The 72,089-nt window shown below is 34.9% G+C and overlaps 1 protein-coding gene across 2 annotated transcripts; it reads right to left on the bottom strand.

Moving 5' to 3' along the window:
• Positions 1-34,868: 34,868 nt before the first annotated feature.
• LOC128988126 (electron transfer flavoprotein-ubiquinone oxidoreductase, mitochondrial) lies at positions 34,869-67,531 on the bottom strand. 2 transcript variants are annotated; one of them, XM_054409344.1, is made up of 11 exons: positions 67,391-67,531; positions 66,114-66,242; positions 63,485-63,637; positions 57,823-57,981; positions 55,289-55,485; positions 54,201-54,413; positions 52,883-53,058; positions 41,279-41,487; positions 39,480-39,659; positions 38,007-38,228; positions 34,869-37,579 (listed from the first exon to the last, which is right to left on the bottom strand). In XM_054409344.1, exons 1-11 carry the CDS (start codon positions 67,422-67,424, stop codon positions 37,491-37,493), a joined length of 1,761 nt encoding a protein of 586 aa, XP_054265319.1. In that variant the 5' UTR covers positions 67,425-67,531; the 3' UTR covers positions 34,869-37,490. The 2 variants fall into 2 exon arrangements, with proteins under 2 accessions (XP_054265319.1, XP_054265320.1); XM_054409345.1 differs by having other exon boundaries at positions 34,869-37,089.
• Positions 67,532-72,089: the final 4,558 nt, after the last annotated feature.

Below are 72,089 nucleotides of genomic sequence, written 5' to 3'. Positions count from 1 at the left end.
GCTGTGATGTAATTTACCATGAGATTCTTACTACAGTAGAACGATCGAAATGTCGAACTATAGGGAGTAAATGGAGGACACTTAAAGTACAGGAAAGTAAAAACACAAGTTTTCTACAGAATTCACCCAAACTGTAAATACTAATAAGCTTAACAATTTCACTGTTCATTAGGTAAGTCTCAAGTCAACAATAAATGACAAATTAATGGCCAAGACAGCTTACATCACAATAGTAACCATTAAATACGAAATAGCTCAGCCCGTGTCGAACTACAAGGAGTCATTGTAGTTCGACACGGGCAAGGAGTATCGAACTATCAAAGGTTTACTGTAGGCTACTGTATTTCACCTTATTTTGTGAACACTATTTATGTATACACAAGATAAATAAATTTTACTTTGACTCTTATTGCAAATTTGTTTACTAACCCTACTCATTTCAGAAAAAATGCTTTATTTTACGTCTGCCCTAAAGGCCTGTTCACACCGGCGTAGCAAGACGTCTGCAGACGTATTTGGTGTATTAATACGTCGCCCGTGCACTGTTCACACCGCAGCTACGTCTGACGGCTACGTAGCCGGCTTTTGTTTGTTTATTTCATTATATTATTTTACATTTTGTTTATATTTGTTAATTTATTGTTTATTTTCATTAGTGTTTCATGAATTTCAGTTAAGATTGCCACGGTTTAATTGCAGCTTTTATAGTACCATGAAAAGTCTGTTGATTAATGTGTTAATGTTGACAAAAATATTTCACTCTAATTTTAGGCCGTATATAGTAGGCTATAAGATTTGCGCTGTATTATAATATTAAAAAATATATACAGAAAGCATGCAATAATTTTGCTCATCCATAAGGATTACATAATAAAATAGTCTATGGTGTAAGTAAGACCTATGTCTAGATATAATTCATTAATGTTTCAAAAATGTCAGCCCACTATATGAACCATAATAAACCATATTAAGAGAGACATTGTTTTTTATCAGGAAATTTGCAAGCATAAACAAAAAAAAGTGTACATTAGGTAATCGTATGATGAAGTATTAAATTGATCATATAAAGTTGTCTTAAGATTGTTATGTTATAGTCTAATCTGAATGTAATAGATTAATGCGATTTAATAATTTTTTTAGTGAATGTTTATGTTATAGTCCAACATTTACCACTAATAAATTAATTATGAGGTGTAGGGAGGGTGGTGGAGAACAGCCCGGTGTGCTAGTGCGCATGCGCGTATTCGGCTATGCGAGCTACGCGTAGCTAGCCGGCGTAGCGGCAGCGCCGTAGCTTCCGTAGCTCACGTATTAATACGCCGGTGTGAACACTCTCTATGAATTACATTAAGAGCTACGTCAGCTACGTATTTCTAAAAAGTATTAATACGTCTGGCTACGCCGGTGTGAACAGTCCTTAACAGCTGTTGACTGTTGAGTTACACATACTGTCGAGTTAGTGGGTATTGAGTTAGCGGGTGTTGAGTTAATGAGGTTTTACTCTATATACAGTGTTGACCATAGTAACAAATTAACACAGTTTTAATTTGGGTATTTCAAAATTTATTATATATTTTTTTCAATTTTCCTCGATGTTTTACATCATCATGAGACAGCCAAGCGCCTGTTGCTCCAACGGTGTGATTTCCTCCCCCTGTCACGTAAACCCCCCCCCCCCACTCTCTCCCTTGTCAGGGGAACAAACTCAATTACCGAAACAAGTGCTTGTAAATTGACATTCCACAGCCTTGGTTGTGAAATTACATCGTAGAAGGATTTACTTCAAAATTTATGATTAATTCCGAGTGGAGTTTTACTATTTCGGATTTAGAAAATGGTTATTTTATATGTATTTCATACACCATGGCAATTTTTACGTTTTTAAGGGGAACGGTCCAAACCGTGGTCTTGTTCTAATAATTTTGTTATTTCTGTACCTAGTTATTATACCTAGGTACTCATATAAACTATACTAGGGTACACTATCTACAATATTGGTTTTGGTTATGTTATAAGTAATTTCAAGGTCTATTGACGACACACTTACCTAACGGTCATTTAAAAAAAAGTTCTATCAGGAATCTCAAAAATGTTTATATCATTATATGTAAATGTACTTTCATAAAAATACTACATGCGTCTTTTAGAAGATGGTACAGATAACATTTTTCAGTTATTCACTTTGATTCAATTGTTACTGGTTTATGTAATCAAGACCTCAGTAGTAGAGCACTTCTAATTCCAAAATTATTATTGTGATAAAAATGACAATTTAACACTTCATATTGTATTTTAAAGTGTAAAACGTATAATTTAAAAATATAGAAACTAAAATTTTAAGATTTTAAAGATTTTAATTTTTTAGCTTAAACACTACTAATTGTGTTGATTAAATCTATAAGTTGTTATATTTTGTTAAGAAACTTGATAATATCTTTGATATAGTATCAAAATAAAAGTCTAAGTTATCACTGACATTTACGAGAGGCAACAATCCGACCTTAGAAGTCCGCTGGGATTGGTAGCTGGCAAATTTAATTTGTCATCATATCTCAAAGGATCCACTTTATTGTTCGTGGCTTCTATTTCTTCACAATATCAAATACAGGATTTGTCAAGGTTTACAAGCTGCAAAATCTTTGGAATAAAAATAAACAATCAAAGTTTTAAAAAAACAATTCTTTTTCCCCTTGATATTCAGAATACTTACAATCTAACAATACACGTTACATGGATGTAATGAAAATAACTTTTAGACCTTTTCTTGATTATGATCTGTCGAATGCAAACAATAAATTGTGGATTTTATCAAGATCCGACCAACTAGGCTACAGATTTATCAAGTAATTATTTATCCAAATTATCAATAATAAAGGGAAATATTTTTAATAGTGCTTGAGAACGAAAGAGAGGTATTATTATTGTATTCTACTTGTCAAACCTTAGAAACAGTATTTCTATGCACAATGTTGACACATAGGCGACATCCCTGCTGACCACCATGTGAAATATTGTCAGATGAGCAAAGACACAACACTGAACACTCAATTATAACCATCACTATATGAGGGGGGAGGGGGTTGTGGAAGTGTATCTTAACTAAATGTAGGAGAACATTCAAGATAGTAAATTTAATGTAAATGATAAGGTCAAAACAAACGGTCAGTAACAATGGAGATAATGATTCGAACCCTGTTTCACTGAAAATACTAATAAATAGGATAAATGAAAACAAATAAATGTTCAAATTCAAAAAAACAAAACTCAAATGCTGAAGGATTCCTTTTAAAACCATTTTTACTAGAAACAATAATGACTTTTGAAGTAAAAGGTGAGATGAATGTCTGCAAAAGCATTATGTAATGCTGTAAAAAATGATGTAAACATACACTGAAAAAGCACACTTTATCTTGTTAGAGTACAATAATAACTTTGAAAAATCCTTTTTCATGAAGAATCTATAAGATCAGTAAGAAGGATGAAAAATTAGAGTTGTCATAAAAATATAGTAACCTTTAGTTAAATTATTCAAGCTTAGAGATCTGAATGCATTAATCACATTGTGCAGACCACAAATTAAACTACATCTGCTTCAACACATAAGCAATTACAATGTGCCACAAGTACATACAATATGAGAGCAATTGTAGGTAACATCTCAATGCTATTCTTGATGTGTGTTCTTTTTGCTAAAGCTGAGTCAGAGGAAAAGTTAGAAGACGTTAAATATGTCGATGAAGACGATTTTATCTATGATCTAAAAACTGAACTCATATCCCTTGGAAAGAATTTGAAGATTGTTGGGGAGGAAATCAAGTTGTTATTTGGATTTGGTAATGTAAATCAACATAAAAATGATGATACTAGTAGTCAGTCATATATTGAAAGTGAACCAAGTACTGTAAGTAAAGATACAACTTTTAACAAAATTGTTACATTTTTAACTGAATTGATGTCTGAAGAAATTGCCAATTCGCAACTTATAGCCCCAGTGGAGGTGGCCTACGGCAAAGCTCAATACTTGTGCATGTCTCGAGGAACCGCAAGTGGATTGAGAAGTATAAAACATGGAGAAACCAAGATAGTACCAAATGAAGACTCAGTGGATATCCAAGTTACGTATGTGTTCAATAATCTTCATGTTCATTACGATGTGTTCTACTTCCAAATACTGCATTTTGCACACTTGAAAGGCGCTCTCGACGTAGTACTAGGTGAAAATGAAATCGAAGTTGTGATACGAGTACCAAAATTTACGACACTGTTTAGTAAGCTCTACCAGAAAGATTGCTTGGTTAGAATTAAGGATTTTAACGTGAAGAGACTAGAATACCGCCAAACTCACCTGATGAATGAGAACAACAAGAGTCTCGATAATCTGTCTGGCTTCGTCGACGTCTTGCTCAAGATGAATCTGTCCACACTGATGTCCCAGTTTGAAGCCAAAGCTCTAGAGCAGGTACGTCTCTCTTTGGGAAAGTCGGGTACCATTATCTGTAATGACGATGAGTTTGCCAACCTGATCCTTAGGAAAGGGGGTTCACTAACTGACGCTGCTGAGAGTGAACAACTGAAACGCTACTGTGGTGGCTAAAACACTAGAATAGATGTGTGACTGTATATTCATTATTTAAACTTCTCGGATTTCTTGTTAAAAATATTAAGTTAAATTGGTATTTTATATTATAAACTTAATTTATGTCAATAAAATAAATGTTACTTCATCTCTGTGTTCTCAACCAAACAAAACATTTTAATGCAAACATCAATGAGGGATATTTTATTAACATTGTAAATTTATATTTGTTAAGATGATCGATAGCCTTTTATAGAATAATTGAATGAAATAGGTATTAGTTCAACAAACATGACAAAAAAATTACAGTGTAAATTACATTGAAATCAATGTTCTAGTTGGTATAATATACTCTTAACAGCTCAACAGCATGTGAGGTCAAAATAGGATAATAAAAGTTATAGTTCTACATGTTAATTTAATAAATAGAAGCTCGTCTACAGCATTTCAGTCAACATCCCTGTCTATTTTATGTATATATAATGTGTACATTTATAATGATACTATCTATATAATGTATATATATGGGGAAAATGGTATCTATACTGCAGCCCCAGCATATTAAACTATATTTTTAATCGACCCATTGATTTATAGTAATAATCTTAAAACGTGTTTAAATTGAAAATTGTTTTGTTATTCTTTTAATGCTATGGTTACCGACTATAAACTTCACTTACATTTTTTTACCACTGAATGTGACCTAATGGTACCATCTTCTATACTATTATATAAAAATCTAATGGTCTCTGTCTGTTATGTGTATTACTAATAGGCGCAAAAACTACTGAAGCAACTGGGCTTAAATTTTACAAAAATATAGCTACCATACCAAGGACCATTATAGGACCATTCACAATTCGTGGGCTTTGCCCCTTTAGGTTTAAAAGTTCTGAGGTGAGGATTTTAAAAGTAAATATTGATTGGTCTCCATGGCTGCCATGAGAACAAATACAATGTTTGCAATTTGCTATGCCACCCAAATGTAAACAAGCTGAACTGTCAAACCACATTAATTCACAATTCCACAGCTGACTTATAAATAGGCATATAATATTCTCTACAATCATGTGCCATGTTTATTCATTCTTATATTTGATGGTTCATTGATTATTGATTTAATGAAATAAGTCAGACTGTATGTCTGTTGCTGTATCTAACCCTAATTAATTATTTAAAATTTTGCTGATGTAAATAATTGTATTGAAAGATTTTGGTGTACAAAATAGTGAAATTATAAAGTGTATATTTACTTCAATCATTTTAACATTTTTCTACAATTACCATGTGTTTAGAGTAGGGCACACACTTTAAAAATTGAAACTTTTTCTCAAGGAGATAATTAATTGAATATATTCACCATTTTAAGAGAAATATTGTTCACACCATTTTCTTTTCACACATTTTAAAATCATAATTTCATATTTCTACCCATAGATTGGTTAGTTATGATGTTTTCTAATCCAGAGGTAGCTAGACCTACTACCTATCTATATTATAACTTTTGACACTTCCTGTAGATTTCACATCTATATATATAACTAGCTGTAACCCGCGGGCTTTGCCCCGTTTAACTTCTTAATTTTCAAGATTATCTCGTTCGCATGGCTCAATCACGTCCTGGTTGAAGTTTGTTCGCTACGCTCACTCACCTTTAGGTTGGAGCTCGTTCGCTACGCTCACTCACCTTTAGGTTGGAGCTCGTTCGCTACGCTCACTCACCTTTAGGTTGGAGCTCGTTCGCTGCGCTCACTTGCCTTCAGGTTAGCTCGTTCGCTACGCTAACTCGCCTCCAGGTTGAAGTTCGTTCGCTACGCTCACTCACCTTTTGGTTGCAAATTAGCTGTTGTCATAAATGTAAAAGAAATAATAGTGCTGCACCCTGTTGGTAATCCTTGTAACTTTAATGCTATTGAACATCATAGAACAGAACCAACTTGTTTAATTGAAACAGCTGTTAAGATTCAATAATTCCATTTCTCATAAGGTTAACATGGGAAACTTCAGAGCCACTGGGGCGGAGCCCGAAAGGATTTTTGAAATAAGAATATGCCTATATGTTAATCGGGAATGTGAGCTATCATCATGCCAAATTTCAGCCCAATCCGACCAGTATTTTTCGAGTTTACTTTTCCCATACACACATACACACACATACAGCAACCACCTCTTTTTTATAATAGTATAGATAGATAGGCTAAGCCGTTTTTTGTTAATCGAACTCCTCCGTTATTATTTGCCCGATTTTGACGTTTGAGGTCTCAAAATAAAGGTTAAAACGTGTAGTTGTGCCCAACGGTATTAGATTTTTGATAAAGTCGTTGGTAAGGGTGTCAGAGGCCCTTAAAGTCAGTTTTTTATCCATAAGGAAAACATGGGAGATATTTTTAATTTATAAAAACATATGTTTTTAGTTGAAAATAGTCAAAGTCTACTACATAAAAAATTAGTGTTTATTATGACTGTTAATGTAAGAGTGAAAATTTAAAAACGTACGTTTTCAGGTAAAGTACTTTGCAAAATTTGTTCCCCTTTTTTCAAAACTTTTATTAGTTTTTTTATTTCATTAACATTTGAAGTTTCATAAAATGTCCATGGTAACACAATATCTTTGGTAGTTTTTTTTTTAAAGAGCATCTTTAGTGGAAAAACACAAAATCCTGTCACGACCATAACGGACGTTTAAATGAATATTAAAAATAGTTAATATTATTTTTATAACTATGTTTTGCTATAAACTAATTTACTTTTATGACCATTATACAATAAAAAGGTCACTGAGCTTTTGGTATATTTGGTCTTTCTAGAAAAAAATAAAAAAACTCAAAAAATTGAAAAAAAGCCAATAAAATCTTTTTAAGTTTGTATAACTCCGAAAAAACTTACCTGAGACCCGAAAAATCGTTATGTTTGTATATAGGTGTGCTTCTTTTGTGTATAAAACATTGAAATATGACGATATTTTAATTTTTGAAATTTTTATGATAGAAATCATAAACGTGATGGTCAGGGACAAGCGGTACGGTCGTGAATTGTCTGAAATAATCTAAATATTTCTAAACAATCCTTCAATTATACTGTTAGTTATAATAAAAATATGTTTTTCAATTGAACTAAACTGTTCAATTTACAATTATATTAAAGTTATTGTCACGACCAAACACAATATAATCCATAAGGCTGGATTGGTCGTGAAAAAACCCGCGATGGTCGTGAAACTTTGGTCGTGAAATTACGTGTTATTTGGCTCTGTTCTGGCGGTAGCCCTGCACCTCATGTTCGAGGATACAAAGTGGACTTCTAGGTTAATCTAGCAATTGAAATATCTTATAAACAAAAATTAACACCATGTCTACTTCATCGAATGACTACGAACGGTCATGGACACACCAAAATTACAAAACGCACAATCTTTCCTTTATTAATCTTGTAATTCCTCCTTTCAACTCGAAATGACCGGCACTACAATCCTGACGTACACCCCGAACTAGTCTCTAAAACCAACTGACTCCATCGACGCCAGGCTTGCCACTGTCGTGCTCCAAAGTTGAAAATTTTTCCCAAATGGTCGTGACGCCAAATCGAGGGACAGACTTATTTTGTCATGGTAGTCAGTTTGCAATGACAATAAAATTATAATATGCTCCTTTTTTGTAAGTTTAATAACCATTGATGACATAAAAATATGGCTTTATATATTTCGGCATGAATAATTAGTCTAAAAACAGCGTGAAAGTTGGAAAATGTACCCTAGGGACACGTCATGGTCGTGAATTTCGAGACTTTAAAAATACGAAAAAATACCTAGAACCTATTTAAAACTAAATAAATGTGTGTAACATGTTGCCCCCATCCCAAAAAATATAAAAACACATAATAATAAACTACAATTCCAGTATCTACGAAGTAAAAGGCCAGGGACATGAAAACGTACGTTTTTAAATTTTCACTCGTATATTAAATGTTATCACGTTTGGTAACCAATGTATATTAAAGTATACTAATAATGGATCATACTACTTTATTTTAAAGCTGGGAATAGTAAAATTTAGTTGAGAAAAAGTTACCATGATTTACAAAACCGTAGGCTACTGTAATACCTATTTAAAATCACAAATCTTTGACATTCATTAATTTGACACGAAACAGCTGATCTACCAGACAATTTATTTATAAATCAAAACAAAACCAATCCTATACTACTAATTCATGTTTCTTGCTATACAAATTTTTTTAAATTATTTGTTGTGTACCTATCCTAAAAATGGGACCCCAGAAGATTTGGCTGCACTTTGTTCAGGTCTTGATACAATAGCCTATCCCTTGCTTTTCCCTTATGGAGGGATCGACTCGACAACTACACACTGGAGGCCCACAGGCTATCTGTTAGGCTTCAGTATTCTGCTGTGGTGGTAAGGTTTAAACTTCAATATATAGTTGAAATTTTTACTAATATTTTTTTTTTAATAAAGCACAAGGGCAATCACTTAAAAGAGTAGCACTGCTCTTACCCAGACCAGTTTTCAGTCATGGGCTTTATGTTGCTTTAAGTAGGGCTACATATTTTGATGGTGTGAACCCATATTCATGGCGGAAAATTCTGACCAGGGTAATTTTCCTGAAGGTGATTGATTTCACAACTAAAAACTTAGTAAGTTATTCAAGGAAGTACTTTTGTAAATAAAATAGGATAGAAAATGGATTCTCTACTTTCCATCTAAGGCTTCATTCATTACTGTATTTTATTTTCGACTTAGAATCAATATATAACACGATGGATTTGTTTTTGAAATTGATATGTTGTTTTGCGGCGCGATGAGCCGCACGGGTTCACTAGTTCTATTTTAATAATGAATAACTTTTTATGAGCGTTTCATAGTACTGTAATTACATGTATATTTTCAACCACGTTCCTCTTAACCTACCCTCGACATAAACATTGTTTGAATGACGTTAAATTTTCTAATTCTAAGCTGATATACAAATATTTCAATTTAAAAACAACAATAAAAACCCAAGTTGTATCATAGATAAAAGGGATGTATATGCACTTGCCTTTGGTGCATGAATAGTAGGAGCTATAAATAGTAGGGCCAAGTATATTTCTGTTTGTTTTAGTAGTAAGAGTGTTGATGTTTTTGTTTGTTCACATAGTATGAAATGAGATATTTTTATAATCAATGCTTAGTGAGCAATGCTTTTTAGAAACAAGATCGCATGTTTCATTTAATTCAAACTGTAATATTAACCAAATGTTGTAAATTATTGTTTGTCCATGTTTAATTTTATCATTTAGTAAAAGCTTCGAGTTTTTTATTTGTTTTATTGTTTGAAAATGTTTTTATGTAATTAGTAAGTTAAAAGTTTTTGATAGGTACAATTATTGAAATTTAATCTTATTTTACTCTTTTTTCATGTCAGATTTCAAAAAGCACCATTTAAACATACATCAACCCCGGACGAAGGACGGGTCCTCTGCTAGTATAATTATAAAATAATCAATATTCATCAAACATAGTTCGTTGGGTGTCTAATCTAAGGTTTTATAATGGTGTTTCCTACGTTTTCCAATTGATGAATTGATGAAAATTGATGAATTTTGAGCGCACCCTAGCGTCAGTTTGGTACATCGTAGAAATAACGTTATTATACGTATATTGTAGGAAATTTAGTGTACTATAATTTAGTAAATGACAGTTATTGCAAAAAAATACTCCGTTTGTGAGTTGCAAAAAAGTAAAAAAAGTACAGTATTTTCTTTGTTTTTTGCGATTTCTGAAGTTAGTTCACCTCTGGCGATGTGGCAAACTTTAAAATCGGATTCAGCGCCAAAAAATAGATAAGAAACCACTGAGAAAAAAACTTCGGGAATTTTTTCCCGGGAAATTCCTTATATGACTGGACTAATGGGATTCATAATTAATTGAGTGTTTTCACTCAAAGATTTTGTGCTGTCCCTAGTTTTATGTATTAATATATTTCAAACTCCTCAAAGTATTTAAGAAATTTCTTTTCGCGCATTACTGTAGAATCGAGACCATCATTTATATCCAGCATATTTTGAATGGAAAACTCAATTATGAATCCCATTATATTTTCAACACTCTCCTCCCTCACTACAATTAGTCCAATATCAGCTTTTGATAACACAGACGACAATCCTGAGACCACGTCTTTCAGTCATAACCTGATTCAGTTTACTTCCAGTCCTGCCCACGCAATATACACGTGTGAATTGATAGGCTTATCTGTTATCGTTTCGTGTTTTGTGTACAACCGGATTGTCTGACAAGATGTGTTTCTACCATTATTAGTCATAAAAGGCAATCCTGGGGTTATCAAAATGAATTATAAGATTACTTCGTCACAAAAACCTTTTGTACTGGTGGCAATTAAGGTATTGTGGGTATTTTGCCCGGCTATTTTTGTAGAAGGCAGCCTGGGAGTGGCTAGCAACAAGTCGGTCTTATTTCGTGACTCTGTCTATAATTTTGAAACAAGATACTTTTTGCCAAAGTATTATTAATGCACTTAAAGCGGTTTGAATTCTTAAGCCCTGTAAAAATTAATGCCACCTAATAATTATACCGTTGGTAGTTAGTTTAAATTGAAATTAACAAAAAACAAAATCATATTATTTAACCATTGGCTAGACTAAGATTAGGAAAGAGTGTCCAGCAGTTTAAAAGATTTATACCCCTACCATGTAGCCAATTAGGTAGTATACTTCAATTTAGGATGAATCTAATTCAAGCTGGTAGTAGAAGTGAGATAAATTAAAAGACAAGGTAGGGCAATTACATATATATTTTACGGTTCTCAAATTACACCAAATACACTTTCCAAATAAAATCCATTATGGTCTTATTACTCCCAAATCTTGTACTAAATAATAAAATAGTGGAAAGATCTTACTTTAATCAGAGACACTGGTTTAATGGTCAGAACTGGCACTAGCAGATACCATGCAAAGCAACTAGAAGTGGTGCAAAAGCTACGGGACCAATCATAAGAAGGTGAACAAGAAGTCAATCTCAATATCAATGTGGTTGATTTCTGTCTGAAAACATCACACAAACCCAATAAAAACTATTCTCTACAAATTCTAATAATTAAAAGTGGATTTAAGATCCTTACAACTCCTTGTGAAAATGTGCCTCTCCTAGAACAAAACTCTCTGTATAAACTTTACTTGTTATCTTTTCTTGTAAAATGCATTAAAAATTGATTTGAAAACTTTTCTTTACTTTACATCTTTTCCCAAAAATGATTTCTACAAATGCAGTATATAATAAATCTCCTAAAATCTTATTACTAAACAATATTAAAACTACTTACAATTTCTACAGCAACCACATATTTGTAGACCATATTTCCAGTGAACTTAACTGACAAAACTTGAAATGGGTTATCAATCGCCACTACCAACCCTACAAACTAAATCTTTTAAACTGCTGGACACTCTTTCTTAATCTTAGTCTAGCCAATGGTTAAATAATATAATAATAATAATAATAATATATCTTTATTGTCGTTTGGTAATATAAACATTACAATAGACAAGGTCAACATGTTTTGTTACATATGTTATATAAAATATTAAATATTCTACAGAAAATGTTAAAATAAAGTTAAAAGAATCTTAAAAGGATAAAGCATCAGTAATAATAAAAACTTTGAAATTAACAGGGAAAAGACCATAACACGAACAAAGAATCATCAAGACTGCTTGGCCTCACATTTAAGCGTTGAAAAATCTACATTCTGCAAAAACTCCTCAACTGAATAAAAAGCACGACTTGTAAGCCAATCTGATAATTTTGACCTATACAAATGAATACTTTCCTGATTTCTAAAATATATTGGAAGTTTATTAAATAGTTTTATTTGCAAGTATTTATAACTTTTGATAAATTTTGATAGCCTGGCTTGAGGAATATATAAATCTTTTGATTGTCTGGTGATATACCCATGGATTGAGTTGCAAGGAACAAATTTATTCAGATTCTCTTTAACGGAAACTAAATTGTAAAAAATGAAAATATTAGAGAGTGTCATGATTTTATTTTCAGCAAAAAATGCTTTGCAACTAACCCTATCCGGAATTTCAAACATAATTCTGAGAGCCTTCTTTTGCCATGTAAAGACCCGGTGAGCTCCTGAGCTATTACCCCACAGTATATTGCCATACAGCAAGTGTGAGTGAAATAAACTGTGATAAACAATTAGAAGTGTTGGTTTAGAAACACAATTTTTAAGTTTTCTTATCAAACAACATACTCTTGACAATTTTGAAATGATATTATTGGTTTGTATTTCCCAAGTGAGTTTAGAGTCTATGGATATTCCGAGTTATTTGACAGAAACTGCATTGTCTGCTTCAAGATTACGCAAAGTAAAACAAATTTTTTCTGTTTTATCATGATTTATTTCCAGAAAATTACTTTCAAACCATAGATTACCCAATTCAATGGCGTTTTCTATGCTTTGGTTTGCAGAGTAAAAGTTGTCAGCTGATGAGATGAAGGTTGTGTCGTCAGCATATAAAATTGTTTTGCAAGGTATGGAGTTTGGCAAATCATTAATATAGAGAATAAACAAAACCGGACCCAGTACCGACCCTTGAGGAACCCCAGCAAGGACCTCCTTAAAATTTGACCTATCTTTTCCTAAATTAACAAATTGTAGTCTTCCACAGAGGTATGATTCAAAAAAATTTAGTTCGTGCTCCATTATTCCATAAAATTCTAATTTCTGCAAAAGAATTGTATGTAAGACCGAATCGAAGGCCTTACTGAGGTCTAAAAGTGCCACACTAAGATAACTATTTTTGATACCACTGGAACCATTGAAATTGGTCTATAATTTGAAATAAGAAATTTATCTCCCTTCTTATAAAGAGGGATTGTTTTACTGATTTTTAAGCAATTTGGAAAGGTTGAAGTAGAAAACACCATATTAACAAGATGAATCAGTGGTTCCATAATGTAAGGAGCTATGAATTTTACAATTTTGTTTGAAAAACCGTAAGCATCTTCACTATTTGATGGATTAAGAGATCTTATTATTTTTTTCATATCATTCTCTGTTACCAATTTCCACGAAAATTTATTTCTAGAACGATTAGCATTATTTAGAAAATTAGAGAAATCCAAACTCCTACCTTGCTCAACATGAGCCTTCTCTACCACCTTTTTTCCAACATCTATGTAATGGTTATTAAAATCATCTGCTGAAAAAGGTGGAACGGTATTATTATGTTTGAAAAAATCCCCACTTTCTGATTTTACTATTTGCCAAGCAGCCTTACATGTATTCCTTGAACTGCTAACAAATTTCTCATTATAATTAATCTTAGCCACTCTAATCATAGTCCTATATTTTTTCCTATAAACTGACAGAGTTCTCTTTAAATCATCATGCTTTGCTAAATTAGGCATTTTTGTTAAATCTGCAAGAAAAATAACAGTATCTCGCATTTTCCTTAGAGATTCTTCAAACCATTTATTCTTTAATTTACTCTTATAATCATGCCTGATTTTCTTAGATATTCTAGGACAGTTCAAATTGAAATAATAAACAATAGTATTTAAGAAATATTCAAAAGCAGTGTTTACATCTTAACTACCTCGTTACCTCGTAACTACCAGGCTACGTTTCTTTGCATCCAAATTCAATACAATATCTAACCAAATTTGCTTATTTGACTCACACTCACATAATTAAGATTAACATAATTACAATAAGATATCTTGTCGTTCATTAAAGGTCAATTGTTTCGAGGACCCCTATCCAAATCATCTGGTCATCGGCAACGCAGTGGTAATTAAGGTAATTAAAATCCACTAATATGATTTTTCCTACAGTTACCTAACAATGTACATGTTCTCTCACTGATTTGAGAAAGCAAAGTGGCCAATTCGCTCATCAGTGAGACAATGTTAACATTGTCTCACTCTAATTACTTTGTCTCACTCCAGATTTTCAACGTGAAGGCACGAAATAGTGAGCGCGTAACATGCAGGCAACGTCGTATGCGCGCGAAATACGTTGGCAGCACTGGCTGTAAATCAGCTGGTCAGCTATTGTACTGTTGTATTTGTCACTTCACGTTAAATGTTATATTAAAAGTTCACTTCTGTGTAAAAATAGGTCCCCTTCCTCCTGGCTATTGATGGCGGGTTCTGCCTGTCAGGGATTAGATAGGTCCCGAGTGTTGCTTGCACTAAATGCGTCGGGGCGCTCTACCATGGACCTCTAGGTCCCGACCTAGTGGAACCCAGGTGGAGTGACGCTTAAACAAGCAGCCGGAATCCCTGGTTAGGATTGAGGGGCAACCCTCCTTCCGAAGGGTCTGCTTCGGCAGCCGGCGAGCCTGATGACCTTAAGTCATCCGCCCATGATGTGCTAAAGGTTGATGCGCAAGCTTCGGCCTACATCATGGGGCCCGGGTAAGTCTCACGATAGGTACCGGGTATGCAGTCAGGGGGCTTCGGCTCTCATGACAAATAATGTATGTATGTAATGTATGTGTAAAAATAGGTTATGTTTCTTCACCAATTTATTTGTTTTATGGTAACTGTAGGAAAAGTATAATGTGCAACTCGAGTTCAAAGTACAATTGCCTCACTCGAGAAACCATTCCTCACTCGCCTACGGCTCGTTAGTAAGGATTTCTCTCGAGTGAGTCAATTGATCACTTTTCTCACTAGTTGCACAAATAACTATTGTTTTTTGTTAATTTCAATTTAAACTAACTACCAACGGTACAGAATTTCCCCTCCTTAACTTGAAATTACATAAACAAAATTATACACTCTTTCTCAAAATTAATTTTACATTTCCTTTTAAAACAACAGCTCTACAAAAGAACATAAACAAACCTTTCAAAACAAATCATAAAACCCTATCTCCGTTTGACATTTCAAGTAGCGCTACCTATCAACAAATTCTACAAACACTAACTCCTAGTTCAAATAGCCTCCACATGTTTACAGCACCTTACAGAACCCTCTACTCAAAACAACAACTTCTATTTACACAATTTTTCATTTTGAAGCATTTCATTTTCCTAAGACAATTCAAATATTATCAATCCTATTTACAAAAATTATACCTTAAAATAAAACCTTTCTTTAAAACCCCCAATTACTTAAGCGATCTTAAACAAGCCTATTTAATTCTCATTTGAACTCTTCACATCCGCTCGGCGCTCACAGTTCACTGACTTCTCCCAACATCAACTTCAGACAAACAAACTTCCACTTCTGCAGTTTTGTTTAGTTATGTCGATTTCGTGTGCTGTGTTTTTCTTTAGTTTTCCCTTAATTTATTTATCCCAGTGTGTTATATTCCCTGTTTTTATGTTCCCTCGTGTGTTTCGTGTGAAGTGTTTTGTGTTCTGTGTTATTTTCCCTGTTTACAAGTGCAAAATTAATCAAAATGTTATTGTGCGTCCTTTAGTTAAAATCCCACTCATACACTACGTTCAGACTCCATTTTAGATTCATACAGATTCATACTACCTTTTGCTTCCACAAATACTCACACATTCACCAATACATACACATTTATACACTCTCTTTACTAAAAACACTTTAAAACTTTGAAAAATTCTTAAGAACCTAAAACAACTCCCACAGTAGTAATTTACAAAACTTCAAATTCCCTCTTAGCTTGCTAAAATCCCTTAACTAATTAATATTTCAACTAAACAAATCTAACTTCTACTTTACAGACATTTCATAAAGACCAATTTAGCTTCAGTCTACGTAGTCTTCCATTTAATTCCATTTTTCATATTTCCTCTTCCATCAATACATTGGTTACTTTTGGTCCTCTTCACTACTTAACTCTTCTTTAAATCAATTATATGAATTTTCTTCACGTCTTCTAACTTGCTAGGATTTTGTACTAGTACAGTTGAATCACTCAGAAAATAGCGTATTACATAAGGTCCAACGTATCTAGGTGCTAACTTCTTGCTGAATTTATTTGCTGCATTACTTAAATAATGTGTCTTGATGTATACTTCCATATTCAACTTAAATGGATGGTTTCTCCGAGGATAGCTATATCTCTCCCTTCTTTGATTTCTGGCAATACTCCTCCTGACGTTATTAATGGCTTTTTCCAAATTTTCCCTCCTTTGATCAGGAGTTAACTTCTCCGAAATAATGTCATTAACATTCCATAAGTTTGTCAGTGCATTGTTGCAAGGATGGGCAAACATTAAATTAAAAGCGGTTGATTTAGTCGAACTATTTACAGCAGTATTCAAACTTGTGGCAATCAGTCCCAGATTTGAATCCCATTTATCATGTTGATTACCATAAAAACTCCGTAAAGCATTATTAGTCTCCCTCAAATATCGTTCCGACAAATTTCCGTTTGCTCTATACGCAGCTAGCTTTCTGTGTTCCACATAGTTATTGAACATGAATTTCTTAAATTCCTTGGATGTAAAATAACTGGCATTATCAGACACAAGTATTCGGGGTACTGAGAAACTATCAAAAATTATCTTCAATTTTTCTAGGATAAATTTTGTCTTGCAATCCTTCAAAGGGTACAACCATACAAAACGGGTAAATGCATCGATTACTATTAAAATGTACTGATTGAGTTTATTTGATCGGGGAAACGGTCCAGCAAGGTCAATAAACATAGTGTTTAGAGCTTGAGTCACAGGAACAGATATCAATCGACCTTCAAACTTACGTTGTTCCGACTTAGACATCAGACAGATCTTACATTCACGGACTTTACCTTTTACGAATTCATTTAAGTCAGGATGGTGAAAACTTTCATTTACTTTACTTTGAGCCCTAAAAATTCCTATATGACCACCAATTAATGAGTTGTGATAGAATGCGAATATTACACTAAACAGTTTCTTGGGCAAATAAATCTTCTTTTTGAACAATAAAACTTCATTTTTCAGGGTATAATTTTCATTATTAGTCTTATTCTTGATGCTTTCAATGATTTTCTTACACTCTTCATCGCTCTCTTGATGTACTTTAATGTCCTTAAGATCCAATGGTATTTCATTTAACACATTACAAAAATAGACTTCATTGTTGATATTGCTTAACAGATTTGTCTTGTCAATTTGCGTCTCACTCTCTTTGTCTCCACTAAACATATGTGATAACGCATCGGCTATTATATTCTCCGAACCTTTTACATGTTCAACTGTGAATGGAAGACTAAACAACCTTTCAAACCATCTAGACAATCTTCCACGGCTTTTTCGAGATTTGAGCATGAACTTGACAATCAGTAACTAATTTAAAACTTCTTACTTCCAAGAATTGATGCCATTTCTCTACACACAATATTACACTGTAAGCTTCCTTTTCGTAAGTGCTATAACGCATCTCAGTAGGTGTGAATTTCTTCAAATAGTAAGCAATAGGCATTAAATTCCCCTCCTCATTTCTTTGCAATAAAACACCAGCAGCTGCTAGGTCGCTTGCGTCGGTATGCAATTCGAATTCTTTAGAAAAATCGGCCATTTGTAGTATAGGCGGATTTGCTATCTTACTCTTTAAGGTTTCAAATGCATTTTGACACTCCTCGTTCCATTTAAATTTTACACCTTTCTTTTTCAGCGCAAACAGAGGTAAACATATCTCAGCATACTTAGGAATATATCGAGACCAATAACCACACATTCCTATAAACTGTCGCACTTGCCTCACCGTTTTTGGAGCAGGAAATTTCATTAATGAGTTAGTTCGCTCGGGATCTATTGTGATGCTATCTTGTTTAATAATATGTCCTAAAAACTTATTTCCTTACAAAAGAATTTGACTTTTTGTGGATTTACTGTAAGTCCATGTTTTGCTAATCTCTTAATCACTTCTGTAACATGCTCAATATGGTTTCTCTTATCACGGCTATATACAACTATATCATCACAAAAGTTAATCATATACTGAAATTTGATGTCATTAAATATTTTGTCCAAATAATGTGATAGTACGCTACTGCCTATTTTCAATCCAAATGGAATTCTCTTCATACGGAATTTACCAAAAATTGTACTAAATGACGTTAAGTCTCTGGATTTTAAAGCGATTGGACATTGTAAAAATGCTTTGTTTAAATCTATGACTGTAAAATATCTAGCTCCTTTTAGATGCTGATACATATTCTGCATATCTCCTAGTGGGTAATCTACATTGATTAACTTCTTATTGAGTTCAGAGTAGTTAATTACAAGTCTGTCATCTTGAGTTAAAAATGCAGGGGCGCTATATGGACTAGTGGAAACTTCCGCGACATCTTGTTTTATCCAGTCATCAATTATAGCTTTCATCTTCTCTACTTTGGGTGGACTTAAAAAATAAGGGCGGATACTAACAGGTTTATCATCCGTCACTTTAAGCTCAATTTCCAAATCAAGTGCTGATCCTATCTTATCTGTAAATACCGTAGGAAAATTCTTAATTAACTTCTCAGCTTCTTCACACATTTCAACATCTCCTACTTTAATACTACTTAAGATTAATTCACTCAGGTTAGTTCTTGGAATTAACTTAATTTCATCTTCCGGTTTGAATGTAAAATAACCCATTTGTCGTTCCATATTTAGGTTTAACTTGCTTGCACACATAAAAGCAGTGGCGTAACAGTATTTCCCCGGGCCCCCCCGCAAATATGTCTGTGGGCCCCCTACTACCCCTCCCATTCCCCACCACAGCACTATATACCACAACCATCACCACACCACAACTATCACATGACGTAGGTGACGGCAGGAATACGACGGCAGGAATACGGCCTACACGATCAGACTGGCAGAGGATGGTCTCTAGCAATATTAAGTATTTACCTATTCTTCAACCACACGACCAGAGTCGTCCTTGAAACATATTTTATATTTTGTCACTGTCACAGTGATAATAAACTTGGGAGTTATGTCCGTGATTAATATATATGGGCTACTCCATTACTCCACCATTCACATTCATTACTAAACTCAACCAAGCTTCCAACTATAATTTGAGTCGGGACCACGAAAGTTTGCAGTTGAGGGAGTAGCATATTTACCATTTGACTTCAAATGAGCCAATGAGGGCAGTGCGGTGTTGCCAAATCGAATAATACCAGCTGTTTTAAAAATATTGTTTAGTATTTTAATTAGTGTCGTCAAAGGGCGATATGGCAACGTCGCACTAGTCTTGTGATTGGCTGCCGCCAACTGCAAACTTTCGTGGTCCCAACTGTAAATGTTAGTGCTTCACTAAATTAGCCCAATTTAATGACATGACACCTGATTGAGAAACTCTCGCGACATGCACTACTGACGAGTCACTCGCAATCCACATGGAATGGATCTCCAAAATCAGGTGATCTACGTCTACGGTCAGCTGAGTACACGTGAGCGGTTAGTGGTGGAGGGGGAGGGCCGAGGGGCTGGCTCCGAGTGTGTGTCGCCACGGCGCGACGGCAGGCCGGCAAGCAGGCACACAGCTCCTAGCGCTAGCATGAAGCTACACAACCACACTGACAATACACATCGTCGGGTGATCGTAGTGAGCGTTGGCGTTTCGTTAACAATATTGTTAATTAAAAGATAAAACTTTAGTAGATTTGGCAGAATAAAAGTATCTACCAACACATCGTTTTTTTATTTATAATTTGTCAGGAGAGAAAAACATTCGTGAACAAAGGATCGGTTTTACGGACGGTTTTATGAGAAAAGGGTATCTTAACCTCGCGGGCCCCTAAACCTCGCGGGCCCCCCCGCACCGCGGGGTCTGCGGGGGCGGCTGTTACGCCACTGCATAAAAGGGTATCCTAAAATCATGTCAAAATATTTTAACTCAACCACTAAAAATGTTTGTTTCCAGGTAAATGATTTTATCTTAATCAAAATTTCACATTGCTTATTTATGCTCAAAGGTTCATTGTTTGCAGCTACTATGGTTCCCTGCCAAGTATTTTCACTCATAATTAATTTATTTCCAAATAATCTATTGTATAAATCTAAGCTTATAAAGTTTTGGCTAGCTCCAGTGTCTAACAAAGCTCCCACACTTAATTTGTTTCCTAAATCCACAGAAATACAGGGTAAATGTGTTACAGTTTTAGCTCTTACTTTCTTTAATCCAGGTGAATTTATTTTATTAAAATCCTTAACAACTCTTCTCAGTTCAGACTTAAAATTGGGACTATGAGAACTATATACAGGTTTATTATTTCCGAATTCTTTCTTACCGTCCGGAAAAACAGATTTGTAGTCTAGGCTACGTGTTTTTCCTGGCTTAACTAGTTTTTTGGATCAGGTCTGTAACAATTACGAGCAATATGACCTACTCTTTGACATTTAAAACAAACAGGCCTCTCATTGTTACGATTTGAGTAGTGACTTTTAGGTCGTTGAACTCCTGGGTTAGGTTTATCCATCCGAGGCTTATCATCAGCTGATAGATAAGGTTTGCTAACACTACTATTACTGACTGGAAAACCTTGATTTCTGAGGTAATCATTGTATATTACATTATTTAAACTTATACAAAGATGATCTAAGTCTAAAAATGTTTCAGGGTTCTTCTCAAATATTAGTTTGTTGCGCAAATCAGGATGTATTCCATTCTTAATAAAACTAACAAGTTGACTCTCAGTTAAATCACACTTTAATACCTGGTGGTTTATTTTTATTTCATGCACATATATAGACAAAGGTTCAAGGTGTTTTTGAGGTCGAAAAATTAAATCTTGTTTCAGCTTTTCCCTTAAGGTGATTGGCAAAAATGTGGTGATTATATTAGCATGCAACAAATCAATTGATTTTGATTCCCTCTTGAATTCTAATATTTTATTCACTAATGGTGCTGTAGAATAAATTGGTAGAATCTCATACAAATCTTGCTCAGATAAAGAAGTTTCATTTCGGACAGTAACTAGGTTTCTCAAAAACTGCAACAATGTGTTTGTTTCTAAACCATTACACACAGGAAAATTTTTTAAATAAATTTCCAATGGGTTTGACAACTTTGTAAAAAGGCTACTAGGACTTAGGCTACTATTTACAACTGTACATGAGTTTGGTTGATTATTTATGACTTGACCCGGAACATTTTGTTGAAAACAATCAATCTCTACTTTTTGAGGTGTAGATGAAGTGAAGTTTTCAGTTGGTGGAACTACCGATTTAGACTGATTTAATTTTTTCCCAATTATTTCATTCTCAACTATAGAGTTATTCAGCTCCTCTTCAAAATCCCCCATCTCCTGGTCTGAGAAGGTATGCATTGTTTTAAATTGCTCAAAACTATTTAAGATTTGCTGATTTAATTTGTCTAAACTAACTTTCTTATCTGGTTCCAGCTTACATTGTAATAGATTAGTAGTCCGGTTTTGTACATGCACTAGTTTTGCCTTGATTTTAGCTATTTTGAGTTTAGTCACATTTTCCCTACACTGTTCAATTAGAGAATCAATTTGTTCACACTTTTCCCCAATTATAGTTATTTCCCCAGATAAAGTGTATGAACCTTTTAAATTTGTTAAATCGGTATTCTGGTTAATACAAGATCTTAAAGTTTTTCTTAAAGAGTCTACATCACTATCACTCGTTTCTTCCCCTCTTATTCTTATCTCGTACAGAAGTTCTTCTTTGTTTAGATAATTTAAATTGTATTTTGACATGTTGAAATTTTTCAGCCTCTACTTGTTTGTTGTAATTCTTCTAACATAGGCCTACATATTTATCACTTTTACCAGCCTTTAATTTTAAATGATTCATGTAGCAGAGTTGCGCACTTGTATACCCCTACCATGTAGCCAATTAGGTAGTATACTTCAATTTAGGATGAATCTAATTCAAGCTGATAGTAGAAGTGAGATAAATTAAAAGACAATGTAGGCCAAATACATATATATTTTACGGTTTTCAAATTACACCAAATACACTTTCCAAATAAAATCCATTATGGTCTTATTACTCCCAAATCTTGAACTAAATAATAAAATAGTGGAAAGATCTTACTTTAATCAGAGATACTGGTTTAATGGTCAGAACTGGCACTAGCAGATACCATGCAAAGCAACTAGAAGTGGTGCAAAAGCTACTGGACCAATCATAAGAAGGTGAACAAGAAGTCAATCTCAATATCAATGTGGTTGATTTCTGTGATAGCCGGATCATAAGGAAGCTGTTGTGTATTGATGATGCTGATGTCCTTGATGTCTGTTCCTCGGAACAGAATATATTCGTACACCTGACTCTGTGCGGGCACTGGGTATTGCGCCTGTCTGTCTTCTCCTGGCTTGTGGCTGTGTCATTTTGTTCTGTGATGTGGTAGTGATCACTTGAATCGCGAAGTTTCCATCATTTCATTAGACCATAATGTCTTCATCTATGCCTGAGATCGGTAGTAAAATCAGTTTAATATCTAAAGCTGATATTAGGTACGAGGGGAAACTTTTTACAGTCGATCCAAATGAATGTACAATCGCTCTTTCTCATGTGCGCTCGTTTGGTACAGAAGACAGGCAGGCGCAATACCCAGTGCCCGCACAGAGTCAGGTGTACGAATATATTCTGTTCCGAGGAACAGACATCAAGGACATCAGCATCATCAATACACAACAGCTTCCTTATGATCCGGCTATCACAGAAATCAACCACATTGATATTGAGATTGACTTCTTGTTCACCTTCTTATGATTGGTCCAGTAGCTTTTGCACCACTTCTAGTTGCTTTGCATGGTATCTGCTAGTGCCAGTTCTGACCATTAAACCAGTATCTCTGATTAAAGTAAGATCTTTCCACTATTTTATTATTTAGTTCAAGATTTGGGAGTAATAAGACCATAATGGATTTTATTTGGAAAGTGTATTTGGTGTAATTTGAAAACCGTAAAATATATATGTATTTGGCCTACATTGTCTTTTAATTTATCTCACTTCTACTATCAGCTTGAATTAGATTCATCCTAAATTGAAGTATACTACCTAATTGGCTACATGGTAGGGGTATATAATATATTGTTCAGTTACATTACTGTGTTGGAGTGAGTAGAGTAATTTACCAAGTATATTGTTGTACCTTTTGGAGACGTTGTCTATTGCTATACTGAGCACATGTTGGCTGACAATACAGATTCTGAATTGTAAATTAAAAAACTTCTAATTCGTCCATTTAGTTAGATATAGGGGACGGTTTGGGAGCTCGAGCCCAGCGCTAGTACGCGCCTAGTGTTAGACGCGCCTAACTTAAGTCTCCGGACCAGAAACCAGGCTTGGGAGCTCGCACCTAAGTTGAAATGGTCGTAGATCAAGTATAGTCGCGCCTAAGTTGCAGCGCGGCTAGATGGACAGGGAATCGCGGGGAATTCAGGTTTTGACGTTGTCAACGGCCATTGCAGAACCCGTTACCATTGACAACAACAAAAGATGAACACTTATTGAAGATGGATACAATTTTATCTTGGTATATCAATGGTGGCTAGTTAGTAGACTATGGTGTATGTTTCTGCATTGTACCATTGCAAAAATGTAGTTTTGTAAGATCGTTGTTTTACATCCCAATGACTGAAGAACCGTAATTGTTTATATTAAATTCTTTTAAGATCTAACTTTATATTCACTTTACGATTTATAATTATTTAATCAGTTGTCCTTAAGTACTACTAGTTGTCTTTTAAGTACTACACCTTATAAATACGTACAGAGCAACATTGGATTAACATCGGAAACTTGGTTTCATGCAATAAAAAGCTTCAAAATTAAACAGTAATTTCCCAGTATAATATAGGGGTATTGAAAAAAAAAAAAAAGTAATTGCGGAGGTTATGATTGTGTGAAGCCAAGGTAAATGTAAAAAAATATCTTTTAATACAGTACTTAGAAAAAATTGTTGTCAATTTAAAATCTTTTTTTACATGACACTCTTTTATCTAATTTTCCTAGGGAAGTATCTATTACCTTAGGTAGCACTTAGTTCCGGGACCGATAAACTTTTCCATTTTGATGTCCCTAGAGGCCAAAAACACTGTTCGTTCAAAATTTTATATATGTATAGCCTATATAATATAATGTAGGCTATTATATATACGTCCATAAAAGTGATAACTTGAGTAATTTTTGTCTGATTTTGATAAAATTTGGCATGAAAGTGTTAGGCGCGATTCTCATTAATGAGTTCGCGAACCAGCATGATTCAGACCAAGTCAACCCGGAGTTGTATAGGATTAAAATAGTTTTTTTCTCAATTTTAATCCCAATAACATAAATCTTTTTTTTAATATTTTAAAGAGTAATTTAAAGAGTAAAGAGTATAAAAAACAAATTAATATCTTAAAATGTTTTGTACGGTTATTGGCTACAGAGACTATTGGTAAAATTGTAAATTTTAAATTCCCATGTGATTCTTATGGAGAATAAGTTAACTGTTCTAGTGTGGTCGTTGGATATATTATTGGATATATTGGATATATGGATATATTTTTATGAAACTTGGCAAATTTATTTATTTTTTATAAAGCTGTTAATATTTTGTTAAAATACCCCCGCCGCAGCAAACCTGCAGACTTAGCGAATTTCCATTTGCCTGATTGGATTTAAACTAAAATGTCTCCTTAAAAATATCACATTTATTCCCTATTTAAACAGAATTAGTTTAATGAGTACTTAGGTTTGCTGCAACAGTGAGGGTAACAAAGTTTTTTTAATGTAAAATGTTAAAAGGTACTATGGTTTAGTAAGAAATTAATGTATTTTCCAAATTTGATCAAAATATGTTCATAAATAAGCAAACTACAACAGTTGACTTATTCTCCATAAGAATAACATGGGAATTTTAAAATTACAATTTTTTTGAATTTTCTCCGTAACAATTAGGCGCATAATAACGCTTCAATATACTAAATTATTTGTTTTTTTAAGCTCTACAAAATGGTTTTAAAAGAAATTGTGAAATATTGTGTTTTTAGGGTCAAAAATGGGAAACCCCTATTTTTACCCCATAAAACCCCCCATAAACCCCCGTTCCCATAGTCCGATCATGCTGGTTCGCGAACTCATTTAAGTTTATCCCGCCTTACACCTTCAAACCAAATTTTATCAAAATCGGACAAAAATTACTCAAGTTATCGTGCGGATGGACACATATATATATATACAGGGTGTCCATAAAAAACGTTTCAGGACTTTGGGAAATTAATCCCCATACTAAAAGGAAGAAAAAAGTTAATGGGAAGGTATGTCCGAAAATGCATATTAACCCAGATATCCGCCATTTTGTTTTTTATACAAAAATATTTTTATCTGTGAAGTTTTTTATTCGACGATTATGAAATTTGGTATACATGTTAATATACACAAGACCTATAATAGAAAAAGTAATAAAGTTGTTCCGATTGTCAATTTCAAAATGGCGGCCGTTTGAATTTTTCTAACTTAAATAACTCAAAAACGGCTAATTCTATGAAAAAATGTCAAGAATACTTTTTTTTAGCATTTTTAATTTCCTATCAAACGATACCAAGATCAAAAAGATCGGACAAAAGATAACTGAAATATAACGTTTTTTGTGTAAAAATAAGGCAAAAATTAAGGGTTCCTCTACTAACTTTGCCTTATTTTTACACAAAAAACGTTATATTTCAGTTATCTTTTGTCCGATCTTTTTGATCTTGGTATCGTTTGATAGGAAATTAAAAATGCTAAAAAAAAGTATTCTTGACATTTTTTCATAGAATTAGCCGTTTTTGAGTTATTTAAGTTAGAAAAATTCAAACGGCCGCCATTTTGAAATTTACAATCGGAACAACTTTATAATTTTTTCTGTTATAGGTCTTGTGTATATTAACAGGTATACCAAATTTCATAATCGTCGAATAAAAAACTTCACAGATAAAAATATTTTTGTATAAAAAACAAAATGGCGGATATCTGGGTTAATATGCATTTTCGGACATACCTTCCCATAAACTTTTTTCTTCCTTTTAGTATGGGGATTCATTTCCCAAAGTCTTGAAACGTTTTTTATGTACACCCTGTATATATATATACAGGGTGATCAACTCAAGGAGGCCACCATTGGGATATCGGAAACGGTAAGAATTAGAGAAAACTTTAAATGGGGGACATTCCTTTACTTTTTGTGGCAGTTAAAAATATGATTTTAGTTTTTTGAAATTCAGCCGCCATTTTCCAAAATGGCGGCCAACTTTGAAATTTCTTATGGAACACCCTATATTTTATCATGTTTTCGGATAGAACAGGCAATTTAAAAACTTTTTTATTCTTGACATTTTTTCGATAAACCCACTCGTTTAGGAGTTACAGCCTATGGAAAAATGACTTCCGGTGTACATTTTACATCATGTAGCTCCTAAACAAGTACGTTTATAGCAAAAATGCGAAAAGTAAATGAGTCAAATAAGTCTTAAAATTGCATCTACATTCCAAAAAGACCAAAAAATACACAGTTTTCCACTTTTCAAGTTTGCCGCCATTTTGGAAAATGGCCGCCATTTTTGAAATAATAGAATTAATAGTTTTTAACGAATTTTTTGGTCTTTTTGGAATGTAGATGCAATTTTAAGACTTATTTGACTCATTTACTTTTCGCATTTTTGCTATAAACGTACTTGTTTAGGAGCTACATGATGTAAAATGTACACCGGAAGTCATTTTTCCATAGGCTGTAACTCCTAAACGAGTGGGTTTATCGAAAAAATGTCAAGAATAAAAAAGTTTTTAAATTGCCTGTTCTATCCGAAAACATGATAAAATATAGGGTGTTCCATAAGAAATTTCAAAGTTGGCCGCCATTTTGGAAAATGGCGGCTGAATTTCAAAAAACTAAAATCATATTTTTAACTGCCACAAAAAGTAAAGGAATGTCCCCCATTTAAAGTTTTCTCTAATTCTTACCGTTTCCGATATCCCAATGGTGGCCTCCTTGAGTTGATCACCCTGTATATATATATAGATATATAGATATATATAGATATATATAGATATATAGATATATAAAAATTTGAACGAATGGTGTTTTTGGCCTCTGGGGACATCAAAATGAAAAAGTAAATCGGTCCCGGGCCTAGGTCTTACCATGAGACCTACGGTAATAGCTACTTCCCTATAGGGAAATTCGCTAAAACACACTTTATTACCCTCTCTGTAGCAGCATACCTACACCGTAGGTAGTTTCAGGTGCTTGTTAAACCTAAAGTTATTTAAATAAATTTAATTGAAAGCTCTATTAGGTTATTTGGAAATTCGCTTAGTCTGCAGGTTTTCTGTGGCGGGTTATTGATATACTGTATATATTTTCTTATACTCCAAATAATCTAGGTACTCCATTTTGATGTTTTTAGCACTTGGTCAATGACACTGAACTGAGCTCTATCACAATGCAATTAAAAGATAACGATTATGACTGTGAGCTATTTGCAGTTTTTTATGTTTTGTTTACTATCTCTTTACTCTTTCGTAGGGGGTGAGTGGGGGGTATGCATGTGGTTGCTAATTATTTCCTTACTAATAAAATATTTATAATTAAGGTACGGGTGCTTATAGCCAAACTCTCAGTTGAAAGAAATCCTATTTAGGGTCCATATCTGTGTTGCAGTTAACAGTAAAAACAAAAACCAAATAATCTTTCGTTAAATTTAGCTTTCTGCAAGATTTTCGTTTTATTTTGAACAAAAGAAAACTAAAAAAAAAGTTTTATCAAATATACTTTGAGAGCAATGAAAATGTTCGGAATTTAATAACGAATTCCAATATAACATTCTTTTAGTTAATATGTAAACAATTAACTTGCTAATGAGCTAATACCGGCATGATGTCGACTTAGACCTGCCCCCTGGCAGGACTAAAGTTGGGGACTAAACTCACTGATTTTTATGACGAAAACATATCTCTTAGTCCCGAAATTGGTCTCCCAAACCTGCCGAGACTATCTCTTAGGCTGGCACCTAAGTCTACTTGACTCCCAAACCAACAATATTTAGGCGCGAGATTATCCCTGCACAAGTTAGGCGCGCGCCTTACTGATCCCGAGCTCACAAACCCGTTTTCGAGGTGGCAGCCTAAAATACCGGAAATATCCGGATTTAGTCGCGGACTAGCGCTAATACCGAGCTCCCAAACCGCCCCATAATGATGTATTGTTAAATGACGTTTCCTATTAAACATTTAATTTTGATTATCAGCAAGTTTTTTTTCCTTTACCTGAAGTTTACTAAATACTTGAAATGCTCGTTTTACGTTTTATAAGGTAAAGGGAAAACTGTCAGATAAATTGGTGGGGGGAGGGTAGGTTTAAATAGACGGCAACATAAAATGTGGGGAACTACTCCTTTGGCTTGGGGGGATTGCGCCTCTGGGTTTGGGGGGGATGGGCACCTCTGCACTGATACAACAACTTCCTGGCCACCATTAGACCTGAAGAAAACGCTCAGTTCAAACCTGGCTGAAAATCTGAATAACCTTGGCCCTTGTGCTCTGTCACATGCTTAACCTCAATTAGAATTAACTTAGTTAGCCTCAAAAATTGGTGACTATGACAATAAATGCAGTTCATCATACAGACCAAAAGTGTCTACAATGTTTGCTCACTCTAAATCATTGACTTAGCTAAACTGAAATGTGTCAAAAAGAATCACTGTAGGCCCTCAATTTAGTACAGTACAATTTACATCAAATTGTGCCCTTCATCCATCAATTATTAAAATAATTTCACATTGTACTTCATCAAATAACACAAAAAAAAAACACTTATATCCATTGAAAAATGCAGGTGTGATAGCAGAGGCAAAAGAACCTGTAACGGGTTGAATAAGTTTTGATTGATTATACAAATATGAAATCATTTCTCAAGTAATAAAAATTATCTGCATTTTACTCAAGTTGCTGTTATTGTTTGTGGTTGCAAATAGAGCTGACAAATGTCACTCATGTTTTAGTATATTTTCTAGTCGTAAGTATACTTGTGGCTTGGTAGATGTACTCAACACGATTAATACTACTCTTAATTAATTGGAAAACGTGTTCGCACAGATGTGAGAACATGTCAATGTCAATCGTCAGGTTTCTGATACTCAGAGTAAGCGAATGTAGTCATGAACATCATATTGCTGTGCTTGGTGGTGTCATGTGCTTTATACTTTGTACAAGGAAGTGTAGAACCAGGATTGCCGCAGGACCAGCATGAACAAGGAGATGAAGGACTTGATAAAGGATTGCAGCAGGACCAACATGTACAAGAAGATGTAGGACTTGATAAAGGATTGCAGCAGGACCAACATGTACAAGGAGATGTAGGACTTGATAAAGGATTGCAGCAGGACCAAGACGACACAACTCCATCAAATACAAAGGATTCACAAGTTTCCCCTATTGTAGATGTATTGGAAAAACCAGAATCTTCTAATTCTAATTTATTGCCTACGATCATTAAATGGCTCTTATATATGAAAAGGTTAACTGTCTGGTTTTCAAGAGAGTTCATCAATAAGCCAGCAAAAAAGATTTTTAACAATGCAAAGGCATCATTGGAAAAAAGCAAACTAGGGGGAAAAATATTATTTATTAGGAAAATATGGAATAAGTTATACTTAAAAGGACAAGTTCGTGAGAACCAGATTCGGATGTTGATTGACATCCTCAGTGAGGAAATGGTCAATCATTTACCAGAATACACCAAGATCGAGCCCATAGAGATAGAGAGCACAACAAGCTATGTTTGTGGCACTCTAGGTAAACTAGAAAAATTACCATCGATTCAACTGAACAAGGAGATAGAACCTGAGGTGAAAAAGATACATAAAGGTTATGAAATCATAATTAACTACACCTTTACTGACCTTCACTTTGTTTTTACTAAGTTTTTCATAAGTGTAATGAATGTAAAATCATACCAAGACACAAATCTTGATATTAAATTTGGTGCAAATAATCTCAGACTCACGCTGAAGGTTCCAGAACTTAAAGACATCATTAAAAAAGTCTTTCAAAGACGATGTGTTGTGTATGTGGAAAGCTTTGAAGTGACTCAGTTAGATTTTGAAGAAAGCTCCTTAACTAAAACGAAGATAACCAAGGAAGGTGAGTCACAGACAAAACCAATTGGGGGTAAAATAGAATCAAAAGTTCGAAAGAGCATGAAAGAAAAACAAACAATGATTCAGAAAAGATTTGAACTGCGAGTCCTTATCGAGATTAATAGAGCTCTTAAGTCCCACAACAATATCGTATGCAAGAGTGACTACTTAGTCCAGCTAGTTAAAGCTAAGAAAGGCAGCATGGATAGCATTACTGTCTCGCAGAAATTCAAAGACAGCTGTGGAGAAGACCTTTATATTGAACCATACAAAAGGCCGTAAAAATTATGCAAGTCCTTCAAAATTATCTCTTTGTGGCCTTTAAAAATTTATTTATAAAAATTGTATTAAAAAAAGTAAATATAATCATGTTAAAAATTGAAATGTTAATCTTTCATTGTCCAAGCATATTTAAGTGTGGGTGTTAAAAATGACATAGCAAGATCAATTTAATTAAGATCTAGGCTTTTTTTACCCATAATTTCTCATCTTGCAAAACTCAAAACTACTGTAGTACCCGGTTAACCGAAATAAAGGGGGGAGAGCCATTTCGGATAACCAATTTTTCACTTAACCCCTCATATGCTAAAAATAGCCTATGTATTACCACATTGAGTTGGAAAATAGATTTAAAACCATGTCTACATAATACAGTAACCACAGCTAAAATTTGGTTGTTTAATTTTAGCTACAGAAATGTGACAATGGGCTAGAAAATACTTTGAACTAAACAACTGATGTTACTACTGATATCAGTGTGGTAATGGCATTGGAATTACTTATATTTTAGTCCTGTATTACTTATGGAACCGTTTTGGTTAACCCGGGTTTCGGTTAACTCGAATTCGGTTAACCGGGATTCTACTGTAAATTATTTAAATTTTAAATATCATTCTTATTAAATTTACATAAAAATACTACCCCCGCCCCCACAGCTGCAAACATGCAAACTGTAAAAATTTCTATGTCAGATTTTTTTACAAAAATATTTCGTCAAATGTCAGATTTATTCCCTTTTTAAATTAGGTTTTGATATTTGTATCCTCCAGACTCAATATGAACTACAAAAAAGACTTATAAATGAATCTTTGTTCATTTTATACTAGTGGCTTGTAGGGACATAAGTCCCTAAAAAGCTCAAATGTAAAACAACTTTTTGCAATACCGGTATTTAAACAAACTCAGAATAACATTATCTATGTGTCAGAATAGGCATCCCTACACCATATCTTTTGTGTAAAAACCAGTTTGTTGTTCTTCTTTGTTTGCTTTTGTTGATGTCATTTTCAATAAATAATTTGAATCACTCCAGTGGTTTAACATGAAAAGGCAGCAAACATATCATTGTTTGTGAATAAATACTGGTTTACTAAGGTAGCTTTGGTCTTGTGGTTAATGAGGATAAATAAAAGCTTCCCTGTTTGGAATTTTAAAAATTCATTGGAGGTTCGCCTTCAGATGAATTGAAGACGCCTGCAATTTCATCTGCAGTAGGCTTATTATACCTACGACAAACCATATTTATCCTGTCTACAAACCTAAGTTCTAATTCACTGTCACCTTGTACAACCATTTCTTCCGAAGCTCTTTTAAAAATTTGTGCAAATGGATTTTCTAATAGAATTTCAGCTAGTTTTGACAATATTTCAGCAGCCAGATGTAATGAAATAAGCTAGGACAAAGAGAAAGAGTAAACAAGTCTGGGATTACGCAAGTAGCTAAGTGCTAGTTCAATATTAACAACCTCTGACTGAAACAAAGGCACTGCAACTACTGTGCAAAAGAGTTGAGTCATAGTTATAGTAAGTCATCAAATGTCTTTTAGCATAAGGCTTTTACAAAAAAATATAACAGTATCAGCAATCTGACAAATACTTTCTCCCATAAGCTTGCCAACAACCTTTATCATCATTTATTACTACCCTGATAAGTAAAAGTAATATTAATAAGTACTTATTATTACCCTGATAATAGTAATAACAGTAATAAGTATGACCACCCCCAAAGCCCGGATAAAAAAAAAATGGTTTTATCAATTAGTTTTCATTACATTTAACTTATATATCATTTTGGTGGCAAATATGACCTTTTTTAGGATTTAGGCTTATTTTTAGGTTCCACTCAAATAAGAGCCACCCGGTGTACAACATCTACATAAAACATGTTACCATAGTCACTACACGTCTCACTTCAACCATCTACAACACTAAAAACATGTGTTTGCACTGTTTAGGTTAGTTTCCGGTAGGGATGGTCAAGTCTCGAAATTTCGGGAAATTTTCGGGAAATTTTAAATCTCGTTACACGAGACAAGATTTCTTTTTGGCCGAGATTTTTATCGAGACGAGAATTAAAAAAAAAAAAAAAAAAAAAAAAAAAATTAAAAACGCCTGCAGAAAGTCAATGCAATACCCGCAATACAGGAGCGTGTTGTAATTGCGTTTCCTTTGCGAAGGCGTTCTTATTTAATTAATTCTTTAAATGTAAATATTACTTTAATAACATTTGAGAAGTTTTGTTAAGTGTAAGCAGTGTGAGGAATGTTTTATTACTATAAAAAGTCAAAACAAGTAACTATTTTATAAAAATTAATATTGCTTTTATTTTATGATTTATTCTATTTTAGGATAAGTTGAACTCTATCCTAACTGATATCACTATGTTTCCTAATCGTAGGCCTTTTTAATAAGTTAGGCGTGATTAATAAAAAAATGTTATGCTGATGTTTTTTAATAAAAGATTGTAAATATTCTTGCCTATTATCATTATTTTTGTATTTAAACAGTCATCCAACAATGTTACAAAATCAGGTAAAAATTTTGAACGTGCATTTTCCGTTGTGTATGAGATGGGAAATCCCGTCTCGATCTCGTCTCGAAATTTTATGAGAAATAAAAAATCTCGTCTCGTCTCGTCTCGAACTAAAAATCCAATCTCGTCCATCCCTAGTTTCCGGTTATAAAAAACTGACCGGCTGAGAGTCAGCTGTGGTTGTTCAGGAGTATAAACATAGCAGCACTGTATTTACCTTATAAGTCAAAAAACCCAGAGACCATACATACAGTATATGTGGCCGTTTCCCTATAGACCGCTACAAAAGTTTCAAGTCTCTAAAATAGACGGGTATCTCACAATCGTCCATTTAATCGCACAGTAACACCGGCTCATATTAGAGCCCCCGGTCTATTTCGAAGGACCCAAGCGGCTCAGATCTGAGATGGCGGACTATTTTGACAGAACAGCCGACTCATAAACTGAGCCAGCCGGGCTATATTTTTTATTTTGCTTACGTAGCGAACGTGAAGTTGGACAATATTTGTAGCAAGCTGGGTACTTTTCATATACCTTTTGGTAGATATAGATACCTTCGTTTGCTGTATGATACCTCTAGCACACCAGATATATTTCATTCTACTGTATCTCAAATATTTGAAGGTATTGATGGTGTAGTCACCTACATAGAGGACATTTGCATAGGTGCTCCTGATAAGCAAACATATATTTTAAGGTTAAAAGAAGTATTAAAAAGAGCTATGAGTTTTAATATTAAGTTCAATTCTAGTAAATGTAAATTTTCTGAGAGTGAAGTATTGTTTTTGGATCTTCAGTTTGCTCAGTATGGTATTCAATGATCATAGCATTACACATAGTAGCCTATAATTAAATCAACCCTATGTGTGTCATTTTTATTCAAATGCTGAATGTTTATAGCTGTTATGTTAAGCAAATGGTATTATACCAAAAGCTAGTCTAAAATGTTAGCATCGGCTGCTAGAAAAAAAAAACAAACTTAATAACTGATACCCTAAACTAAAACTATGGCTTTCGACATTCCCTAGTTCTAAAAACTATCTTTCTTTCAACACAAAAATCATGAAAACCATTAAGTGGTAGATTTAGAATTGTGAAATAAAAAAAAATCCTGTCACGTTTTAATATATATATATATGATGAGGATGATGATAAGGAGAAAGAATTGTTTTTGTAAAGAATTTGAGTTTAGAGTTTTGGGTGGAAATATCCGTTTTGTGTCTGTATGTCTGTGTACAGAACTACAGACTATAACCAAGCACTGATACGACTGTACGCGCACTGTACTTATAACTACACTTAGTATAAGTGTACTTATACCACGCTTGACGACTATACCTGTGGTCCAATTTTGATTTTCAATTATTGGTTACTAATCTGGTTAAAAACAGGTGCTAAACAAAAATAACTTTCATAACATATATATTTTTACACAGATATAAAAATTACATACACAGTCTTATTTATTTATTTAGCTACTTAACAATTTTATTTACAAATATAAAAATAGGTAATGTAGTTTTTGTGACAGCTACCTAGTTTTATAAAATAAATAATTACAAGAAATTTGAGCATAATTACATAAATTGATATAAAAAATAATACGCCCAGAATATTGGCGATCTTCAAAACACAATTATTAAAACTCTTGAAGTAGGCCTACAAATAAGATATAATTTCATTTGTTTCAAATCAAAGTTCATTTCAAAGTTTTCAACCTTTTATTTACAAATAGGCCTACATATTTACTCATATTTAAAACTTAAAGAGTCCTTGGAGCCTAGACGTTCTAACTCGTTAAGCAATTAAAAAACTTCAAAGAAAATTTATAATCTGACAGTATACTAGATATTTCAGTTACAATCACACTGGCGTTTGGGAAAATATTTTGAGATGGTCAATAACTCCTCAGCAGCTGTTTGAAATTAACCAAATTAACATTGCTTTTATGGCGGGCAAATCCAAGATGGCCGCTAGCTTCCATGGACTCCCTTGGACAACAATTAAAAACTAAAAAGAACATTTCTAATCTCACAGTTTACTAGATATTTAAATTGTGATCACTTTGGTGTTATATTTTTCGACAATAAATAACCCTTCAGCGGCTGTTTGAATTATCCAAGATGGCCACTAGCCTCCAAGGACTCTAAACACTTGATCAAATTATGTACCAAAATGTATTAGTAAAACAAAGTTATGTAGGCCCTACTTCATTATGGATATGATTAAAGATTTGTCAAGTTAACATAACTTATGGCCTATAAATTGATTGTGACATATTCATATTATACTTTAGAGCAAACCATCTACTTCAGCAGGACTAATGTAAATGGATCAAGCAAATATTCACATCAAATTAGATACAGTTGTCATAAACTCAAAGAAATTTAAAAAAAACAGATAAACATAACATACCAACAAACTTTCAGGGGGCTAAAAATTATATTTAAAATTTACCTATTTAAAATTTACCTCTACAACACATGTATTTAAATACTCCAATGTCCAGCTGACCTGGAAACCGGGAATTGTATTTGAATTTTGATGAAGTCGAAAAAATCCATGAACCGTGCAAGAATTTTGTAAATAACCATTAAGTTGAAAATCACGACTGCAGGAAACTATCACGAATAACGGACATTACCGAGATTGCAAGAAATATCTTGAACAATTCCGCAGTAACCATAAATAATCACAGATGTTGTCGCAATCTCCGGAAATCATCACGGATGTTGCCGCGATCGGGGGATATTATAATAAATCTCGCCACGATTGCAAGATAATCTCAGATTTGGTCGTAATAGCAAATAATTGTCTCAGGAGTTAAAAATAATAGCTGGAGAGGATTGCGGACATTGCCACGATCGTTGTTACCATCACGGTATATGATCACAGTTATTGCCGTGATCATGAGAAAATCAAAGGAGTAGACAATGATCCACGGGAGGATAAATGGATGTTGCTGGGATCAAAAGATATTATAGTGTGTGTTACCCTGATCGCAAGAAATTATCACACATTTTGCTGCGATCGCAAGTAATGGATGTCCGAGACATCGTGAGAAATCATCAGGGGTCCATGAACGTCGCAAATTGTATACGAAAATTTGGTCCTAAAAAAGATTCAATTAATTCATTTAATCTGAATATATTTAGATGACAATAAATTTTACCTGAATGACACTTCTAAGCTAGAAAATTGGTATCAAACTGAACATTTTATTTAAACTATAAACCGTTCTCTGCTGATTGACCAAGACAATTACTATTACAAGATAACAATTAATTGATGGAATAATATTAATGTTTTAAATATTGGTGACATGAAATAATTTAACAGTTAATTGAAAAAATCAAGAAAACTGAGATTTAAACCATTTAGCTTCTCGTGCCAAAGCGTGGTAGCAAGGCACTCAACACAAGAAAGGTTCAGTTACCTTTCAGTAAACAAGGAGAAGATCGGTTACATTCCGTTGTATGCGGGACCACCCCCTCCTTCAGGCACCACCCAGTTGATGTTCTGTGTGGGGTCCTTGATGTCACAAGTCTTGCAGTGGATGCAGTTCTGTGCATTGATCATTAGTCGCTGACCATCCCCTGACTCCTGGGCCACATACTCGTACACTCCTACAAGACACACAGAGTATAGTGAGTGCAGGCAAGGTCATAACCCAGTTGTTGTTTTGTGTTAGGTCCTTGATGTCACAAGTCTTGCAGTGGATGCAGTTCTGTGCATTAATCATCAGCTGCTGGCCATCCCCTGACTCCTGGGCCACGTACTCGTACACTCCTACAAGACACACAGAGTATAGTGAGTGCAGGCAAGGTCATAACCCAGTTGTTGTTTTGTGTTAGGTCCTTGATGTCACAAGCCTTGCAGTGGATACAGTTCTGTGCATTAATCATCAGCTGCTGGCCATCCCCTGACTCCTGGGCCACGTACTCGTACACTCCTACAAGACACACAGAGTATAGTGTGTGCAGGCAAGGTCATAACCCAGTTGTTGTTTTGTGTTAGGTCCTTGATGTCACCAAGTCTTGCAGTGGATACAGTTCTGTGCATTGATCATTAGTCGCTGACCATCCCCTGACTCCTGGGCCACATACTCGTACACTCCTACAAGACACACAGAGTATAGTGAGTGCAGGCAAGGTCATAACCCAGTTGTTGTTTTGTGTTAGGTCCTTGATGTCACCAAGTCTTGCAGTGGATACAGTTCTGTGCATTAATCATCAGCTGCTGGCCATCCCCTGACTCCTGGGCCACATACTCGTACATAACACACAGCCATTGTTGTTAACACAACAATAACACAACATTATGAGCATATTTAAGATTCCCCAAGAAAAACACACCAACTAACAAAGGTACTTCTTTGAACAAGGGCACTTCTTTGTATGTAGTATATACTGGGAGGAGGGTTGATTTCAAATTAAAAAAGTTAAGCACAATTTATAGTTAATGAGAAGAATAAATGTAACTTCCCAGATCAATAACTCAAGTGCTAGATTTAGTTTTAAACATGATGTTTGAAGTAGGTTACCAGCTGGACAGAAGCGTCCCTCGGGCCCGTCGTAGATAGCCAGGTTGTGTTTGACAGGGACAGTGTCATCCATGAGAGTCAAGTGAGGAGGTTGGTCTGCCTCGTGGTTAGTGCCTGTCAGAGCTACAGATGAGTTGAGGTCAAAGCTGATCACACCGTCTGGCTTGGGGTACTCAATAGGCTTACACTCCTTGGCTGGCTTGAGTCTACCATGGTCTGCACCTGCAACACCACAACTGTTTCAGCAAAAAATTGATTGTTATAATTTTAAGTTTATTTTTTAACATTAATTTTGGACAAATTGGGGGAATAAACAACACAAGGTAGATGCGTTCTGGAAAAGTGCAGGTTAAAGTAAAATTGGGTAAAGTGAGAACTGTCGTTGCTGACAAAGTACCCATTATTTAACTACACAGCATTTGGTTTGAAAGTAGATTTATAGATTTTGGTGTAGGTTTGACCATGAATCAAAAAAAATTTGAATAAGATTCTTGAAAGATAATGAATGAAGTAAGTTTTAAATAATGCTCCAAGATGTAAAAGAGAACTAATAGAATATGTTTGACATTTCAACAGCACATGAATTGCTGCACATATACACAACTACTTATGTATCGAGCTTTGGATAATTTTTACTATGTACTTCTACTAGAGAGTTGAGATAACTTGCCCAGCCTTAATGAACGGTTTCATATTAAACCTATGGAACAAGAGGAATGCAATAGAGAAAGATAGGTAAAAAGGTCATGAGTACATCCACCGTAACCTTTGATGAAACAAAAATTGTAAATGGTTGATGTGCACTGAATTTGTTTTGTGGGTAGTGGCTTAGTTGAAACAGCTTTTTGTTGCTGCTTAGTTCAAATTAGCTGTTGTCATAAATGGGAAAAAAAATTAGTGCTGCACCCTGTGGGTAAACCTTAGAACTTTTTAATGCTATTGCATATCATGGAACCAATTTGTTTAGTTGAAACAGTTGACTAAATTCTTTAATTACTTTATAAGGTTAATGTGGGAAACTATACTGGGGCGGAGCCTGAAAGGATTTCTGAGATAAGAATAGGCCTATATGTTAATCGGGAATGTAAGCTATCATCATGCCAAATTTCAGCCCAATCCGTCCAGAAGTTAATGCGTGATTAAACTTCAAACAAACAAACACCCAAACTTTCACATTTATAACTCAGAATGTTATAAACATCTGAGTACCGGTACTAATAAAATAGTAAGATTTGCTATTTTAAATGTAACTATGTGTCCTTAGGGGAGGGTTTATCGAAAAATTAATATTATGCAGGGAAGTTTCACATCAAGACCTTTCATTTAAGTATGTGGTTGATAAGTGTGCGGCTTACGGTTTTCTCAAATGTTAGTGTTCCTTATTAGCTTTATACATAGATAATCCAAGGTATGGTTGTTTGGGGTGAATTTCCATTTTAAAAATTGGTTTGTTTGTACCACCAATTGATTTACCTCCATGTGAGAGGGTCCATGGTTCTCGACCCCCGGTCAGGAGACTGAACCCTGAGTAAGCCACGCCTAAGTACAAGCCGAGGGGGTTGTGGAAGGATGGACGGAAGTTGCGGACCTTATACAGCTCTTTCCATATCCAACTGTCCTTGATCTTCTGTGTGTAAGACACAGGCTCCAGACCTGTATGACAAAGCATCTCACTTTAAAATCTGTTGCCCTAAATTTTATTTAACATATTGGATACGGTGAAAATATCAGTGGGTGCTTCCCCGGGGCCTGACCTTTTTTCATAAAATCTTACATTTTGTTACCAAAAGTGAGGATTCAGGTCGGACATGGTGTTTTGAGCCTTTTCCCCCCAAAAAAATTGCATCCAAAATCGCCCGTCACCGGTGACCGGGCCGGCCCGCGCAATGACGATCGTCTATAGTAAAAAATGTTAAAAAAACACAATAAAAATGTTAAAATACTTTATTTAAAATTATTTACAGCCCCTTCCTCCTTCCAATCCATTGTTTTAGCGAATTTCCCTATAGGGAAGTAGCTATTACCGTAGGTCTCATGGTAAGACTTAGGCCCGGGACCGATTTACTTTTTCATTTTAATGTCCCCAGAGGCCAAAAACACCATTCGTTCAAATTTTTATATATGTATATATATATATGTGTCCGTGAACACGATAACTTGAGTAATTTTTATCTGATTTTGATGAAATTTGGTTTGAAGGTGTAAGGCGGGATAAACTTGAATGAGTTCGCGATCCAGCATGATCGGACCATGGGAACAGGGTTTTATGGGGGGTTTTATGGGGTAAAAATTGGGTTTTCTCACTTCTTACCCTTAAAACACAAAATTTCCCAATTTTTCTCTAAACCTTTTTAAAGAGCTTAAAAAAACAAACAATTCAGTATACCAAAGTGTTTTTGTACGGTTATTGGTTACGGAGAAAACTAAAAAAATGGTAAATTTAAAATTCCCATGTTATTCTTATGGAGAATATTGTAAAATGTTGTAGTTTGCTTGTTTATGGATATATTTTGATCAAACTTGGCAAATTTATTTATTTTATGGTAAGCTATCAATATTTTACTAAAAACACACTACTTTATTAGTTTCCTTGTAGCAGCAAACCTAGGTACTCGTTAAACCTAATGTTATTTAAATAGATCAATTAATTGAAAATCAATTCCAAATGGAAATTCGCTTGGACGGCAGGTTTGCTGCGGCGGGGGTATTTTTACACTCAAACTGCGTCAAAGTTTCTAATGTTGAAGAGTTCATTTTTATTTAGTCACAAAAACTAAACTAATAAACAATAAATAATGTTGTGTCAAATAATAGTCAAAAAACTGAAAAGAAGTACCTCAATAACTGTGCCATTGTTAAATTTGTAAGTAGGAATTTTCAGGTCATAAGTGACCAACACCAATCCGTGCGAACAGCGGGCGAAGCACACACAATAGAGGTTAGGTTATGCTAGTAACGCACACACAATAACTCCTGTCTACTCCTCAAGACTGCACCACAATGACTGATTCATTTCAGCGGTACCTTTGGCCATATATTTTTCAGGAGGGGAAATAATTTAAGTGCTAAGCAAAGGTATTGCAGTTTAGCAAAGCTTGTTGATACCAAAAGTGTTCAATGATTTATTATTTTCCCATGCTTTTCGACCTTGTCACTTACCCAGCCACATCATGTACAGTTTAGGTCAGATAATAGGGACTCCAATTTGGTAAACTCTGTTTTGGAAATTGTAACAGTAGACTTCTGTTTTGAGATATTTATTTACTAAGTACCTTGAGTGGTTGAGGCCTCTTCACTGGTAACAACCTCGTAGGCGCTCTCAGCCGCCAACATACCACTCTTCATGGCATTGTGGGTACCTTTGATCTTTGGTACATTGAGGAACCCAGCACTACACCCCACCAGACAGCCTCCGGGGAATGTTAGCTTGGGCAGGGACTGGAACCCACCCTCATTGAGGGCTCTGGCACCGTAGGCTATCCTGAACAACAAACCATTACATTCTAGACAACAATCAGTTTGCAACATCACAGTCTAATAAGCTTAAAGATCAAAATAAAATTTTTGGTATTGGACAAATATACTTACCGTCTCACCTGACATACAACAATTTAATTAGTAGGGAGATTCTATTTTAAGGATGCATTTAAATATGTATTCATCACTAGTTGTCCGAAAATTAGACAAACAATATTTACCTTATTCAACTAAAATAAACTGTTCTTTTTCGCTCCTTACTTAACACTACAGTAGACTCCCTCTCGTTCGGCCATCTCGGGACCGAACCACCGGCCGAACTAAAAAATGGCCGAACTAACCGATGATATATAAAGAAGACTACTTTTTCTGCCGTAAATGGACTTACTGTACAGTATAAGGGATCTATACACTAAACTAAACCTAATTAATAAGACTAGGCTTAGGCTAAGTGTAGATTTTAAACTTACCCTCAGAAATGTTGGTATTGTTTAATGAAAACACGTACTGAACACTTGACACTGTACTGACATTATTCATTTATTTCACACACAATAAACATAAATAATGTAGGCCTAAATACAATAAAAAAGAATCCACACAACACTGAAATTTTACAGGAATGATGTTTAAACTACAGTACTGCACTGTAATGACAAAGTTTAAAAGAAATCAGTAATTTTTCGCTGTACCTTTTCTTCAGTTGATTTCTTTCTAGCATAGTCACGCCATTTTCTAAAAAGCATTAAGTCAACTGCTGTAGAACTCGTCTGCTGTTCGATGTAGGTTGTAGCCAGTTGCAGGGCTGCCATTCCCTCTGCGTGACTCATTTTACACTCGTCGTCCTCATCACGGTCGCCACCTTCTTCTTCTTCTTCTCCTTCTTGGGTTTCTTGACGCTGTAAAACTGATTGAGCGATTTCTTCGTCGTTCAAAATTTCATTGTCCACCTCCTTTTCGACAGATACCCACTCCAAAACATCTTCAAGCTCAACATTTTCACTGTGAGGCAATTGCTGTAAATTATTTAGGATGTAAGCTTGGTCGTCTGCTTCACTTTCAAGGTTGTGCACATCAACAACATTGCCTTCACTTGCAACAACTTCTTCAACATTCGGCCATACCTTTCTCCACGACTTAACTAATGTTGAAGGTTGTACTTCGTCATAGGCCTTCGCTACCATGAAAATCACGTCCTTCATGTTGATTGTCTTTAAAACCTTGATGAGATCGGTGTTTTCGTCGCTATCCAGTTTGTACAAAACTTCTGAAAGAAGCTTTCGACGATACTTTCTCTTGAAACACTCTATTACCCCTTGGTCCATTGGCTGTTGGAGGCTTGTTACGTTGGGGGGCAGGTAGTACAGTTTTATTCCAGACTCGCCATCACATTCTAACTCATCCGGATGGGTAGGCGCATTGTCAAGAACAAGAAGTGCGTTTACAGGGAGTTTTAAACTTATCAAACGACTTTTTAATTTAGGCACGAACTCACTAATAAACCACTCTTTAAACAAATACGAGTCCATCCAAGCAGACTTCTGAGCCCGGTAGTACACTGGTAGTTTTGATACGTCCAAGTTTTTGAATGCTCTCGGTTTTGCTGATTTTCCGATTACAAAAAGGGGCAATTTATGCGTACCCGAAGCATTGGAGCAAAGTGCCACTGTGATCCTATCTTTACTGACCTTAAACCCAGGGGCAGACATTTCTGTTGCTGCAGCAAATGTTTTCCGTGGCAAGAGTTTATAGTACAGCCCTGTTTCATCGATATTATAAACCTGTTCCGGGCTTAGGTTATTCTCAGCAATAATTTGCTCAAATTTCTTTGTAAACTCAGCTGCACCAGCAGGGTCTGCCGACAGCTTTTCACCACACACCCCAAGAAAATGTACCCCGTGTCTTTTTTTCCAACGGGAAAGCCATCCCTCACTTGCGACAAATTCCCCCTCCTCACCAAGTTTCCCATGCAAGATAACCGCCTTCTCCTTTAAGATAGGGCCACTGATCGGCGTTCCCCTTCTTCGTTCCTGCATAAACCACACCCAAAGAGCATCGTTCACCAATTCATTTTTAGGTTTTTTTAAAGTGCAACGTGATGAAAGAGCTTTTTCCGATTCAATCTGCGTACAAAAATCCTCGATCGATTTTCGGTTTCGACGCCAGTCATTCACGGTGCTTTTACCAACCCCCAAATCTGTACAAATACTTTGGAACGATTCACCTTTGTCTATTCTCTCTAGAGCTTGCAACCGCTGTTGCATTGTCACAAATGTACGTTTTCGTTTAGCACTCATAACAATGTAAAGTACGTACAGTCACTTATAAGTTAAAGTTCAGTTAACAAAACACAATTAAATCAGTTCACTAAGTCACAACAACTAATGTGTACACACGAACGTCCGGTACTGTACTGAACAGTGAACACGTGTGCAGTGAACTAGAGCTAAAACGGAAGTCAGATTCTTATCTGCTTCCGTTTTATAGATACACAATTTAAAAAAACTCTATCCAGGCGGCCGGCCGAACCATCCGGAGGCCGAACCAACCGAGGCCGAACGAGAGGGAGTCTACTGTAATACCGAAACCCCACCTAGGCTGACGTTAACCGAAACCCCGGTCTGTGAGACCCCATTTGAAAAATAATGGACCCGCTTAGAAACACACAAACCGAAACCCTCGGTCTGTGAGATCCCGCTTTAAAATACACTAACGCTGGGCTTCTGAGACGGACATGTTATGAACAAACAACCTGTCAAGGTCATGGCACCCATGCAAAATGAACAAACGATATATCAATAGGTAGGGGAGGAAAAGGGGGGAAGGTATTGGGGGAATGGAATCATCAAACTCAAATCATCAAACTCAAGAAGCTAAATCAAGCCCAATTAAGAAATGCAAGATAAAATCTGCTGATGTGATAGAATCAACTGACCAGGCGGAACAAACAGTACATTTATTTGCAGACAGCCATGGAAGAGGGCTGTCTGATATCATTAACACTTATTTGCCTTCCACTAAAAGAATTGTTTCCTGGGTTAAACCTAATGCAAGAATTGACGATATACTTGACTCAGCTGATCTAAAAAGTTTCACACCAAAAGATAAGATAGTGTTTATGTGTGGTACAAATAATGTTGAAATTCATAGTGTAGAACACATTTGCAATATGTTGAAGATGGCCACCAAACTCTGTAATACAAGCATCTGGCTCTGTACACTACCATACCGACATGACATTCCGAGTAACAGTGAACTTCACTTAAAAAATATTTTTGATAAATAACTACATATGGAGACTCTCTGAAGAAAGCAGCAACATTGATATCATTGACATGTACTTAATAGAAAACAAATACTTCACTGAACATGGATTGCATCTATCAAACAAGGGAAATCATTTTTGGGCAAAATGATTGCTAATGCAGTTGCTGGTCTAACACCTACCATGCCCTCACATGATGATTCCAGAACTGGACTATCATATTCCCCTCAAGAAAAATCTCAAACCCCCCAAAACTCTGATGAATCTGACAGTCAGGCTATAACAAGCAAATCAAATAATGCCATGCTCTGTGGCGCTCTTCCTACTCATCTTTCTGGAACCAAACCCACAATACCTGAACCTAGTCTTAATAGAAAAAAATCCAAGATAAGATTTATTAATGCCAACATGAACAATTTCATCAACGATTTCAAAAACCATCAGGACACGGCATTTGCTCACTCTATCTCTGCGGACATCTCCAGTGATAGACAGATGAGCGCTGGAGTGGCTGTTGTTTTTAAAAATCACATTGGCAAACCAAGTTCATCAGACCTTTTAACGGACCACCTAACTTGTCAAAGAGTAACTAATGGTGCTACAGTGTACGGTTTGGTGACCAAAGACATCTATTACAGCAAACCTACAGAAGATTCTTACAACATGGCTTTCAAAACACTGACAGATGATTTTAAAAAACAAAGCCTCAAGAGACTCATTTGCTCCCCCATGGGGTGTGTGAGAGATAACATATCACTCGACATTTTTGCCAATAATATTGTCAATTTTCAACGCTTGACCGGAGCCTCTATGAATAGCTTTTCATAAAAAATCATCACGGCCTCTGTGGAGCGGGCAGACTTTTCCACTGTTTCTTAAAGTTTTGTGTTCTGCTATCTCAACAGCTGAGCGGAAATCAGAAGAACAGACGAGAGAAAACCTAGATGTAAACAACTGTGGAAATAAAATAACTACAGAATCTGCAAAAAGTTCCCCAACAGGTAACCAAGAATCCCAGACATGTACCATCACAACACCTTCTACAAACTCTCCTGGATTTAAAGGTTGGGAAACTCCCGACTCAATAAAAAGCATCGAGCTAAGCAATTTTTTAAGCAAACTTTCTACTAGTCCCAGCAATACCAACAACACAACAGAATCAAATGACATTCCTAAGGACCTGGTAACAACGGACAATTCACCACCTGCATCTGCTCAACCACCCTTGAGACGCTCTAAAAGAACCGGCATCAACAAAACGTTAGGTGTAAAAAGTCTGCAAAATTGTAAAAATAATACTAAGTTAGCATGTAAGCAAAATAGTTTTTTAGGCTGACTTCAGACACATCAGGACAAATAAATAGTGAAATTGTAATACTATCTTTAAGTATTCAATCATTAAGGAACAAATTAAACCATCTTGAAATCATTCTTAACCAAACCCTGTCAAATATAGTATGCTTAAGTGAGCACTGGCTTACTAATGAAGAAATTAACTTTTATGTCCCAGAAAATTTTGAATTAGGCACAAATTATTGTCGTCAATTTCCACTGATTCATGGAGGTACTGCAATTTATGTTAAACGTTGTGTAAATTTTGAAAAAATAGATTTGTCTGATTTTAGCTTTAACTTTTTACTTGAGGTATGTGCTGTTAGATTGTTAGATTATGACTTATTAGTTTTATCTATTTATCGTACCCCTGATTCAAGCTTTACAGAGTTCTGTAGAAAATTGGAAGATCTTCTATTATTTGTTTCATCTAAACCTAAACTTTTCAAGTACATCGCCCTGGCTGGTGATTTCAATATAAACATCTTAAACGTTAATGATAAAGAGGGAAAGTATTTTTTTAATTTACTTGGGTCATTTGATTTGTTTCCAACCAATGTCAAACCAACCAGACAAACTGCTTGTTTAGACAATATTTTCACTAATGTCAACAATCAAGCCTTGCTTCACTGTTTTATTACTGGGAATAATATCGGATCATGCTGGAGTGGTTTCAAAATTCTTGATTGGTAAAAATAAGAATAACAGTTGCTTAGTTAACAAAGAGGATTCTTATTATAGGAAACACCTTGTATCATCAACAAGACTTGAAAATTTTGTCAATAGGTTAAGTAATATCGATTGGTCTACCTTGTATTCTATTAATGACATCAACTTAGCTTTTACATATTTTCTTAGGGTTTTAATTTCAGATTTTAATTTATGCTGTCCTGTTGTAAATGTGAAAAGTAATATTAAGATGAATAATAGATGTAATAGTTGGTTTACTACAGAATTGGAGTCAATGCGTAAATATTTATTGTTATTGTATGACAAATGGAAATATAGCAAGAATGTAAATGATAGGAACAATTTTAAAAGGTACAAAAGCATGTATACAAACAAGATAAGAGAAGCGAAAATAACTGCTAATGACAAACTAATTGCCCAATCCAAAAATACATGTAAAAAAGCTTGGGAAATAATCAGAAAAGAATCAGGACAGATTAAAACATTTTCCAAAACAACTTTAACACCTAACACTCTAAACAATTTCTTTACTTCTGTTTCAAACAACACACAAAATAAACTCTATAATGATGATAATGTAATTGTTGAAGATAATATATTCATATTATAATGTCCATAATAGTTATGTTAGAAAAGAACATATGATGTTTCCTTGGCAACAGAGTTTAGTTGTTTGTTATATTTTGATGAAGGAAGATGTATACACAAATCTAAGTTTTTCATTCTATCAGTTTTACTATTAAATTAACTTAATTTTTGATCCACAAGACGACTTGTTATTTTAGACGATATTTCCAACATGGTAGCAGAACAGAGTGGTTAAATTAATTGAGAAGAAGTTAATAGAATAGTGAATGATGAGTAATGAAAAACAGATTGAAAAATTAAGAGGGACTGAGAATTTCACAACATGGAAAATAGTCATGAAGGTAATCTTAGAATGTGAAGGAGTTTATGGAATTGTTAGTGGAGAATTCGGAAAACCAACAGCAGGTACACCAAATTATGACGAAAAATTGGTAAATTGGTCAAAAAATGATGCAAAAGCCAGAAAATATATTGTTATATCCCTTGAGACGAATCCTCTACTTAGAGTAAGCAATTGCTCTACAGGAAAAGAGATGTGGGAGAAACTTGTTCACATTTATGATGTCAAGTCAACTGAAAATATTGACATATTGAGAAATAAGTTCCATAACATTTCTTGGGAACATACCCATGGGATGAATGGTCATCTGGAAAAGTTTGACGAAATCCAAAACCAATTAACAATATACGGTAAGCCTATTAATGAAGACGATTTGTGTGCTCGACTCCTTCAAACTCTACCAAAGGAATATGATCACATATATGTGACTTGGCACGACTCACCAAGGGAGGTGAAGACATGGGACATTTTACAGAAGAAATGTCTCAACTTTGAATTACGTCTAAAGGACAGAGACGAGATGGATGCAGCAGTAGCCATGGTTTCCAAAATAAAAGTAAGTTCTAAACAGCCAAAATATATGGGAGCCAAAAATTCCAAAAAGGGAGACTTGCAAAAATTAGGAGCGATAAAATGTTTTTCATGTGGCAAAAATGGTCATCTATCTAAAAACTGTCGAACAGGTGTAATTTGTTTTAAGTGTCACACAAAAGGACATAAATCAAATGAATGTACCCGTGAGATACAAAATGCTGCAATGATGACTCGATCAAATCTAGAGGTAGGCCTAATTGATAAGTCATTTTTCAGTGAATGTGACAACTGGCTTGTTGACAGTGGTGCTTCTCACCATGTGACAAACCGCAGGGACTGGTTCGCCACTTACAAACCATTTGATACTCCTAAAAAGATGGACAGTGCTCGCCAAGGTGTTCATATTCAGGCCTTGGGGTCAGGAAAAATAGACGTTATGGTTTTTGATGGTAAACAGTGGACTTACAGGTATTTCGATGATGTTTGGTACTGTCCTGATGTTGCTTGTAACTTATTCTGTGAGGAAAGCAGGTGAAAAAGGCATTCACCAGACTGTGAAAAACAATGGTAAGTCATGGGTGTTTTCTCAAAACGGAACAACCATTGCTTTGGCTATATTTAATACAGCTAATCAATTGTATAATATGGTTGTTAAGGTCATTCCACCAAAAGAATCATGTTTTATTTTGAAGAAAATAAACAATAACGATGATAAACACTACTTTAACATTGAAGAGAGTAGCAATGATATCGAGCATGATCCCCTTGACAGTAGGCAATCAATTCTAAATGATGAGACCAGAAATCAGCTTGTTGACAGTAATCAGGACAATATATTCCATGAAGAAGAGCAAGATATTGTGTATCCAGGAACCAATGATACTGATGAGCAAGACATGTTGTGTCCTAGTGATGATAACGCTATTCCAGGTGATATATTACAAGAGGAGACTTATAACCTGAGAAAACGTGATGGAATAAAAATACCTAGGCCTATGAGATATAGAGATGATTCTGTCATGTGTGTCAGTGACAGGGATAAAAATGAGCTTTTAGCTTCTGCAATACTTACAAACTAAGTACCGGAAAATTATGATGAAGCAATTAGATCTGAGCATGTCGTCGATTGGAAATCCGCTATGGATGAAGAAATAAATTTATTAATAAAAAATAAAACTTATGATTTGGTTGATCAACCAAAAGGAAGAAAAGTCATCGATAATCGCTGGGTATTTGCACTGAAAACGAATTCTGAGAACGAGATCATTCGTTACAAGGCGTGTTTGGTCGCAAAAGGATTTACTCAGCGTCCTGGTATTGATTATGGTGACACTTTCAGCCCTGTAGCTCGGTTTAAGACGATGCGAACTATGTTAGGCTATTCAGTTCAGTACAATCTTGCTATCAAACAGTTTGATGTTAAAACAGCATTTTTGAATGGTAATCTTGATGAGATTATTTGGAAGTGTAAGCTTCAACGGTGTGTTTCCCAATCTTCAATGGAAGCAGAATATGTTGCTGCTAGCGAGACCTGTAAATCCCTTGTATGGTTAGATCGTCTTGTGAAAGAGATTGGCGCAATTGAAGAAAAGTCTATTCCTATACTACATGTGGACAATCAAAGTGCGATTAAACTTATGAACAATCCAATGTTCCACGATCGCTCTAAACATATTGAGACGAGATACCATTATGTTCGACAGTTGGTCTCTGGGAAACAGATCACTGTCAGATACATTCCAACAGAAGAACAAACCGCTGATATTTTAACAAAGGGCCTATCATCATTGAAACATGTTAAAATGAAAACTTTCATTGGGATGGTGACCTCTTAACCAAAAACTTACTTTTCTAAAATGTTTTTTTTGGACATTACGGGGGTGTGTTGAAGATAATATATTCATATTATAATGTCCATAATAGTTATGTTAGAAAAGAACATATGATGTTTCCTTGGCAACAGAGTTTAGTTGTTTGTTATATTTTGATGAAGGAAGATGTATACACAAATCTAAGTTTTTCATTCTATCAGTTTTACTATTAAATTAACTTAATTTTTGATCCACAAGACGACTTGTTATTTTAGACGATATTTCCAACAGTAATTACTCATCTTGAATTAATTGTTGAGTAACTGCCCTAAGCCATATTCTAATACTCCTGACATCCAGATATTTAAATGGACCCTTGTTGATAAACATAAAGTGCATTCTTTGGTCTGTAAACTCAGTGGTTCCTGTAGTGAAGATTTGTTTGGACTCTCCAATTTTACTCTTAAATACATAGTTAATTTTATCCTGGAACCTTTAACACATCTTATAAATTTCACTTTAATTGAAGGAAAGTTTCCTGATTGTTTAAAAACCTCCAGAATAACGCCAATTCACAAGAAAGGCGACAAGAATGTCCCATCAAACTATCGTCCAATAGCTTTGGTTCCAATTTTAGGAAAAATAATTGAATCATGTATGCTTGAGCAGCTTCAACACTTTTTTACTGTTAAACCTTTTATATAAAGGTCAATACGGCTTTAGAGCCAACTGTTCAACCCCAATGGCTGTAGAAGAATTAATTAACCAAGTTTTGCAAGGGTTTGAAGACAAGTTGGTCACAGGTACATGCCTTATTGATTTGACTAAGGCCTTCGACACAATCTCCCATCCCATTCTTCTTGATAAACTATATTACTATGGGGTTAGGAACTGTGAACTCAACATCATTCAATCCTACCTGGAAAACCGTAAACAGCAGGTAGTGATAGGAGATGATTATTCTGATATTTTGGAATTGAATTCTGGTGTTCCGCAGGGGTCCATTTTAGGACCTTTCCTGTTTTTGATTTTTATCAACGACTTTAGTCTTAATATCCCTACTCAATCAATACTTTATGCTGATGATACCACCCTGTTCTGTAAAGATGATAATGTTTTAACAGTTGAGTACGATCTTAATCATGCCCTAAACTGTGCTAAATTCTGGTATAAAATCAATAATTTGGCTATCAATGAGGAAAATACAGAATACATCTACTTTTCACTAAAAAAAGATCAACCCACTGATGCTTATAAAACAGTCAAACTCTTAGGCATCCATCTTGACAACAGACTAAGCTGGGATAACCACATTACACAACTTTGTAAAAGATTGGCTAGAATAACCTGTCTATTGAGAAAACTTAGATCATGTGTGAGTTTTAACACTCTAAAAATGACTTACTACGGTTTATTTCACTCACAGCTGCTTTATGGTTTGCGTCTCTGGGGTGGTTCACACATAGCTCAGAAAGCATTTGTTTGGCAAAAGAAAGCTCTTAGAGCCATGCTAGGATTGCAAGATCATGAATCCTGTAGGGATCACTTTTCCAATTTAAATTTGCTTACACTGCCATCTATGTACATTTTTTGTAATTTAATTCATATAAAAAACAACCCCTTAAAATTTTCTTGTTATTCTCATCCATACAACACGAGGCACAAAACAACCTGGTCACACCTCAAATCAGACTTTCAAAAACTTTAAATAGCCATTTTTACATACAACATATCTTCTTCAACAAGCTACCCACTTGTTTTCGTGAACTACCTTTAAACCAATTTAAAAGAAAAATTACTGAGTTTTTAAAATCAAAAGCATTCTACACACAGGAAGAATTTTTAAATAGTGACATATCATGTTTAGATTCTTAATAGGATATTGTATGTATTGAAATTTATAATTGATGTATGATCTATTTTTAAGTACTATTGTAACAATGCCTATTACAAAATGTTGTTTAATGGCTGCAATAAATCTTATTGAATCTTACCAAGTAAACAGTGTTGCCAACATGCGTTTTTGAAAATTCCCGTTGGCCTGTCAGACCGGGGTTTCGGTATTAGTGTTAAAACATGATGCAGGTGATTTAAAAAATAGTACTAAACCATAGACTAATATACACAAGTAGACTTCTCGTCCCATTATCAATTTTGAAGCTCGTTTTTCGTGTCTAGTTCATATACGTCCACACTGATCGTTAGTGTAGACGAAATGTTGTTTCTATTATTTTAGGGTTATTTTCATGATTTTTGCTTTAATGTTTGGTTATATAACTAGAAGACTAGGTATTGTTTATGATGATATCTGTTTATTTGGTTAAACAAATTTTAAATGACTGAAATAACAAGAAACAAATTGAAAACAAAACACGACCTCTACAGTACAACGTACAGAACTAACAATGAAATTGGCTTCAGCTGTTCCATAAGGATGATAAATCCACTAAGGGAGTGTGTTTTATCTGTGACTAAACTATCACCCATTATTAAAAAAACATGGATTAAATATAATTTAATAATTGATTGTAGACCTACTGTCGGGACCACGTAAGTTTGCAGTAGGTGGCAGCCAATCACAAGACAAGGCTAGTGCAACGTTACCACATCACCCGTTGACGATACTAATTAAAATATCAAACAATATTTTCAAATCAGCTGGCATAAATTTTGGGAAGTAGATTTGGAAACACCGCACGGTTCTCATTGGTTCATTCAAAACCATATGGTAAATAACACAGCAACTACAACAGTCAGATATGACTCCGGCATATTTCCTCTCCTGGTTATGAGACACAATTAACAAAATAGCCTAGTTATATATTTTAAGTGCTTTTACCTTTTCCCACCTTCCAGAGTTTTGATGATAGAAGGGTGATGCTTGAACCTCTGAAACTCCTTAAAAGGACTGAGGTAAGGGTTGGAGTAGTCCAAGCCCACGACAAACCCAACCGCTACCAGGGGCGTGGACTCATTCAGATGGTACAAGAATGAGCCACCATATGTGTTCTTATCCTGCAACAAGAAACATACAAGGTTTGATGAACTTATATACTTTTATATCAATGTTTGTATATTTAGAGTGAAGATTTCAGTACTACAGAACAAACTCCTGCCTCAGTTAGGTTTGGTGTGTAATTCATGACGAGTTCACTTCTCCGTAAAAGAGCTTTACTGTATTTTATTTGTGTTTCTATGCTATTGGTTTTCTTACCGTTTGAACCCTGGTCTTAATAATGTGATCAAATAAGGTCATAAAAACATAGTCTCCCGCGATAGCAGTAAAATGTTAAATATCTCTATCATTCACGTAAACATTATCTTCAGCAGTATTATCCTAAAATCTTACCTAATGTTATCACTGCTATACACGTTCACCACAAAATCAATTAGAATATCTCCCACGGTCCTGTGGTCATCATCAATGTCTCCTGTGGTCACAGTATCATCGTCATCCACCATCAGGGCAAAACCCTGAATAGGCCTACCTCCCGCGGTTTGTATACATTATTGTCATCTCCCGCTATCACGGAAACGTCTATAGACAAGCATATGTAGGAATTTTTTGATTGCACAAACTTCGCAGACTTGTTTTACAATTGTGATTGTAAAAGCTAGACTCGAGCTTGATTTTCCAACTTTGTGCTCGATCTCTCAAGCTTGTAGGACAGGCTCAGCTTGGCTCCTAAATGGAGCCGCTCGCACACCTTTACTCGAAATTATTAATGATTGAATTAACAAACAGGGAATGGCTCAAAAGAACCCAAATTTTCCCCCGGATTTTTGCAGGTACCTTCAAATTCAACGTTGTTTCCCAGTTTTCCCAGTTGGTTTACACCCTGCTATGGGTAGCCTACATTAAAAACCAGTTTCAACATTGGATTTTTGTGTTCAAATGATCAAATCATTATAATCCCTGGGAGTTCAAAGAGTTACAAAAGGGTCTTAGCCTAGCAAAACTTTAAAAATATTGTCAATGAAATATTTTTTCCACAAAATCAATCATGGAAAATTGTAGTAGGATATTGATTATAGGCTAATTGAAGACTTAAATAAAATCCTAAACTTAATTCATGAAAATGAGACCGGAAAATATAAATAAGTTGATCCCTTACTCATATGGATTTTACGCAAGTTGACTATTTCTTTCAACTTACCAGAGGCCAGCCGATGGTGTGTTCCACTCTTCCAGCAGCATGGTTCTCAGGCTTCACTTCCCAGATCTCCTTGACTCCCAGTCCGTAAGTCTGAGGTTCAGCGCTCTCACGCAAGTTGAACTTCTTGATCAGACTCTTGGCCAAGTGGCCGTGACAACCTTCGGCAAATATTGTTACCTTGGCATGCAGTTCCATTCCTCGCTCGAATGCTGACTGGAACATTTTAGTTATCTTTTTGGCTTGATACAAATATATAGTTATTATCTAATTTTATTGTTAACACTTTAACCTAAGCCTGAGTGGCATTAGTACGTTGAATCTCACCTGCAAGCGCTAGTGTGTTTATGGCACATTCAGCTGACGGTGGCATGGTAGCTCAATTGGTTAAGGCGTTGCAATGACGAGTGTAGTATTGAGGTGATTCTAAATGTGCAAGTTCAAATCTTGTACATGCGCAATCGATATTAAGTTTAATAATGTGTGACTTAGGTAGTGGAAGAGTCCCACCTTAGATAACCGGTGTCCAGGTTGGATATAAGTTGGAGGCATTATTGATTGAGTTTAAGGGATTGCACACAACACCTGTTTTCCTTCTTTTACATTAGTACAGAAGAGTAGGGCATGTAATTTCCACTGTCTGATGTGATCGTTGAAAATCTTAACTTTACCCGCAATTGTGGCGAAATGACAAACATAAAAGGTTGCGCATCTCAAACATAAATGACTCTACCTCATCCAAAGCTTAGCCCCCAAAATTATTTCTACCCTGAAATATCTGTGGACAAGACCCCTAGTAAATACAAACACAAAAAGATAAAAGTGTTACCACAGAACTTGATGAAGAGTAGTGATAAACTGACTTTAAGAGACGTTCCACACCGTGTTGTGAGTTTCCCATGAGATAAATAAAAGCATACCTTCATAGACAGATGATAGTTTACTACTGCTTACGGGAATGAGTTCCTCGAAAAAGTCAGGTCAACCAGTTTTGAAATTCGTGGTGTATAAGCCAATGCAAGCAGCACCCTAATTTTGGGTCAGTTAAGATAGGTTCTACTGTAAAATATTATTCTACATATGAAAGTCACCTTGGGTGAGCCATCCTTGGCTATGCCTACGTCGTTTGTCGCAATGCCCTTGACACTACCATCAGGGTGGTACAGAACCTCTGCCGCAGCATACCCTGGATACAGCTCCACCCCAGCCTCCTCAGCCTGCTCTCCCAGCCACTTGACTACATGACCCAGTCTCACCACGTAGTTACCATGGTTGTCCATCGGCATACCTACAACATTAGGCTAATGCTACCATTGACTGTTGGAAACTAAAGTAGACATCCCATCTTTATGGACCAACTTTTTATGAGTAAAGAAAATAGTTGTGTGAGCCAGTCACAGAATTTCCTGGTGTCTAAAATTCTATTTTCTACCTAATTTTTTTTTATAACCAGGTTGATGAGTGATAACATTTGCTATAGCTTATAATAAATCATTCTATTAGTTTGACTTGGTAAAATTTGTGTATTCAACAGAAATTAGTTTTTTAGATCAGCACAATCTGTTGGCTTACATCAACCAAAACGATTAATAAACCGAAAACAACTTTAACATAGGGATGGAATGTCTAGTTGTATCAATAGTCAAATGTAATACTTACAGCTTCTATTCTACAAATAATTATCTCAATCAGCATTATGTTTTAAAATGGAGTTTTTGACGAGTTATTCAATCTCAAAATTGACCAAATAGACTGTGTGGTATTGCGATAAAGCCTACACAGCACCAAAAATATTCTGCATTTAATAAGCACTATGAAGACAGAACAGCTCGCAACTGTTACTCTTTTTTCTTCTCCGTAACATATATGAATCTTTTTTGTTTTAAAGGATCAGACCCTAAATTTACACCTACCGCACACAAGAGACTTTTTGTCGGCCGACTATTTTGTCGTGGTCGGGAGTCAAAGTGTAGTGGTAAATTCATAGTGGTAAATCTGATCGCGCACATGGGCCGACCGCAGCCAGACAGTCCCCCCATTTTGGGGCTGACCGATTTTCCCACCGACTGCTCCCCGACTCAACTGTCGTGTCGTATCGAAAAAGGCATAGAAATAAGTTTGAACGTGCACACTGACGACTAAAAAGTCCGTCAGTCAAACAGATTTTTGTTGTGTGTGCACTACGCAGACAGTGAAGTGCGTTATAGCTGCGACAAGTGCAAGTGTTTTGCGAGAAGGAAAAGTTGACAAGCTCATTGATGTAGTGGAGGCACGGCCATTATAAAAAGTCTTTGAACGAGTATTCAGCCATAATATTAAAACTATCAAGACTCATTAGAGAGTACATGAAAAATTTGTCCGGATATTTCCTCAAATTTGAGTATAAGAGGTAAAACTGGCCTTTCAAGGTTCTCGGACTATAAATTGGATGTACCCAGTATTTTTCTTTTCCATTTTCTTGCACGAAATCTGGTCAATAACGCACATACGACCGCTGTTTGTGTCATATCCATCCTTTTGCCACTCGAAAGACAACTAAACAGTCTTGGCGTGTGCGCACCCACAGTCGACAACCAAACAGTCTTGACGACTTTTGATTGTCCACCCGACTCCAGCCAGACAGTGGCCCACAAAAAAGCCAGGTCTGACTTAAGGGAGGTACAAATGAGGCAACGATGACATCATAGTTTAGTTAAAAATTCCTCTGTTAACAGCGTTGTAGTAGAGAGCACAGCGCGTAATTTTTACTTCACTATTTGGCCTAGTTAATTATAATATTAAGAAATATTATAAAATTAATCTTAACATTTTTCAATTATTAAATTAAATGGTCATAACCTAACCAAACGTGCTGATATTGAAAAAATCAAATGAAGGTTTACTAATCCAAAAAATAGTTTTGTTCATAAAATAAAATTATAAATGCCTAAAATTCAATTTTATAATTATAAAATTAAACTGTCATAACCTTACCAAACCAACCAAACTTGCTGATATGAAAAAAAAATTCCTGACAAAAAGTTAGTGCTGCCAGTGGGATTCGAACCCGACACCTTCGGATTATCAGCCCGACACGCTATCCACTACACCACCATGGCCGATGACTGGATGAATTCCATATAGTTGCGGTAATGGGGTTCCCTCAAGAGGATATCTGACAGCTGACGTCATCGAAGGCTCTTCTGTACCTCTCTTGAGTAAATACCCAAAAAGTCTCTTGTGTGCGCTAGGCCTTAGGACCAAAAAAATTTGATTGGTAAAAACCACCACCGCAAGATAAATCTTACTACAGAAAAATACAGTGCAAACGCAATACAATAAAGAACATTAGTATGAATGCCATGGAGGAATTACTGAGCATGGGGAAAACCACAAATCAAACAGGTATATTATTTTATTACCAAGTACTGTTCCATCTTGCATCTCGTTGCTAGAGCAAGGAAACTGAGGTATTGAAATTTTGAGTGGAACAGACTTCTAACTACAAAGGGCAATGAGGATACCTCCATAATGTACATAATGAAGAGTTAGCCACCACAAGACAACATTTTATAAAATTCACCAATCATGAGCATTCTATACCGTACATAGCCTATTTGTTTCTATAACAAAGCCTATTGTTCACCTTTAACGATTGGGATGGGAATTCGTGAGGTCTGGGTAAGGAAGGCAAACTTGTCGTCAGTGACCGGGGTGTTCAGAGGCGCCCCTCGCTCCTTCCAATCTGGAAACAGTTCATTGAGGGCGATGGGATCGATAACTGCACCCGATAATATGTGTCCTCCTGTAAAAAACATAACATTTCATGACTATATTACGTCACATTAACCTTTCAATTATGGTGTTTTAGCAAATCATGGTTAGCTTGGTTATCGGTTGTTAAGCCAGACAATGCTGCACTGTTTTGTTATTGCAATCACGATTGCTTTAAGGAAATTACTTATACTGTAAAGGCAATTAAGTGTTTTCAATTTGCAACAGAGACCACTAGATAATAGAGTGACAAAGTGTCAAGCGATCTTAAACAAAATAAAAACTTTTGGAGTTCTACAGAAAACCATGATCTGATTTCCTGACTGTATTTGGGTAGTAGTATTAAAAATTATAGAGGATATTGTTTTATAAAACCACTCTCCTATGACTATTTACAATTTAAAGACCAAATTATAATACAAATATTTATTTCCCTGGCTTTTCAAGATCTTGAAGTACATATTTTTCCACATCTTCAGTTGCCTACAAGTAAATTCTTAAGGATCCTCCATTCCAAATCAGTGAAATTAAATACAAGGTTAACTTCTTATCGAGGTTTGCAATAACATGTGATTAGGGTTAAATCATTTCAAGAGGATTTAAAAATTACCTATGTTATCAAGGGTGGCTTGTTATCGAGGGTCTTGTTATCAGGGTTCTACTGTATTAGGGTCTATTTAAAAAAAAAGAGGAAACCTAAACATGAGATCTATATAATTAATACGCTACATGAAACTTTGTCGGTTGAACTCCTCCGCCATTTCTTAACCGATTTTATCCATTGACGTCTCATTGGAAAGAGCGTGTCGCGTAGATTTGCAAACTGACCTTACATTTTTGAAAAAGTCCCTTGGGCTCTGCCCCAGTGGCTGTTAAAGTTCCCATGTTATCCTTATGAAGAACATAATTGTTTACATTTTGATCAGCTGTATAATTTAGTTGCTGTTATTTATTTTTCAATTCAAAGTCTTTTAAACTCATCGGAAATAATGATGACTTTTATTTGTTTTTAAAAAACTACTTTACTTCTTTGCAATTGCTCGATTTCGAGCAACGTGTTTACTAGTTTAATATTAAATAAAACCGTACTCCAACAGTAATCGTTAAATAACGCATCAGGCAATTTTTATTTCACTGCAACAGTGCCAATAAGTATCTATATGCAGTAGTTAAACCCAACAAAAGTATTTTATACACTTCTTCAAGTGACGTCTAAAAGCTGACATGCCCCAGGAGTTTGTACGTCTCGCTTATATGGCCTTTTTCCAATCCCACCTACAGTATGGCACTAGACTCTGGGGACATGCGCGTGTTGTAGAAAAAGTTCTTCTTTTGCAAAAAACAGCTGTCAGAGTCCTCTGCGGAGCCCAGCAGCTTGCGCATTGCAAACCCTTGTTAATGGAAAACTGTATAATGTCTGTGCATAATGTATATATTTATCAATGCTTATTAGAAATTAAGGCTCAGGAAGACACAATGTGTCTGAACAGTAGTGTACATAGCCATGCAACCAGGAGCTCTTCCAATGTACATAGACATAGGGTTAGGCTAACCAAAACTTTGAATTCTTTTCCTGTTGCAGGTATAGCCTTTTAGCGAATTTCCCTATAGGGAAGTAGCTATTACCGTAGGTCTCATGGTAAGACTTAGGCCCGGGACCGATTTACTTTTTCATTTTAATGTCCCCAGAGGCCAAAAACACCATTCGTTCAAATTTTTATATATGTATATATATATATATATATAGGTATATATATAGATTTATATATATATATATGTGTCCGTGAACACGATAACTTGAGTAATTTTTATCCGATTTTGATGAAATTTGGTTTGAAGGTGTAAGGCGGGATAAACTTGAATGAGTTCGCGATCCAGCATGATCGGACCATGGGAACAGGGTTTTATGGGGGGTTTTATGGGGTAAAAATTGGTTTTTCTCACTTTTTACCCTCAAAACACAAAATTTACCAATTTTTCTCTAAACCTTCTTAAAGAGCTTAAAAAGACAAACAATTCAGTATATCAAAGTGTTTTTGTACGGTTATTGGTTACGGAGAAAACTAAAAAAATGGGAAATTTAAAATTCCCATGTTATTCTTATGGAGAATATTGTAAAATGTTGTAGTTTGCTTGTTTATGGATATATTTTGATCAAACTTGGCAAATTTATTTATTTTATAGTAAGCTATCAATATTTTACTATAAACACACTACTTTATTAGTTTCCTTGTAGCAGCAAACCTAGGTACTTGTTAAACCTAATAATGTTATTTAAATAGATCAATTGAAAATCAATTCGGCCAAATGGAAATTCGCTTAGACGGCAGGTTTGCTGCGGCGGGGGTATTTTAACACCATACCTCTGCAAGTAAGAAGGAAACCTGCAAAAGCTTTTGCAAGGTGTGTTAAAGATTGGTTGGTGGCAAACCCATTTTACTCCTTGCAGGAGTTTTGGAATTCAGATACCCACACAATGAATTAGAAAGAAATCAAGAAAACAAAAATACATACATATATTTATATTACCTAAGCCTTGCCTACAGGTATGAGTGTGGTTTTTAAGTTTTCTGTTTTGCTTTTCCTCTGCTTTGTTAATTTTTATACTTTTTTCTCCGCTGCATGTTTTACAGTTTTGTTTTGCAGTTTTTTATTTATTTATCTATTTTACATGGTGTGCTCTTTGGACATTTGTATGTGCTCTTTGGTAATTTTGTTTTGTAAATCAAGAGAAAAAGCATCTCTGTTTTGTTATTTTAGTTTAGTGTTAGTGACTTGGCCAATTGTTATAAACCAAACGGCTCAATAAATCTTGAATCTTAAAGTCTCAGAAAAGTTTTTTTTTTAGGGATTTACTATAAGTCTTAGTTTTCTGTAGTTGATAAGGATTGCCGTTCTATGTAGGCTACCCAACCTTTGAAATCAAATAATTCTGATCTGTTCCTATTTAACTCACTACAGAATAACTTTTACCTTAGGAAATCCTTAATTCATAGTTGAATTAAAAACGCTTTTTTTGCTATTTTACTTTCTTTTACCAACTTTTTATTTTAGATTAGATTTAATTTGGATCTTTTATTTTAGATATGTTAAAGGATTGAACATAAACTGATATCTGTTCTATATTTTACAGTAGATCAACATAAAACTACGCTAAATGTATGGATTTGTTCAATATTATTACTGATACGGTACTATGTAGAGACATTATAGACAGCCAAATCCAATAAAATTCTGCTAACTTCTAAACTGTTATTCTAAGCTGTTACAAATGCGGAAACTGATTTGAGTTAACCTCAATAAAAACAGTTGAAAGATCACTGATTAGCAGCAAAGCAGTTACATGTCACTGATAAGTGATAGAAGAACAGCTGTTAGAAATTTGATCTATCTATCTATATATTAATAGGCAAGCATGTTTCTTTAAAACCTTTTTTCTCAGCTCGTGTGCATCGTAGGGAAAATCTACACACACTGTTAGAAAGCTATTTTCCTGTAGGTGTGCAGAATCCCTTTATAAATTAAAATAGGCTAAAAAATAAGAACAAAAAATGAATTTAAAATTTTGAAAAATTTAACATGGATATTATGAGTTGCCATGCTGGTGACGAAATAACAACGAAATATAAACAGAAAATCAAAACAAATGGAAGAAACTCCAATCACATGTTCTATTCAAAGTGTGGAATGAAAATAAAGAAGTCTGTACATTAAATATTTTTGGTCGAGTTTCGACCACTGGACGACCTCTAGTTCCTCTTAGTGCACAAACAATCAATCGATTCTGTCATAATCTTAATCATAGCTGGAATATTTACTTGAGACCTTGTAAATAATTATTAGTGCAGCTGCAAATTGTTAGCACAACCCTGAAAAGAGAACAACAACCAACACGTAATAGAATTTTGTAAATATTATTTCAGAAAATGTAATTCTGTATTGGTTGTTTAAATTTTAACAAATAATGTCATAAAAATTTTAAATTTAACAACTTTAACAAATCTAAAAGGAATAACAAAACATTGATTATGAACTGCATATGCAAGCCTATAAAAAAAGTGAAATCGTTCATTAATTTTTTGTTTAACATAGGCTACTTTGTCCCGCCATTAGTTTGATGGTAGTACTGAGATATTACCGTATTTGAATCAATAGAGTCATTGATATTTATTCAGTCTCCAAGCAGTATTTGCTTTATTCAACGTCTTGCCCAATACCTTCACTTGTCCTGTACTTTGCTCATTGCCCTCTATTCCTATCACAACAGTTAGTTTGTTAGACAATTATTGGTATCTCTAGCTATCTCTATTTGGATAGCTTGAATATTGTTTTCTTCTCACAGTCTTTAACTAAATATTTTTTAAATCTATGTTTGCAGAATACCCCTAGGTTCATGACCTCTTCAAAAGAATGTTTGTAATGGAATTTGTAAAACCATCTTATAGTTTCCTAATTGTTTAGAAATTTGTAGGCCTAAGTTAACTCGAGTTTGATGAATTTTGCCATGAATAACTTGGATAACTTAATGGATCATATAATCATTTCACATTATTAGATTAAGCCTAAATTTAATATTTAAAACTAACCTCTTGCAATATTTAAAGTTTTGACATGACTCTCAATGTTTTACTGACAGACAATTAATCTTATTTAAGAAAAGAAAGTTTAAGTTATCATTGATTTCAAAAAGGTTTTGTGGTAAAGTCAGGCACTACTTCTTTATTTTTTTAGTTTAGTATAGGTACTGTATTTATACAAGAACAATTCAAATTGATAGCTTTATTATTTTTACAATATCGTAAAATGTTTTTTACTGTTTAAAATAGGGTTGAGCGAAGAGCAGATATTTTGTGTCCCACTAAGTAAGAGATGGCAGGAAGGTTAATAAAATAATCTTCAATCACTACCTTATTGTTACGAAAACAGTAGGCCTAGGCCTATATAATAGCCTGCCAATAATTAAGGACATAAAGATCTAGTTTGGAACCATAAAGTGCTTGGTTCTAAAGGTGTGCCACAACACGCCCCTGTTGGCACGGCCAAGTGGCGAAACCAACTGCTGGCTTCAAGTGAGTTGGAATTTCTTCACACAATGTCTGCAGGCACTGTCCAGGACACAACTCAAGCCAGCGGTTAGCAGCCCCCACTACTTACTCCCATTGGTTTTATTTATTTTTTTTTTTTTAGTTTACACCGTGATTTTTTACCGTTTACTAAAGTGATTTTTTTTAAATTCCCACACCATTGGCTTGGCCTTGTCTATATGCAATTGGCTTTGCCAACCTGACAGTGCCAACAGCCAACCATGAAACAGCGTCCCAAACGCATCTCGGCTACCCAAAATTACTGAGACTACGGTACGGTACTTTGGTATTATGCCAACCACACCGATAAATCAACTTTCAAATAAGATTTTAATTATTTTAAGTAACAAAATCTTCCTAACCAAAAACATAGTCCACCCTTAGGTTAGGTTATAATTATTAGGTATGGTCGGTATAGTACCAAAGTACCCTACTTTGACAGTTACATACCAATCTCAGATGATTTCTCAACCAGGCAGACCCTTAGTTCCCTGTTATCTTTCTGGGCCATTTTTTTCAGCTGAATGGCCGCCGACATGCCAGCTGGACCTCCTCCGACAATAAGTACATCCGCTTCATCTGCAAACCTTTCCATGTTCACCTCTGAAACATACGCAATAAATGTATGCTCAGACTTTGTTGATAAAAAATACTCCCCCCGCAGCAAACATGCACAATAAGTGAATTTCCGTTTGGCTGATTTGTTTATAACCTAGGTTTAACGTGAGTGTCTAGGTTAGCTGCTAGAGGAACAGTAATAATGTGTGTTTTTTAGATAAATATTAATACCTTATTTACACCGGACCCATTTCGTATTACCGAATATATCGGATTAAACTTTTAGCGAATTTCCCATATAGGGAATAAGCTATTACCGTAGTACTCATGGTAAGACCTGGACGCGGGACCGATTTTTTTTTTTGTTTCGAGGTCCCTAGAGACCAAAAACACCATCCGTTCAAATTCATATATATATATATATTTATATATTTATATATTTATATATTTATATATATATATATATATATATGTGTGTCTGTTAGCACGATAACTTGAGCAAAAATGATCCGATTTTGATGAAATTTGGTACAAACGTGTAAACCTACGTTTATTCGAACGAGTTCACGATCCAGCATGATCGGACCATGGGAACGGGGGTTTACGGGGGGTTTTATGGGGTAAAAATAGGTTTTTCGCATTTTTAACCCAAAAAACATAAAATTTAGCAATTTCTTTCCAAACCATTTTGTAGAGCTTAAAAAAACAAATAATTTAGTATATTGAAGCGTTGTTATGCGCCTAATGGTTACGGAGAAAATTCCAAAAAATTGTAAATTTAAAATTTCCATTTATTCTTATGGAGAACAAGTAAACTGTTGTAGTTTGCTTGTTTATGAACATATTTTGATCAAATTTGAAAAAGGTTTTTATTTCTTACTAACTATTAACATAAAAAAAAACAGTTTTACCTCCCTGATGCAGCAAACCTAAGTACTTGTTAAACTAATTCTATTTAAATCGGGAATAAATGTTATATTTTTAAGTAGACATTTCAGTGTAAATCAAATGGAAATTCGCTTAGTCTGCAGGTTTGCTGCGGCGGGGGTATTTTTATTTTTTCTTATTTTTAAAAATATTTTAAATTTTAAAATTGTCCTAGGATGCTAGACACAAGTCCGGGATTGTTTTTCACATTACTTTAGGTAGACCTAGGGATTGCGGCATTATTACTTTCTAGATCAAATCCATCCGTGATTTACGGGATTGGAATCTGGGGCGAAAATGAAAAATGTTTACTAAAAAAATTGCAAACTAGGCTAATTTAATAAAAATACTTTATACTGTACAACAATTCTATCTCGCCCGGCCGCTACAGAATACTTCGACAAGGTACAGCCAACTGTCGTTACACGCAGTTTCGGCTTTTCCCAATGGGTGACAGCACCTACTGGGTCATCACTTTTTGTGTCTACAATAAACTGCATTAGGCCTAATGTCGTCACGTTACGGTGCTAGTAGTTTCGACTTTCCCCGATAAGTGACAGCACGTACTGGTAAAAAATTTTATAAAAAATTTTTTTTATGATTTTTTGTTTTTGGATTACTGAAGTTCGGATTATTGGGACTCCACTGTACAGTATAAGATTTATATATATATGTCTGTTTGAACGTGATAACTTGAGTAATTTTTGATGAAATTTGGTTTGAAGGGTAAAGGTTGGATAAACTTGAATGAGTTCACGAGCCAGCATGATCGGACCATGGGAACGGGGTTTTACGGGAGGTTTTATGGGATAAAAATTGGTTTTTCTCATTTTTGACCCTTAAAACATAAAATTTCCTGATCTCTCTCTAAACATTTTTAAAGAGCTTAAAAGAATAAATAATTTAGGCCTAGTATATCAAAGTGTTTTTGTACGGTTATTGGTAACGGAAAAAATTCAAAAAAATTTTAAATTTAAAATCCCCATGTTATTTTTGTTATGGAGAATATTGTAAAATGTAGTAGTTTGCTTGTTTATAGGTAGGCCTACTATTCAATTAATATTTTACTAAAAAACACACTTTATTAGTTTCCTTGTAGCGAACCTAGGTAGTCGTTAAACCTAATATAAACCCCCCCCCCCCCCCCATCCCGTTTCAATAATCTGACCACACTGATTCGCGAATTTGTTTGAATAATCGTATGTTTACACGTTTATACCAAATTTCATCAAAATCGGATGATTTTTGCTTGGGTTATCATACTAACGGACACATAACTTATAGCTCAAGTTATATTTATTAGAATTGAAATGGATGGTGTTATAAGTATGCCACTGGGGACACCAAAACGAAATAGTTGGTCCCGGTACCAGGTCTTACTAAGAGACCTAGGGTATTTGCTTATTTCATTATGGGATATTCGCTAAGAACTAGATAATGCAATAATATTAAAATACTACGTACCAAAGAGTAAAATCTAAGTTAAAACTTACCTAGCCTATATAAGGTAGCCTATAGAGAACATAGTAAATTGAACAGTTAGGAAGTAAGGAAATGTAACTTATTAATTGAAAACAATGTCTATCCACGGTACCTTTCCATCGTGGATCATTATCTCGTGGATGTACAGTATAGTGGGTGGTGATCTTTGGAAACGTCTGTGATCCAGATGCTGCTTCTTGGGCAAAGCATCTCTGGCCAGTGACCCGGCAAAACTTCTGGACTAAAATATAGCAAAAATTACTTAATTTAGCTAGAATAAAGTAACGTAGCTAAGATTAAGTGTTCAGTATTTAACAGGCATGCATAAGTTATGGCCCAGGCCATAAGTTATGCCTAGGTTTTGTGTTGCCTATAGCAACACAAAATCACGTAACACTGCAAAGCTGCGACACAAAGCAGCTCTCTCTGCACTAGATAAAAGTTTGCTTATGGAGCGAACATTTGGGCCAAATGGCCAAACCAAAATGGCGAAGCGCTACCCTCATCCTCACTCTAAGGACTTTTGTCTAGGCGTCCACGGTACACACTAAACCAAACATCAAATGAGTGCTGGCAAATAGCTAAATGCTAAGTTAGCTAACATTGTTCAACCAGTGTTAAAGACACACCTTATAAATAAGTTAGGTAGGCCTTATAACTAAACAAAAAAGATTTAAGCTAATAAGAAAGTGCTTTTAAAATCCCTTGATCAGCCCACAGGGAAGTAAGTTACAGAGGATACAAGCTTATGGGGCAACCATGCGCCTTTAGGCTCTGGTATGTTGGGGCGGAAATGAACTAGGCCTAGTATCGAGCAAGGAATAGAGAGAACGGTGATGCATAGCATATTTGTACAGCAGTTGTAGGGCACAACGTCTTCCGTGTGAGTGCTGAAGTAGGCCTATGTGATGGAAAGGGGGGAAAGGCGGAAGGGGACAACGAATATCATTTGCTCTACACACCAGTGACTGGTGCTAGGCACCAATTAAGTGCACCATAGAATGTATACTCTGTTTCTTACTTCTCTGTGGTTAGCATAAGTTATGCCTGTGACACAAACAATAGGGAAAATTAAGTTAATTGGCAAAGCATTAAAAAAAAAATGCAGATCAACATATTTTTGGTTATGGCTAGTTCTTGTCATTTAAATGTGCCATAATGTAGTCACATTTGTGTGTTAATGTCAGAGAAATTAATTTAAATGCAGATCAACATATTTTAGGTTATGGCTAGTTCTTGTCATTTAAATGTGCCATAATTTAGTCACATTTCTGTGTTAAAGTCAGAGAAATTAATTTATCTTAAATTGTTTAGGCCTAGTTTGGGTACACAAATAGGTTATGCAACATAAATTTCATGAAAAGGCTAAATTTGTAACTTGTAACTTACGTGTTCTAGAAGAAATCATTACACTAATAGCCATGATTGTCAATATTCTGGATATTTTCCATCTGCTTGACAAACAGGAAGAATTTATTACGAGATTGAACAGCTGACGAAGTTGATTAGGTAAATAACACGAAGTCAAGTGTGGGGGGGAGGGGAAGGAAGGAGTCAAGGAGTGCCAAAAAAAGGGATTGCAGTTCCGAAAACCAACGCTATGATGTAGCGAGCGCGCCACAGCAGCAGTGTTAGCAGTAGTTCTGAGTTTCTTTGATAGATGGCACGGCGCTTCATTCCGCTGTACATGTGATTTCCAAGTAAGCGCAACTGCAACGTTGTGATCTATAAAAGTGAAGGGAACTCCTGAGGCGGTAGTACAGTCTGATCGTCGCCAGTCCAGTGCAGACGTACAGACACCGTTGGCTATTCACTTGTCGCTTGACAACTTACGGAGTGTTTAACATTTACACCAGAGTAATTGTTAAAGTTGAGTGCTTTGGTTATTAGTGTTGCCAGTGTTTGACTTATTTCGTTTATTCAAGATGCCAGCTGAAGTAGCTAGTTGCAGCCGATCTCCTTTTCTTCAGAAGGAAATGGACTACGGATGCCAAAACCATCCTAATCCGGAGATGATGAGTGGATACATGATTCTCTTGGGGCCCGGTAAGCATCGTCAACCAGTTCACGTTAAGGTCTACCGCACGTCTTTGGAACATTTTGCTGTCGTCTGTCCCCAGAAGAAAGTGTGCCGTCCCCTAGGAGTTTTAAATTTGAGAAGTACCCATGTGGAGCGTCTTCCTGCTGAGACCAAACAGCCCGGTTTCTTGATTCGCCAGAGAGGATTTGACACCCCTATGTGCCTAACCTTCATCCCAGAGAACCCCATGGATCTGGATGACTGGATCGTCGCCTTCACTTCCCGCAGTTCACCGACCTTGCATCAAAGTTCGCTCCCTATCGTGGAAGAGGACGAAGAAGTGTGAAAGAGGTATTTTATAATTTTTGTCCAATTCTTATGCCAGATTTTGAGATGGTATTAAGGAGATATAATTAAACTGATACTCTAGTCAGCTTAATCTGAACAATTTTGCAATGTCGGGGTTGGAACCTCTGCAGGCCCATGAGCCATTGAAAGAAGTTCGAGAATCACCTAAATGCAAGAAGTGTGACAACTAATTACGGGTTTGATAGAAACCTCTTCACCTAATGCTTACTATCCTTCAACAAATATAATAATAGTGTTTTAATTGAAGAAAAAAACTGCTATTATGCCTAGGTAGAACAAGGTCGAAAAAATATCTTGAGTTTGTAATCATTTCGCAGATTTTTTGTATTCAATTAAATTTTCTTCCAAGATAATTAGCTTCTTGGTACATTTGTGTAGTGTCACATTTTGTATATAGACGATCCATGACCGCATGTCTAGACCACTAGACTATTAATTTTGTACCGTAACTTAACTTATAAATATGACATGATTTAAGCCAAAGATCAAGTATAGGGTCCGAATGTGCAATATGTATGTTACAAATCAATTTAGCTTCAATGTGCTTTTGATCTTTATTTTCAGATTAACTACTTTTGCAAATATTAGGATCTCTTGTCATTAAAACTGTGGCAATAACCAAAATATTTTCCTTTCTTAATCTAGTTTTAATTTACCTTAACATTATAAGTTGTATAATATTTGTTTCAAATTTAAAGGCTGTGAAATAGTTTTTTTTATTATTATTTATTTAATGTATGCTAAAAACGACTCCTTAAACATCAAAATAAAAAGATACTGTAAAACCCAATTTTAAGTACTAAATGAGCCTATACCAATTTTAGATTTTATTCAACTCATACCACAGTGAAGTACCTATTGTCATCTAAGAATAGTAAGTTGTACACATATTTGCCTTTTAAATCAACACTGGGTCCAAATCTTGAGAAAAGTATTTTTTATGAAAAATCTACTTGTTATCCATAAAACAATTTCTAATCACTCGTTTTGAAACCCATGGTGAATTAAATCTGTTTTTATTAAAAATGTGAATTTACAAAGTAGTAGTATTAGTACTGTAATATGTATTGGGCTTTGACAGAATAACACGCAGTTTAAACCTACATGGTATAGTAAATTAACAGCGAAACCTGTGATACCTTGTTATTTATTTTTAGATTTAAGTTAGGGTGTTTGATTTAGTTATCTGCAGTTTAGCAGCTTTCTATTGCGTTGGATAGCTGTTTAACTTATTGTATTATATAGAGTGGCAGTATTTCTTTTGTATATATTAGTCTAGCAGTAGGGTTAATTTTGTACAGTGAATACTATGTATTTCTTGTTGTATAATAAAATTAATTTTGTTCATTAAAAGCGTTTAACATTATACTTTCCTGAGTGGTGTTTTTCGTATCTGATTAGAACTGTAATAATCATGTATCATTTTATACTACATTAATACTTTGCAAGCTGTGAAAAATATTTAATTGAAAAAACTACTATAGCCTAAAAAACACAATTACACATTTTTACTACATAGCTTAATGTAAAACAAATCTGCTTTAAAAAAAACAGGTTAATATAGTAGGTAATAAAATGAAATATTTAATGTGCAATGATGCCTGTGGTTTTATTAGCACATTTAGCTGTTATTAAAAAAAATAATAAAAAAAACTATTTATAGTAGGGCCTGGCTTACCTGCCTGCCCAGGGCTAATTAAATAGGAAACATACAGAAATTTTATTTTAGCAAGCACCATGAAAGCAATGTCACATGATCTAAGTGCTGTAAGCTAGTGATACATTAACATTTTTACATGGCCGACATATTTACCAAAGAGGTGTGTTTTGTTCATTATTCCCACGGCGAACAATAATTGTTTAAACAATTTGGTTAGCGGTTTAACAGCATTTGAACAAGACATTTGAAAATAAAATTATTGATTGAATTACTATTACAAGAACACAAGATGGGCTATATACTATATCCAGAAATGTATTTGGTAAAAAGGAGAAGAATAACACGCTGGAGCCAACGAGAACTTCTCTACGAGTGAGTTTCGTCTTCAGCATACAATAGTCAATGGTTTCATACAATATGTTATTCACAAAATACATCACCAAGATTGTAACACCCATCGATGTGATGGTAACACCTAGGGATTTGAAATCTGAAGGTTGCAGTCGGTGAGAAAACGTAGAGTATTTATAACGGATATCTTTGCATACTTTGTTAATTAATTACTTTTCGACCATTATAGTACGTACAATTCCTATAGGCCAACGGCATTGCCTTTTACAGTAATGTAAATTTTTGCAAGACGATAAATACTTTAAGATTCAACAATTGTGATCGATTATTTCTACTCAGTTTCCAACTGTATAATGACAGCTGTATGGCTAGTAGAAAACGATCTCGATTAATATCGCCTTTTGAAATGTTACAGAGTTGGTGCAAGCCAAATGCCAATTAAAGTGCTCGAAGACTTATTTATTATGCCAGTTAGCATTACTTGTCCAAATATTCGAGAATCTGACCCATTTAGCGTTTTAACGTAAATTGTATTCGTACATTTTCACCCGGATATACTGTAGGTTCAACTATATATTAATAGGCGAACAATTAGTAAATTTGAAAGTCGATAGAGTTTTTAACGTTTTTAAAATAGAAAACTATGTGGACCCGAAACGAACGATGTATTAACGTTATGTACTATAGATACAGGTAACTTTGGAACTGCAAGTAGACTTTTCATCCTGTTATTGGTAAAATCTAAAGCTTGTTTTGGTGTATGGCCAAGGCATAAAGGCGTCGATGGCAAATACATTTTGTTTGTCTTTTCCGGTAAATTATAAAACGTGTTTTCCCGTTTAATTTTAATACTGGAGGACAAGCAAAGGTTTACAAATACATGCATATTTAGTTAAACTTTGTGAAACTAGGATTCATGTTGGTGAAATTAAAAAACCCTAACACTTATTAAACTAAAGAAAGACTAACTCTCACTTTAGTTTGCCTTCTTGGAGAATGATATTTATTTACCTACTGTGTATTCCAATGGTTAGCCCAATTTTTTCATGGCAAAGCAGATGCACAAAATTCTTATGGATAACAATTAACTATGAATAAAATAAAAGACATTAGTTAAAAGGTTCATTTCGTAAAATCTTATTTAATTTCAACATCATAAAACTTTTTTACTAATCGTGGGAAATGTCACAATAATCACTTAAACGCCATAAATAAATTATTGATCTATGATTCATGTGTGATGTTAAATAATACAATTTGTACTAATTAATCTTGCTTTCTGTTCTATTATCTATATGTAATTATATTGGGATGAATAAACTTATTTCACGTATTTCATTTAATTTCACAACAGTTAACATTCGTCTACCTCTGCGTCAGCTGTATTTGTCGACTGCTGCTGCTGAACCTGCTGATAATTAAATTCCTGAGCCAGTGTATGGGATTTCCCCTCGTTTATGGTCCTATCTCTCTTTGATGTTGCCGATGATGACAAAAGAGATGTTAACCTCTAAACAAATCAGGAATGTTATAGTATCGATGCCATTGTTCAGTAAGTTACAGTTTATTTCGACTGTAAAATTAATATAAAGTGAACTCAGGTTTTATTTTCAAACTAATTCTGAATTTTTTGATTTGATTTGATTTTTATTTAAGTTTCGGCGGAATTTCAATCTATTATTATGTAC

Source organism: Macrosteles quadrilineatus, unplaced genomic scaffold (assembly GCF_028750875.1).
Source record: "Macrosteles quadrilineatus isolate MER2022 unplaced genomic scaffold, UCM_ALF_1.0 Scaffold_2__2_contigs__length_208266976, whole genome shotgun sequence".
In the NCBI taxonomy this organism is placed as follows: domain Eukaryota; kingdom Metazoa; phylum Arthropoda; class Insecta; order Hemiptera; family Cicadellidae; genus Macrosteles; species Macrosteles quadrilineatus.
Note: the sequence above shows the minus strand (reverse complement) of the source record. Positions and strands in the feature narration are given on the sequence as shown.

Coding starts and splice junctions, on each gene's coding strand:
- LOC128988126 (XM_054409345.1), bottom strand. CDS start 67,424: ATGGCTATTAGTGTAATGATTTCTTCTAGAACAC. Junction 41,488..52,882: donor ACTCTGGAAGGTGGGAAAAG/GTAAAAGCACTT, acceptor TTTGTTGTTCAG/GATAGCCTACGGTGCCAGAG. Junction 37,090..38,006: donor GGGACGCTTCTGTCCAGCTG/GTAACCTACTTC, acceptor TGTGTCTTGTAG/GAGTGTACGAGTATGTGGCC.